This window comes from Saccopteryx leptura, chromosome 3 (genome assembly GCF_036850995.1).
Source record: "Saccopteryx leptura isolate mSacLep1 chromosome 3, mSacLep1_pri_phased_curated, whole genome shotgun sequence".
Lineage (NCBI taxonomy): Eukaryota > Metazoa > Chordata > Mammalia > Chiroptera > Emballonuridae > Saccopteryx > Saccopteryx leptura.
In genome coordinates, this window is record NC_089505.1 from 300179709 (window position 1) to 300251797 (window position 72089).

Below are 72089 nucleotides of genomic sequence, written 5' to 3' on the forward strand. Positions count from 1 at the left end.
GCACTAATTCAAAAAAGATATCTACACTCCTGTGTTCACTTCAGCATTAGTGTCCATTGACAGATAAATGGATAAAGAAGATATGGTGTATATACACAATGGAATATTATTAAGCCATAAAAAAGAATGAAAACTTGCCATTTGTGACATGGATAAAACTAGAGGGTATTGTGCTAAGGGAAATAAGTCAAATAGTAACTGAGCATTTTTGCTCAATATAAGTGAGTGATCTAGTGGCTGTAGCAGAGGCTAGGAGGAAAATCCCACAGGGCTGCAAAGCAAAGAGGACTATGACCTAATCCTATCCTGTTAAAGTAACTGTCCATGGGACATGGTCAGTAAGCAGGGCACGGCAGTCCTCAAAAATCCAGGTAGAAAATAATGTCTTTCTGGATTACAATTATCCTTTAGGATAAAACTAGGTGTACCAATGGCAAGAAAAGAAAATGACAGAATGAATAATAATGTTACATTTCATTGAGCATTTACTGTGCACCAGGCTTAGGAGCTTTACCTGTTTAATCAGTTTTCATCTTAAATCTTAAGTGGAAACTGGACTCTCTGAAGACATAAACAGCCCGCCCATTTTCCCAGTGATTAAAAGCTACAGAGATGAGGTTCAACCAAGGTCAGTCTGATGCTCTTGCTCTTAAAACACTTTTTACATTATCCCCCCCCCACTTCTGCCACCACCACATGGGGTGCAGGGAGACTGAACTAAAGATCACTCCACGGTTTTAGTCCTTACATCTGAAGATGATGATATGTATTTGAAAATCTCTTTGTAATAATTGGAAATTTTTGAGTAAAAATGATTGTTTCGGATTTGTACATATTTGATACAGGTCTCCACTATATTGTCAGTAGACCTCTAGGAATAAATTGGGATTGAGTTCACTCTACTGTATAATGGAGATATTTGTATTAGTGCTTGCTGCAAGAATGAAGTCAGCATACCATCAGAACTCAATAAACGTTGCCATTATTATTATTCATGAGTATTTAGTTTAAAAAGCAACAGTATGCTTATTGCTGGTAATGTGTATGCCCTTGTTTTTAGCTGTTCCAATAAACTTCCTTTATTTGATTGGAAATGATTTTCTTCTACCCTTTAAGGAAAATAGTGTGTTAATAACAATAATATGTTATTCTTAATTGAGCCCTTATATGTCAAACTCTGTGTAAACATCTTACATACATTGTTTCATTGACTTAATTCAATAAACATATGCAAATCACTTAATGCTGGAAGCAGATTTTAAAAACACTTTTTGTCATGGACAAGTTTCAGAAAACAATGAAGTTAAAAAAAATTCTAGATAGTGTATGTATGCCAACGTGTTTTCACCAGTTTCTCAATGGAGTCTATCACCCATTTTCTCTCACCTAAATGATTAAAAATCGCTGCTCTATAAGTAATGATTTAAATCCTATTTGGAGAAGAGCAGGGTTCATTAAATGCACTAAAATGACATAAACCAATACACAACAAGTGCTTCACCTTCATGCAAATTTGTAGCTTGTCCAAAGGGTTTGGGGGACAAAAGCAACTAACTCCTTCTTCCATATTTAAGCCAGACCTAAGTCATTAACAAATTCCCAGTGGAAAGTTTACAGCACATGTTTAATTATAATAGGATTCTAAACTCAATGCAGGGGCTGAGAAGGTTCTGTTCTTTTTCCAAATCCCCCAACAAAATCTTTGGTGTTTCAAAACAAGGGAGTGTGCGCACTCCTTTGAAGCCAAATTCTCAGTATTAAGCTGGTGGCTCATGGTCTCTTGTTCTCATTTTGTCTATATTTGTGCTGATGCTGTAACAACTTTTATCTTCTTAACCAAGTATAGGGTCCAATTCAAGATTTAAAACTTGCCAATGATGCACAAAAGGAAGGAATTAATATTATTTGCTGCTAGTTGTAGCTGCTGGGCTGGATCTGGAAAGAAATGGATATAAGACTTTCAATACTCCTTTCAGATTTTTCCTGGAATGAGTCTTAACACATGTCAACATTTTCTGTTTCTTTTTCAACTAAAAAAGTTAATTGTGATTTCTATCCTGATCAGTATTGTTATAGCACATAAAGCAATGTGCCTGATTTTTTTTTAATTTTAATTGAATTTATTGTGGTAACCTTGGTTAATAAAACTATACAGGGGCCTGACCTATGGTGGCGCAGTGGATAAAGTGTTGACCTGGGAATGCTGAGGTCACCGGTTTGAAACCTTGGATTTGCCTGGTCAAGGCACATATAGGAGTTGATGCTTTCTGCTCCCCCCTTCTCTCTCTCTCTAAAAAAAACCAAAACAATATAAAATTATGCAGGTTTCAGGTGTACATCATCTGTATGTTGCACTGTGTGTTCACCACCCTGTCTTCTTCCACCACCATCTACCCACTCTGCCCTCCTTTACCTCCCTCACCTCTTTTCCCTCCTGCAATCCCCACACTGTTGTCTGTGTCTCTAAGGTTTTGTTTTTTTTTTTTGCTTTGCTTAATCCCTTCACTTTTTTCACCCAGTTACCCAACCCCCATCCCCTCAGACAGCTGTCAGTGAATGTGCCTAGTTTTTTAAAAATAATGTTATACTATTTGTTTAATTGTCTGACCCATTCAATCTTGTAGTAAGAAAGACTGAGTCAGGCACCATCTGATGGTCATAGCGATGGTCCCATTTGGTCTTCTGGGCTTTTATTTCTGTATTTCAGGAACATGATAAAGATGACCTTGAAGGTTTCTTTGAGCTCTCAGATTCTATTTTTTTTAAGCATTGGTTGTTGAGTAGGACCACAGTTTTATAACTTGAAGGTAGTTTATAATTATTCGCTTCGCAAACATCAGAAGTTAACTTCCTGTCTAAGATGATAATGTTAGACAAACAGCAGTCTCTGTCTCAGGCCTCAGTGTCTAATCAGGTTCTCCTCTCTGACATGAGAGAGCATGGATTTTGTCCCTGGAATTCGTATGTGATACATACACCTAAGGATCATGTCATAAGACCTTAGAGGAGGTTCCTCTCAGAACTATGTCCTGGTTATGTGGAAAATACTTCCAGTTAGCCAGTACAGAAACGAGGATTGGGTTAGAATTTTGAAAAAGGGAAGAAGGGGGTAAAAAAAATATGGAAAGAGGATAATTATATAAGTAGCAATTAGATTTTTACATCATCTTTTTTAAATTTTTATTTTATGGAGACAGAGAGAGAGTCAGACAGAAGGTTAAGGACAGACAGATAGGAACGGAGAGAGATGAGAAGCATCAATCATTAGTTTTTTGTTGTGGCTCCTTAGTTGTTCATTGATTACTTTTTCATATGTGCCTTGACCGTGGGCCTTCAGCAGACCGAGTAACCCCTTGCCCGAACCAGCGACCTTGGGTCCAAGCTGGTGAGCTTTGCTCAAACCAGATGAGCCCACGCTCAAGCTGGTGACCTCGGGGTCTCAAACCTGGGTCCTCCGTATTCCAGTCCGATGCTCTATCCACTGCGCCACCGCCTTGTCAGGCTTACATAATTTTATAAAGCTATTTACAGGCTTCTATATAGTCTGTTCACTTTACATTTATTGAAAATCTATTTTTAGTTATATTTTCATGGTGTAACTTATTTTTCTGAATTGGGATCACCCATACTTTTTAACATGCCTACTCATAACTAATTTGTAAAAGTCACTTTCTTAGTGCAAGGATCTGGGACACTCATTTGAGAGTAGGGCAGGAGAGAAAGAAGCAGACACAATATGGAAAAATAGATGCTCAGGAAGAGAAGTGAGAATGTGAAATATAAGATTACAGAGGCCAACAGCTTCTTTGAAAAGTTTCCATATATTTGAAATAAAAAATAAATTATTAATATTAAAATCCTTTTTTTTCCTCGGCATCTTGGGTTAAACAATAAAATATATTTTGTCTTCTGAAGAGGACAGTCTGTGATGTTAAAGATATAAATGGGAAATTTTAATTTTAAAATGTCTTTAAAATTCAAAGTAATTTGTGTTAGGAGCTTAAAGTTTACACAGTTATCTCATATTCTTTCCTTTATATATTGTTTCACACTATTACCCTGTCTAATTATTAGCCATCTTCTCACTTTGATACATGTGGCAAAATGAGTAATTTGTAAAAGAAGCTTCTATGCAATGGAGACAAAAAGAAGTGACCTCACAACAAAGAAAAAAACGTGTTGGAACATTCCAGGAATAAGAAAGCATTCCTTGAGGGTGAGTGTGATGTTTGTGGAAACATGGTTCCAATTATTCATTTTTATATGAATGTAGAGGCTTTGTTTGTGTGTTTTCTTTTTTGATACCAAATTAAAAATAAATTGGAACTAAAACCTTGTCTTCTCAAGGGCCTCATGTGAAAGGTAGCTTCGTAGAATCCATTTTTCACACAGTCTCTAAAACTTTTCTATTCCTAAAGTTCTCTCTCTCTTTATTTATGTATTTATTTATTTTTTTCTGAAGCTGGAAACCGGGAGGCAGTCAGACTCCCGCATGTGCCCAACCTGTGCCCAACCGGGATCCACCCGGCATGCCCACCAGGGGGCGATGCTCTGCCCATCCGGGGCGTCGCTCTGTCGCGACCAGAGCCATTCTAGTGCCTGGGGCAGAGGCCAAGGAGCCATCCCCAGTGCCTGGGCCATCTTTTGCTCCAATGGAGCCTCGGCTGCTGGAGGGGAAGAGAGAGACAAAGAGGAGGGAGAGGGGGAGGGGTGGAGAAGCAGATGGGCGCCTCTCCTGTGTGCCCTGGCCGGGAATCGAACCCGGGACTCCTGCACGCCAGGCTGACGCTCTACCACTGAGCCAACCGGCCAGAGCCTCTATCCCTAAAGTTCTCATTGATGTCTTTTGCAAAAAGAGATACTCATTTTCAAAAACAGTGTTTAGGAATCATTTGCTCATCGTTGGAGGCGGTGTGACTATTAGAAAATACAGCAATATGTTACAGCCACTGGTCCAAAGTCAATCTCCCTTCTGCAAGTTGGGAATTTGAGTGTAAGAAGAAACGGTCAGGGCACAGATACTTGAGAAACAGACATGTGGAGTGTGCACTTCTAGATGCACTGTTTCCCCATTAACAACCCTACTGTGCATCTCAAAGTCAGCTGATTTTTTTTTTTTTAATTTTTCCTGAAGCTGGAAATGGGGAGAGACAGTCAGACAGACTCCCGCATGCGCCCGACCGGGATCCACCCGGCACACCCACCAGGGGCGACGCTCTGCCCACCAGGGGGCGATGCTCTGCCCCTCCGGGGCGTCGCTCTGCTGCGACCAGAGCCACTCTAGCGCCTGGGGCAGAGGCCAAGGAGCCATCCCCAGTGCCCGGGCCATCTTTGCTCCAATGGAGCCTTGGCTGCGGGAGGGGAAGAGAGAGACAGAGAAGAGAGGAAGGAGGGGGTGGGGGTGGAGAAGCAAATGGGCACTTCTCCTATGTACCCTGGCCGGGAATCGAACCCGGGTCCCCCGCACGCCAGGCCGACGCTCTACCGCTGAGCCAACAGGCCAGGGCCAGCTGATTTTATTTTCAGAAAGTAAAAGGTGCCCCAATTCTGCACCACACAGGCACCTTTAATGGGCGAGAGTTATTTTGCTCCTTAGCTTACAAGTGAAAATAAGTGGGAAAACTCACCCTCTAGCTCTCAGTCAAGTCTGGACACATTGGGGATAGGGTGCCAGTTTATCTGTAGTTCTACCATCTACAGTAAAGATCCTGTAATGGTTAATTTTCTGTCACTTTTGCTTGACCTGAAAAGTTTTAATAGGTTTTAAAATATTTCATGCTTGACCTATTGCTTTCAAATAGCTATCAAGGTATATGTTTAAAACTTATTTTAGAGGGGCATCACAATGCATTGCTAAACAATATTGAATGAAATGCAGACTTTCTAGTAATTTCTAGTAAGATAGCTGTTAGATTGTGCAAATAGATGCTTAAAAGTATGGAGGATACAATGCTTAGAAAAAATGCTTCAGTCATTTTACTTTTTATGCAAAATAACTCAAATTTTTGAAATCTGGTTACCTTTTGACATGTTTTAAAAATAAATACATGTGCATTTATAATATCAGTTAAAATATGTTCATGAACTTCATATAACAGTAAATTCTGAACTACTTTATGCTATTAAACAGCTATTAATAATTTATAAATCACTTATCAGTGATAATTATTTCCTGGGAATCAGTGATCTAGTCAATAGCAAATATCAGTATATTAAAATAAATTTGGAGAATTCATATTATGCTACATTGGGTTGGAAGGCAGAACCTACAGATTTTAAATGCCTAAATCTATTATATTAGTTGTTCAAACATTGTCCAAATGACATATAATCTCCAGGCTCTTGATGTCCAGATGCTCATCAGCTTTTTCTCTCTTATTTTCCAGAAGTTATGCAATGTTTGATATTTGGATCATTCATTTTATAGAAGATGGTCGTGAGCTATAGGTTAATAGAAATAGTGTACCCAACTGCACACAGTAAGTTTTGAATCTTCTTAGAGCCACATGTAAAAGTGCACCCTGCTAGGAACTCTACTATTCATGCTGAGGTTTAAACACTGGAATTGGTTCCCAGTGGATTTTCACTTTCACAAGTACTTAATGCAGCTTTAGGTGTCTCAGGGGCAAACTGAACTGGCCACTGAATATCCTTTTTAAGGGGAGTTAACAATGGCTTAGTTCTACCTCTCTTGAAATACAGGATTCATGTTTTTCTCTCTTAAAATTTAGTGTTCCTAGAGGCAGCCGGGGACATTAGAGAATGAGACTGTATTTATTCATCCCAAGCGGGGTACAATGTAGGTGAGGGCAATCCAATGTTCCCTGTGGTGCTTTGTCAAAGCTTTTTAACCTGATGCTGAAAGAATAACGACTTCACAGTGACGTTACAATGGAAACTCCAAAACTATTAAAAACTTGGGCCTTTACTTTGGTGCAGGCTTTTGATTATAAAAAAGTCCTATGGACTTTTGAGGATGAACACCTCTGTACTAGAGGTGAAACTGTGAACCGTGGACTTATTACAGGTGCAGCCAATTGCCTATTCTAGGATTGGAACCCAGACCTTAGATCTTTTCTTTTTTGAAAGGTATTGTGGTTTTATTTTGAGACTAGAAGAGTTATGGGGCAAGACAACTCAAGTTAAACTCAGAATGTACATAAATAAATGGTGCTGGGCACATAGCTGTCAGAGAAGTTAGGGAAGTTATAACATAGGATCTAAAATAATCATACCTACGTAAATACATAAATAGATCATACGGAAAAAGTTGTGGTAACATTGTGTTTTGATAATTTGGAAGTCAAAACATACAGAATATATTAGGATAAACTAGATTATGCTGTGGTAAAAACTCAAAAATATCTCAATCAATATGAATAAATATTATGCACTTCTTCCTCAAAGGATCCCTGAACAACCTGCAGGCATCTCTTTCCTTTATAGGGACCCCCAGTTTTCCAACATCTCAATACAGGATTGTCCCTTTTCCTTTCATGACAAGAGAAGAGATGGCTTGGAGTCTCACATGAATAAATAAATGTATTCATCTAGAAGTGATACTTCCATTCTTGTTTCACTGGCCAAAAAATATCAACAGGGTAGAAACGTTAGGTGACCATTCCCACTCCTCCTCACCATAAAGTGAAGGAGCACCCAAAATGGAGGTGAGTCACCTACACGTCTGCCACATGATGAAGTATAAAATTATAGGTGAAAAATCCATCAACTCTCCCACTAGCTCAAGCAGGTATGGCTGAACTAACAAACACAACTGATTTTGAAGAAAGAGGATCTTCTGAAATTATTCTCAGTGATTTCTCTATAAAAATCAATGACATTATTTTTGTAAAAAAAAAAAAAAAACTCACGCAAATATGCATACTTATGAAGTACCGTGTTTCATTAAATATTCAAATGGCATTTCAATATTTAAACAAAATCCATAGACTAATTTCATTATTGTCACAGGCAGAATATGATATTACTTGAAAAGTGCTCAATAAGATTGATTTGTGTTCTCTGTAAAATGTAGTCTCCACTGACCACTTGCCAGGTTGGGTTACAAGAGCCTTTCAAACCACAAACTGCTGTGGTCTTTACAATACAGTGCCTGGAAAGCTCACACTAAGCTTTGAAACACTGCAAGCTATCAACGGCCAGTTCACAGCCAATACCCACCCAGGTGGAGGCACTTTGCTGCAGATCGTTTGCAGTAACTATTAGTGTAAATCAAAGGTTTAGTGTGTTCTTATCCCCCCCCCCCCTTTGCCCTTCTAGGATATTCATAAACAAATTGTATATTCCTGCACCCACCGAGAAAGTATCATCACCTGATAAATCTTTAGTTACCATAGTTTAGCCATCCCCCCACCTTTAAAATAAACCCCATCAATAGCATTTATTATTAATGGAAGGTAGAATGATTCCTGGATGAAGTTTTAGTTCAGGCGGCAAATCGATAACTTCTGACCATGTCTGTTTCATTATTGACAACGTCTCCCCACATTTACTCTTATAATTAAGTTTTAGTTCAACTTCTAACTTTCCTCAAGTGTTTGAAATGGCTATACGGTGTTCTTAATTTCAGCTGCCGTTTCATCTTTCTCAGTAGGTGCCTATTTTATTGTTAAAGGTCATACTCATTTGTCTGCTCCAACAAAGGCAGCCCTTAAAGTTGGCTGTGGTTTTGACAGACAGTGGTCCCTATAAGTGATGGCCTTAAGGACAGAGCTGGCACTGAGAGACAGTCACCGCAGCACGGAGAATAACAGATAACAAATCATGCCACTATTTTTCCTCCTGGCGTGATTGACGACAGCACAGCGGGTGTAACTTTTCAATGTCCTCAGATTAAAAACCCCTCAAACAAATGAGTTCTGAAAATACTGTCCAGAGGCATTAAAGGGAGCTTTTGGACTCAAAAATACTTTTTAAAAATAGGGTTTCTTTAAAATATGCACAGTTTATGGCCACTTACCACAGTTATCTAATTTTCAGCGACATTTTCAGTTTTATACACACAAAACTCAAGCTATAGATTTGAGGGGCTGTTGCATCACTGACGTAAAGCTTTTCCTATCCTAGAGAGATTTGCAAGGCATAGCTGACAGCATTTGCAAGGGGAAATCTGGTGTTTGTCACGGCATCATACGCATTTCAGTGTGTCACAGATTATTCAAAAAAGTATTGTTTGTGTGATTATTAATTATATTCTAACTGAATGGTAGAACTAAAGATAATCAATGACCAAGCTCTGTTTTCATGTTAAATCACCTCTGTATTTCCCTAGTCTGTCATTAGCATACCTAAAGCATTGTGTAAAAAAAAAATTTTTTCCACTTAAAAAATAGGAATTCCACTTTTGCTGGCATATTATTTTGTCAATTAATTTTTTGATGAACTAAAAAGTAGAGATTCTACATTTTTGGTTTTTAAAAATGCAATTAGATGCCCCTGTTCTATGCCTACAATTAACTACATATAGAGTTAGGTAAATATAAATATAACTGTTATAATTTGAAGTGTATATATAAAATGTTGTGTGTATCATTATGTATATCATTAAAGTGTGTAATCCATGATAAAAGGATAATCTTTGTCTGGATGTTTGAGCCATTTGAATAGTTTATGCCTGAGCAGTTTGCTATAAATAGTGATTATGGACCTCTCTCCCAGGAAGATCGATTCAGCGGTTCTGAAATGAGGCTTGAAATCTGTATTAATATGGGTCCTAGGTGATCTAGATATGAGTTGACCGGGCTATAATTGGGGCACCAGGTTAGATGTTAGATTAGCATTGTCAGGTCACCTTGTTTTGTATAGAAGCACTGGCTTTGGGGCCATGTGGACAAAGGTTTGAAAATTGCTACTGAGTTTTACCAGCTATGATGTCTTTGGCAAGCTACTTAGCTTCTCTGAGCTTCAGTTTCACAGATGGTTACATAGAAATAAGAAATCACATCTTGAAGGAGTGCTGGGAGATTAATGAAGCTGCTAAGAAATGCAAAGGGGTCTTGACTTACTAATGATACAACGGAAATGTGTAAAACAACACAATCAGGAGCTTGAATTAAAACACACTTTTAAAGAAGATAAGTGGACTTTCCTCCTCTCCCTACCCTGCAGCCAGTCCCAGGGCTTTGGGCCATTCTTAGGCATCAGAAGAGCATCTATATACACAGATGAGGTCATCTATCCTCAGCACCAAAGTAGGTGCTGCGATGATTCCTGACACTTCAGCAAAGACCTAAATTAAGTCTAGTTGTTCAGCTATTAGCCATGTCTCTCAAGTTGTGTGCTTTCCTTGGGGTTTAGAGTGAACCTGAGCTTTGGCAACCACTCATTCAACACATATCCTGAATCCTTGCCATCCACCATGGCTCAGAAGTCCTGCTTTTGGGGATGAGATGAAACACCCCCCCACACACACACAGACTGAGGGCTGTTCTAGGGTGGAACAGGGCTGGCTTTCCTCATCTCACATTTCTAACGTCATCAAGTAGGACAGGATAATCTGGTTTCTGATAGGGCCTCTACTTCCTCATCTTTAAAATGGCACTAATAACAAGCCTACCCACTGGAATAAAAGATTACATAAATTAATATGTGAAATGTTTAAACCAATATCTGGTACATAGGAAGTGACTTGCCCATGACAGAAATATTTGTTGAATTATGTGACTTAAAACAGAGTGTTTGTAGAAAAAATGCGATTATGTGATAACCTCATTCTGCGGTTAGTTTATATTTAACATTGTTAATATATCTTCAGAGTAACATATATAAAGAAGCCTCCTTATTTTTTAAATGGCTGCTTGGAATTCTAATTTTATGCTAAAATGTATGTATACCCTCACTTATTGGTGGACATGGAAATGGTTTCTAATTTTTTAAAGCTATTTTTTGTAATATTTTATAAGTATATTTGTACATATATCTTTGCACACTTGTGCTTGTACTTTGGTAGGATAGATTTTTGAAAAACAGATTGCTGGGTGATAGAGTAAATTTATTACTTTGGTTCTTTTGTCAAATTTCTTTCCCAAATTTACACCAGTTTATAATGCCACTACTATTGTCAGAGAATGTCTATTTTCCATACACTTGCCAACATTGGACCATATCAATTTTATAAATATAGCTTTCATTGATATTTGATGTGCTTCTTTTTATTTTTCTATTTTAGCAGCTCTGAAATTTGAATGTTTTATAATAAATGGCATGTAATGGTTGAATTGGTAGCATTTTTACTTTCTCCATGATACATAAAATCACAGTTGTGTTTTGTAATTGACAATACCTTAATTTCAACGAACAATTGCATTTTCCAATCTAATAGGTGGTGGAAATCAGATCTTAATGCCAACTAAGATTTCTTTTATTAATTTCCTGTGAAGTGGGCAGTGTTTCAATTTTATGTTTTCCAAATTTAATTTTTATGTCATAAATTGTTCACAATCAACTCATTTCATCCTAGTAAATGTAAGGCAAGCATGCAAGGATGCAGGCCGTGCAGGGGCACTGGTGGGCAGCGCTTACAAAATGGGGTACATCAAAACCAGGCTGTGACCCAGTGTCTCACGAGGGCAAGTTTATTTTCAATGAGGGCTCTGTTCCCACACAAAAGGTCATATACATCTTCACAAGGCCTATCTTGTTGGGAAAAAGAACTTAAAATTTTTGTTTTTAAATTGACAATGAGTGCATTCTTCAGAGAAAAGTAGGCACTCCTGTCTTTCTCGAGAGACAAACTTTGTGTCCTAGAATTAGCGCTTTTCTCCCAGTGTAGGACTAAAGAAAACTACCCTTGCCTGGTTTTTCCAGTTCTAACAAAATACCTTACTTTTCGTAGAAAGAGCCCTTTATTCTTGACTCTATCATCCCAGTTGTTATCTTGATTTCCAATTGTGATCATGTATATTTTATTAAGGTGTCTCTTGCTTGATGCAAATCAACATTTCTTTCCCTGTTTATATCTTGCACACCTGTAGCTCAGTGGTTCTCATGGATGTGTGGCCTGCCACCATTCCAGGGGGCATTTAGCAATGTCTGGAGACACTTTTTATCATAATGACTGGGTGGAGAAGGGGCTGGGTAGCTCCTGATACCTAGTAGATAGAAGACTGGAATTCTGTAAAATATCCTACAATATGCAGAACAGCCAATCACAACAAAGAACTATTCATCTAAAATGTCAAAAGTGCCACAGTTGAGAAATCCTACTTTTAGAGTCTAAGTTATAAGATGGCTTTACCTGCAAATCACAGTGTTTAGAATTTCAGTATCATCTCCTAGGGTTTGTCAGCACCTACCTCTGCCTACCCACATGCACACACTCACACCAGATGCCTGAGTGAAGCAACAACACTTTTTATTAATAGTAGTTTCCTACCAGAATGAAGTGAGAGGGTGGGGACAATGATGGCATGCCTATAATTTGAAAAGAGTGGCCAGGTGTTTGTGATACCTCTTCCTCCTCCCATCGAGTGAGTTACCACTGTAATTTCCAAGGGCTAAAGACAGTGATTGTCAAATAACTTTGATTTACATCCCTTCTCACCTCTTCTCCTCCCTAGGGCTCACCACTTGCTTGACTAGGGTGGCTTTTGAAAGATATAAAATGTGTTACAGTAAGTTAGAATTTTCTATCTATAAAGTGGAGTATCTTTTATTGCATAGTAAACTTGGCCAAAGTAAAATGTAAATTTTCTGAGAAATTAAAAAAATATCTATGTGAATTAATTCTCTGATGTTACTTCAGGAACATGGAGAGATAACTTTTCCTTTGTGAACGTAGGTGGCTCTGAGAAAGTCAGCTTTCTTTGGTATGAAGCACCTTGACTTAAGCACTTTATTTGAGATCCCCAGTCTGTGATTATATGGGATAAAACATACTTTTTAATTTCTAGAATCTGAGTCTTGTTCACTGAGCATTAGCATAAGTTCTGATAGAGAGACAGCATTCATTGTGATAATTCTCTGCCTGCTCCTGACCCTGACCTCTGAGCCTGCTCCTGACCCCCGACATGAAGCTTCAGCTACCCCCCAACAGACTCAGATCCACCACGGCCTGGGGCAGGGCAGCCCTGGGTGGGCTCTCCATGGCACACGGCTGCTGCCTCGGGCTTGTGTTCTCTGCAGTCGGCCAGTACTTCCTGCTTGGGTCTCCAAAATGGCAAGAAAGAAAGGCTGACTGCGCACATGGGGAAGGAAGAAGAGGGTGCAAGGTGAGGGACTCCGGCAGGGTAAGTCCAATTCTCTGCCCTTGGGCAGCCTTTCTGACTGCTCTCACCACCACGTGGTGCTGTATTTGTTTTCCCTGCTGCTGCTCCTTTTGGTGATCATGCTCATCTATGGATGTGTCGCAGAACCAACACTTTCCAACCAGCTATTAGAAATAACCACTTAACACAGCCTCGAGTCATTTGAGACATGTCTTGCCTCTCAAGCGGGCCTCAAATAATAGGCAAAGATCGCTTTGTTAATCACTATGTTCATGTATATAGTTCCCTGGGTCTGATCACCAGCACAACAATAGAAAATGTCATTAAAGGAAAATATGATAACAACGATCTAAGAACTCTGGCAATATATTGCAATGAAGTCTGAACTACCTTGCAAAGTCCTCTCCACAAATGTGGAAGCAGTATCTCAGTGGAGCTTTTCAAACATGGCCTGCCCGCTAGGCTGTGGCTTCACCACATCACAAAACAGCTGACATGCTTCCCATTAAAGGATGCAGGATGCAGGAAAAATAGGTCCTACAATGTTGCAGCCTCTGCTTGCCTTCTCCCCCCACCCCTTTTCATAATCAATTACAATCTGTTGTGTTTCTTAAATTTTTCTTTAAATCTAAATCAATTAAATAATATTTTACATTCAAATTGTTAGCCAGAATTGGGATGTAAATATAAGGACTCTTGATAAAAGGCATTTGCTTTTATTTATTCTCCAAAATGCCATCTGTCAGAAAGAAAAAAAAAAGCAATAATAACCACAACATATGGATGAATTCTTTTTGTTTATCTAGATATTGTGGAATCAATATGTTCCAAAATATGTCACCAAACTCCATGATGTTTTTGATTCCCAGTCCTTACACTGGCGGCCTCTGAATAAACTCGCAGAAACTCAAAGGTAAGATTTTAACTTTGCAGGAGGTAGTCTATGTATTAAGGCTAAAAGATATGAATAATACTATAGACTTCCATTTTCTATGTCAAAACAATGTTAGAGTAAACATTATCTAGAAGTGTTTGATTGTAGGCTTAGAATTGTTTTAAAAATAGAGTTCTGGGAAAGATATACTTGAAACTACTATAAAATCAAAATATTTCTCTCAAATTACTAAAATAGAATTGAGATGCACCTTGTATAGTTTAGTATAGCATGAATGCTTTGCTGTATTCTGAAATTGGTCATCCAGGTATGGTATAAAAGTTGACACTCCGTTACGCAGTAGGCTGAACCAGAGGAAATTGACATTTTTCTAAGTGAAAAAAAAAATTGAGCCTGAGTTTTTTCATGTGTATCAGCCTAACTTAATTAATAATGATGTTTCACTTTATGGGTCACTTTAAGGAAATGATATCATGTTCTCTTACTCGAAAATTCTTTTTATGTGCTGGTGTCATGCATACTATACTAAGGTACCATATGTGACTTCTTATCTTACTTAATAAAATTGTTAGCACAGGTTCTATCTGGCTTCTAACTTAATGTGTTTGACATTTTGATGTTAAATTTAAATGTTCATGGACCAATGACAGCATAAACATAATGAGCCTGAATGGACAAACGTATAAATAAACTGGAGCTTTGAATGTAGCCAAAATGCGTGTAGACATAAATATTTTCTTCTTTTTGACCCAAAGAGTTGTTGCAGCTACACACACTAATAATAACAAAAATAATAATTAAATCTGGCGTGAGGAAGGGTGGAGCCTTATACGGTTGAATTTTAGCACCCAGCTGTTAGCATTTGTTTATGTTTCTTCTTTTTGGAATTAAAACATTGAAAAAAATCAGCTTTGAAGGTATGTATAAACAGGAGATATTGGTGAGTTAGCACAGTTCAACAAATATTTACTGAACATCTATTATTTTCCAAGCAATGTTGTACGTCCTGGGATCACACAATGAATGACACACTCATACATTCAGGATGCTTATATTCTCAGGGGAGAGAAACACTTGAACATGCATCAATACAACATGATATGCTTCATTATTGAGAGCACAGGCTCTGTTCTGTGTCTGAGTTTCAATGCTAGCTCTGCTGCTTACAAGCTGTGTGAGCTTGGCAGGTTCCTCTACAATTTGTGCCTCAGTTTTTTCATCTGTACAGTGGTCATGATAGTACTCATGTCCTAGCATCCTTTTGGGGGATTTTGTAAGTTGATGTAGGCAGAACACATAGTACCAGGCACAAAATATTCACTCTCTAAAGCATCAGCGGTTACTATTATTAGATAATATAATGATATAGCAATAGAGAATATTTAAATTTTTAATATCTAAAATCTTTACAAAGGAGATGGCATATTTTGGGGGCCTTCTCAATTTAGCTAGAAAGCCATACACATTGTAGCTAATCTACTCTGGGTTCATATCTTTGTTTTCCAGCTTTGCAAGCCTGTTTTCTTAGATGTAGAAACAGGGATGACATTACACATTTCCATGATTACCATGAGAAGTTAATGAGATAATGTTTACGGAGGAAGTCAATAAATACTTGCTATTAATATTTAGTAGATGAAGAAACCCATTCATTCAAATATATCCCTCCCCGAAATTAGCAGCCTATGAAAAGTATCTGGTTACTTAATTAAAATAATTATATTATGCTTTTAAGAATATAATTCTGAGATTAAATAACTCTTAATATTAAATTTCATTTTAAGTTTGGTTGTTACCAAGATCCCCTTTTTAAAATCTTTATAGAAATAGTTTTATCCTTATTTTCATAGTACCACATAAAAATTCTTCCAAACATAAAAGGTTATCTTATTTTTGCATTTTAGAATGGGAGCTGTCTACCCAAATTCATAATGTAATAGAGTTTATGCTAATTTTGCCACGAGTTTCATGGGTAATATTGGAGGCTTGTTAATAATTAAAAATTTTTACTTCTTCAAGTTACAAATAAGTATTACAGTAAATACTTTCCAATCTTTATCTGACATGACATCTTACCAATACAGGCATCACAAAATAAATAATTTATGAAAAATATTTATTTAAAGAGCCATAATTTACCTTGCATTTACCATATGCCATTCATCCAAGTAGCAGTATAAAATATTCATTAGAGAAACTCATTAAAACAAACTTCTATACAATGAGGTGACGGGACAACAAAAACATCAATCATAGCAGGGCTTTAAGTTTTTATTAGTGCATATGGGCACACTAATATTTCAAAGCAGAAAATTATGAATATTTTGTTCCAGCTCTGGCCTTGACCGTGCGGGTACAAAGACAAATTTGATAAGACTATAACAAAGACAGAACTGGGTTTTCTTCATTTGTTTTCATTTTAGTCAAGAAATCAGTGACAGTTCTCTGAGATTTATTTTATTAATGATGAATCAACCTGATGTTATAATTAATGGGAAATCTATAGCTAATCTTAGAGAAAAAAATAACTAGGCATATAATGATGTGTAAGCCTGGCATTGCTGGGGTCTGTGCTGCTGTCTGCTGATTGTGCACAGACAGAGCCGGCCCCGGGAACCCAGGGGACAAGGATGCTCGGGGAGTCACCGAAGAGGAGCTGAGCTCACTGGGGCGGAGAAAGTCGTGTTTATAAAATCCCACCAGAGCCGGACTGAAAAACTGATCCTGCTCATACGAAGTAGCTGCAGAATTAGTTCAGCTTACAACATATACTGCACATGCACGCACACACACATACACACCTTTGCGATTCTAGGGGAGCTTCTAAATTTGAACGGTATCAGAATTCAGGAAAAATAACCAGCCCCAATGAATCCATTTATGGGATTCACATAAGCGGCATTGTTGTTCTCTTGGTCTCCCTATATAAACTAATTCACAATTCATTAGGAAGTTCTGCTAAATCTCCGCTTCACGTTCCCTGCCCTTCTATTACACTGTTGATCGGTGATTAAATGTTCTAATAAAATTAACTGGCTTTGCTACAAACAGAGCATCTGGAGCTATGTTTAATTTCATGTCAAACATACACAGGAAACACCTGTTTAGGTGAAGTAATTTTTTTTAAATGACATTAATCCGTCTGTTTTGGAAAATGGTGTCATGGTTGTCACATTAAAAGGTAATATCAACAAACATAGAAATCCTAAATTGCATTGGAGCACAGGATTCCCCCCCCCATTAAATTAACGACAAAAATGGCTTATCCGAATATGACTGTGTCCGTTTTATTTTGTGCCGAATAATAAGAGGCCACCTTCTTTAACTCAGCAACTTTTAATACATGCCCTGTAAAACTTCCAGATGTTAAGTCAGTCTCTTTACATAAAAGATTAAAACCACTGGTGTGATACTTAATCTAAATATCTCTGCTAAAATCTAACACCAGCCTATTATTTCTTCACACAATAGGTAGACTTTATGTGCATGTTAAAGTATACAGAGAATGTATAAACGAGTCATACATGATGCCAAAAACACAAGCATATGTTTTTTGGAGATTTAATCCTCATGTGTGTACACAGTCATTAGTGCATATGATACAAAGACCTAAATACACAACGTAAGCCTGATAAAATGGTGAGACACTGGCGGTCGTCTCTCTTCCTCTTTCATTCAGTTTGCCTAAATATTCTCAGCTTATTGAGCTCCAAAACATCTAGCTCTAAATCTTCCTTCCAATTCCTCTGTCTTTGTAGGACACCAGTAGGTGACCAAGACAGTTTTTTCCCCCTAAACATACTTTTTAATACCAGTTTAGTGATTTACTTATTTTGTGAATCAAACTATTTTCTCATTAAAAAATGAGGTAGCTGAAAAGTAAACAAGCCGAAGGACTTGACGAAGAGCACATAGCCATATGTGCAGACTATCCTGTGCTGTTGTGTAAGCAATGCCTCTCGTGTGGATGTTCTGTGCAATCTTTCCCACTGCCACGAACCCTGAGGCCACATGTGATACTTCCTGGGAATGTGGAGGGGTTGTGAGATGGTGAGAGAGAGGCTAAAGGAACATCTGTGAAGCCCTTTATCTTGTGTATTTTTATGAATTAATGTGAACTTCTAATGCTAATCCCCAATACTGTTACACATGTAAAGGGGCGCTGCATTGTTTTACATTGTTTTCTTAAAAAGTTTTTAAAATAAAATCAATGCTCCAAGAAGAGATGCCTTAGATCTCTCACCTCTCCAGCATCATGGTTTCACCTGCTCACAATACTTAGTTTTATGTGTCCTCAGAGAATTTTCATAAAAGAAGATTACAAGAAACATTTTGTAAGACCATATACCAACCCAGAGTGTTCTGTAAAATCATCAACGAGGTTTTGTTTTTAAAATATGGTTAGCAGAATGAAAAGCTGCAGATGGGTTAATCTAAGATCTAAGAATAGGTTTGTCACTGATAGCACTCTTAGTATAATTTTAAAATTAAGTTTAAACTTTAGTGTTAACGCTTGGTCAATAAATTATTGGTGCACAAATTTTCATAGTTGTAACAGGTTTTTATGCTGTTTACTTCTGTAATAGCAGAGAAACACAGCACAGAGGTGAAGGTTTGGACATACCCTTTTGGCTAGATTCTAAGTAGTTAGAAGGTGCTGAAAATAAGAGATTGAACATCTCTCTCTCTCTCTCTTTTTAAGGTGAGAGGAGGAGGGAAGATAGTGAGGCAGAGTCTTACATGCACCCTTCCCCCATCATCTATGGCCGATGCTGGAATACCGAGCTACTTTTAGTACCTGAGGCTAATGTTCAAGACCAAACAAGCTATTGTCAGTGCTGGGGGCTGATGCCGGGACCAACCCAGCTATCCTCAGCACCCATGGCTACACTTGAACCAATTCAGTCACTGGCTGCAGGAGGGAGAAAAGGGAGAGAAAGGGGAGAGGGAGGGAGGAAGAGCAGATGGTCATTTTTCCTGTGTGCCCTGACTGGATATCAATCCCAGCCCCTGGCCGGTTGGCTCAGCAGTAGAGTGTCGGCCTGGCGTGCAGGAGTCCCGGGTTCGATTCCCGGCTAGGGCACACAGGAGAAGCGCCCATGTGCTTCTCCACCCCTCCCCCTCTCCTTCCTCTCTGTCTCTCTCTTCCCCTCCCACAGCCAAGGCTCCATTGGAGCAAAGATGGCCCGGGCGCTGGGGATGGCTCTGTGGCCTCTGCCTCAAGCACTAGAATGGCTCAGGATGCAGCGGAGTGACGCCCCAGAGGGGCAGAATATCGCCCCCTGGTGGGCATGCCGGGTGGATCCCAGTCAGGCGCATGCGGGAGTCTGTTTGACTGCCTCCCCGTTTCCAGCTTCGGAAAAATGAAAAAAAAAAAACAAAAAAAAAAAACAATCCCAGGCAGATGCTCTATCCACTGGAGCAGAGTGGAGATATACAGACAGGTAGGAAAAGTAGGAAAAGAGTGCCAAGTGGAGGAAGTATGAGGAAAAACACTACAGAGGATGACAAATTAATAAACTATGTCTGATTGTCTGGTGAAAAGTACTCCTAGGACGAAATTGAATGGAATCTATGTGCAAAAGACTATCATGCAATGGTACCTAGAGCCCTGAGTTCAACATCCATATGTCAAAACTTGTCCCTGGGGATGGAAAGGAGATGGGCAAGAAGAGTCTTGAACCTTCTGCCTCACGTGTCCACTAACGCAGTTCTGTCTCTGTCTCTCTCTCTCTCTACATGCACATGCGCATGTATACATGCACACACACATACACACAAAGTAGTTCCCAGTTATTTGTGTTTTCTGAACTTTCAGTTACCATAAAGTGAATGGTAATTGAAAATACTAAATGAAAAATCCAAAAATAATTCATTAGCTTTAACTCTATAGAAGGTAATGCTTTTACTGATTAGTGCTTTGGTGGCGAAACACTTACTGACGTTGAAATTAATGCGTCTAAAGATAACTTGTATATCTATTCAGATATATGAAGCAGTACTGATTGCATAGACAGAGACTGGAACACTTTTTCTGTAAAAGGCCAGAATATAAATATTTTCAGCTTGTGGACCATGTGGTCTCTGTCAGAACTAGTCAACACTTTAATATTATTTCAAGTAATAATATTAGATTATTAGTTTAAATTCTTGGAAGAGATAAACTAATTAGGCAGTGAGAAAGCAGATATAGCTAAAACAAAAACTGAGCATGGAAGTGTCCCACGAAAACTGTATTATGAAAGATGTAATGGGCTAGATCTGGCCAGCAGGCTGTGGTTTCAAGCTCTTGACTTAGACTATGGAAATTTATCATAAAAACAGTAGTTACCATATAAATTAAAACATATACATCTCAAAATGTATAAATATTTCAATGTTGTCTCAATGATATTATTCTTACATTGTGTGATATTGTTCTTATATCATGAAAACATTACTTTCAAAATTTCATACCAAAACCAAGTTGGTCATCCTTGGTAGGTCCTCAATTTCCAAATCTAAGTAGGAGAACCAAAATTAATACCTCTTTGGTAGGATAAAGTGTTAAAGTAATAAAAGAAGATATAGATATAAAAAATCATAAGTAACAATGATACAGTGACCAAAAAAACCCAAACCCAACTTATGCAGAGTATAAAACTGTGCAAGAAAAAATAAAATAACTAGAACAGAAAATCAGCAAATGCTCATAAATTCCAGAATAATTTGCTGATTCTAAAAGCAAAAACTGAATAATTACAATAAATACTAAATTTTCTGAAGGAGGATGTAAGATTATTACTTTAAATTCTTGAAAGAAGTAAACTAATTAGATTGTTAAGCAAAACAAAACAAAATAAAACAAACAATAACAACAAAAAACAAAACCTTCATGTTGCAAACAGTTACAGAAGTACCAAGCATTGTGGCTAATCCTAAATCTCTAGGTCTTATTTTTTTCATCTTAAGAATGAAGACCAAAAAAAAAAAAAAAAAGGAATGAAGACGATGGTGCTCTTTGTGGTAGTGTGATGTCCCTTCTATCTCAAAGTTTCCATACTTTAATTATATTTTACAAATTCCAGGAGAGAGAAAAGCATGACAAATTTTTTCCAGAATAACAGAAGTGAATGTACTTGGGAACAAAAATAATTGAAAATTAATATCTGAATGCAGTGAATTACAAACTTGGGGAAATCCCCTTAGTATCCTGATACTGAGCATTGCATTCTTTCCATTGTGTGATTCTATTGAGTCTCTTACTCTGCAATACTGAGATTGGCAGCTAGTGCCAGACCACATCATTCTACCCCTTCCCTATCGGAATGCCAGCTCATACTCCAGGACTAGTTAAACATTACCTTTTCCAGGACCTTCTTCTTCATTGGGTTAATGTTGATCAGGTTGACTTCTCTGAATCTTTTACGTAAGTCCATTAATTAATTGTGGTCCAGAGAGGTTAGGTCAGTGTTTTTCAACTGTACGTCCATGGACCAGTCTGCCAGAAATTTTGTGCCTGTCCACAAAAGAGTTAATTACCCTGATGTTGTATGAAGATTATAGACCTAATGATTTTAGCCAAATTCACTTAGGCTCATGGTGATTTCTGCCTTAGTGGTCCCCGAAATTAATTCTCTTATTTTCACTAGTCCCCAAATGTAAAAGGATTGAAAAACACTGGGTTACATGTTCCAGGCCATACAACTAGTTAGTATTGGAGCTGGGATTCCAAGACAGCTTTGCCTCTACCCAGCACTTACACTGTTTCTAGTCCCCTGTGAGGGGCACTCTATGCCAATGTACGATGAAGATTACCCAATTCAGGGAGGGGAAAAGTGAAACTAATGGGATCACGAGTCATCCAATTAGGGCATGCTGATCAAATATCAAAAAGTTAAAAGAAGAAAAGAAAAATTGTATGTTTAAACCAACTATTTCCTTAGACCCTTTTGCTATTCTAATTGTGCACAATTTTCTTTTAAAATAGATAATAAATACAATTTTCTTTCCTGCTTTCTCTACCTAACATAAGATACACAATTTGCATGCTATCAAATTTTCTACATAAAATAATTTTCAATGGCTGTGTAATCACAGTATGTGACTAAAGGGATTTAGCATAATTAAGTAATTTCTGAACATGATGGTTATCATCAATTTCTCCTATGCAAGTGGTATTGCAATGAATATATACATATATCAAATTATTTTTTATTTTCTTAAGATATATTCTTAAAATTGAAATTAATAAGTTAGAAGCTATGAAATTTTTTATGGCTCTTGATAGAAATTAATAAAAATTATACTTGAACAAAAATATGAATAGCATAGTGCCTGGAATGTTGTGAGCATTCAAGAAATGATATTTATATTTTCAACTTGCTTTCCAAAAAGGTAGCACTGATTTGTCCTTTCATCCATGTTATATACTCATCTCACAATAAACTGGCTAATACTAACTGCTTAAATGTTAACAAAAAAAATTTTTTTTTTCAGTGATAGGAGTGGAGGCAAAGACAGACTCCCACATGTGCCCCTATTGAGATTCACCTGGCAAGCCTACTAGGGGGCGATGCTCTGCCCATCTAGGACATTGCACCATTGCTCAGCAACCAAGCTTTTCTTAGTGCCTAATGTGGAAGCCATAGAGCCATCCTCAGCACCTGGGTCCAACTCACCCCAATTGAGCCATGGCTGCAGGAGGGGGAGAGAGAGAAAGAAGCAAGAGGGCAAGGGTTGGAGAAACAGATGGGCACTTCTTCTGTGTGCCCTGACCAGAAATCAAACCCAGGACATTCATGCGCTAGGCTAATGCTCTACCACTGAACCAACAGTCCAGGGCAACAAAAGTTTTTAATTTTTATTTTAATTACAGCTGAAAATGCTTCCATTGTATTTTACATCAAATAAATTATATAGGTCAGCAGTGATACTAACCCATCCTCCATTTTTTATTGTTTCCTTTCCATTGACCATTATTCATTTCTGAATTGAGAAAAAAATGGTATATAAAATATACCATTCCAATCCTAGAATTTTCCTTTTAAAATGTTTATCTTCTCTGCTTGGAAATATGCTCTTAATTGAAATATTCTGACATTCATTTCTTAGCATTCCTGGATGTTATTAGTAAACTTATAGTAATTTTGAGATATCTTTATACATTTAATTTTCTGTACTAATTGAAAGACAAAAATATATAGTTGGAAACTTTTTGTTATTATTTTTGAATTGAATAACTAATATTCAAAAGTTCTTTCAACTGTCTGTTAATAACAGAAGATGAACTAGGACTGTGCTATTGAAAATGAAACGCAAAATCAACTCAGAAATCTTAATTTCAATTTGCTGTGGTAGGTTAAATCTGAGAAATCATCAACATTCAGCAGGTAATTATAAATAGCTTGATATTCTTTGATTACCAATTTGTTATTTAAATTTTCATATGGTTAAGGTGTTTAGCTTTTCTTATTACTCTTCTATTATTTTTTCCAATGCATCTTTTTTCTCTCTAGACTTCAGTCACCTCAATATAATTGATATCTATAAGATTTCTCTTGATCGAGGCAGCACTTGTTTGAAATAAAGGTGACATAAGTATAGTCTGCCTGCTTTTCTCAGGTGCAGATGCCAACTACCTCAGACTGAATAATTCCACAGCCAGAACATGGCCAATTCACCCCTTACAAATAACAGTTCTAAGGCTTTATTTGTATCATGTAGTTTGGCTTGTAAATTTATAACCCAACAAAGTTGATTTTATGCAAATCCATGGCATATTTTGATCATTCCTATGTAATCAAGTTCCCCTTTCTGACGTGGGAGGGAAAAAAATCTCCTGTCTAATACAAACACTATTATCTCTAAAACCACGATACATCATCATACATGCAAACTCAGAGCTGTGCTAGGCTAGACTGGCAGACTAGATGAACCACTTCAATTTTCTATCAATCAAATTATAGTTTATTGTTCAGCTGAACTACCTCAGGCAACACAAATCTAAAAAACTGTCATTTTGGAAACATTACATTTTTTTTCTTGTCACATTATAACCCAAGCTATAGTCATAAAAAAAGAATGTCATACGATTACTGACTCATAATATTCCTTAATTTAAGAGCAGATGATTCATCTGTAGATTGGTCCTGGTGTCTACATTTAAAAGATAACAGCAGTGTAGGGTTATAACATTACCCAACCACACAATTACCTTATTTCCAAAATAATGGTGAATTTAAAAAGTATTAATTAAAGAGGAGGGGTTAGCTTAATGACCAGATTAGAGGCAAACATTACACTTGTTGATCAAACTGATATTCCTATTGTCATGTTTGTGTACAAAATAAATTATGCAAAATTTAAATTAAGATTTGCTCTTTGATGATACAATAGTAACTTCATTTTTTAAATTTATTTATTTTTACTTTTGCAGCAGGGAAAAGTGATTTACCAGTCAGATGGAATGTTTAAGAAAAACAAAATTTTAATAATGCAGAACATTAAAAATCTGATTACATTCTGTCTCCCACACATGTATCAGTGCATTATCTGATATGTACTCTGTGAAGTTCCTCCTGGGTGGAGGAAGTACCACTGCTGTGGTGGCGTTTGAGAGCTTTTTTCCCTGTTCATCTTAGATATATGAAACAAGCTGGTGGCGTTTCTGTAGCTAGAAATATTTAGTCGGATGCATTCAACAGTGATGATTGCTTTCCCGTGTAGTGTAGGTATTACAATTTAGAGAGTGAGGAGGGAAAATGACAAAATATATTTTATTCTCAGGATACAATTCCCTCAAAATTGAATGAGATATTTGTGCAAGAATGAACCTTGTTAAAGGCATGGTGGGTCCCAGTTGCAGTAGACTCACATTTATACTTTAAATGTGTTCATGATTACTTGATGAAGGCATAAACCTGCTCAAGAAATAATGCTCATAAATAATACATGCTAAAACCCAAAGATAATCAGACAAGTTATAAGAATATACCTCCCTCCACAAATGTATGTCATTGCTACATTTCATGAAAGGCCACTTAATTGACTACCAGATAAAGGAATAAACCTGCTAAAAGAATAGATTTACTGTGCAGTGAGGCAATGCATTTAAGAGGTCTCCACTGAATAAAAAACTAGTTCCATTGGCTGAGCTAAGATATGTTCTTGAACGCGTTGGGACTTATTAACTGAACTTTTATGTGCCTTTTATGCATCATTTATTTTTGAAAAATCAGGAATTTTCATGATAGCAATTACTTATGCACCAAAGTCATGCAAAATTCCTGCGGTTGGTACCACAAAATCCACCCCAAGGAAAGACCTCCCCCCCTTTTTTTTAACACCTCCAGAGTTTAGGACCGAAATAAAAGAAGTGGAGTAACACCAAAGGAGGTGTATACTGCTCCTCCAAATGCTGTGGGTTTTCTGTAAAAAAAGGAGCTCGAGGCCTGACACTGACCCTACTGTAGGTTTTATTTCATGGGCATGGAAGCAAAAAAAATATTGAATCATATTTTGCAAATATGATGATGATGATAACACCTAACATTTGAGAGCTTACTTTTTGCCTAAGCCAGTTTGTAACATTTGGTTATTTGTACCGTTGTGTGTGTGTGTGTGTAAATATGTCCGTGTTTCGCATGATAATAAACTTCTTCGTTATGTTTTATGTAGCCGAGATTTGTATTTGCCTGCTCTGAAATTCATTCCTCATGAAAGAAGCACAGAACCTATTGGCAATAAAGCTCTGCCTTAGTTTCAGCTTTGCTATAAAACCCAGTGTTTCTCAACACTGTGTAATTAAATGCAAATGCTAGGTTATAATTATATTATGGGTGTGACTACAACAGACTGAGGGAAGGAAATTCTTAGTTAAATCTGCTTTTACCTTGTTGTTTCTAGGTTTCCTGTGGTTTCTCCTCTCAAATTTAAACTGTATTTGATCCAAAGAGTCTAACTGAATTCTTCCAGGCTTTGTTAGGATTTGCAGAATTGTGCCAGAAGGGTTTCCATCTCCCCTCTACAGACCCTAGAACAGTAAGGAGGGAAGAGCCTCGTCTGCTGATGCATTGGAAAGCTTGACTCCATTCTTCTGCTCAGGTTTGTCCTTTGATGGACACACAAAGGGATGAATGTACCAGCAGTGATGCTGAGATCAGGGACCCCTCAGAGCAGTGCCTAGCAGGGGCTTACTTTAAATAAGGTTAATGTCATCCACTCATTCTCTCTCCCCTCCTTTCTCTACACCTACCTTCCTCCTTGCTTTCTTCTGTTGTTTATTTTTTCTCTACAAAGACAATGTTATAAGGGCATCAGGAATACTAGTTATCATAAAAAATAGGGTGACTGATCATTTTAGAATAGCCCTGGTCCTCTGAATTTTCTTCTCCCAGAAGGGAATAGAATCTACTAGTGGACTCAGGCGAAATGCTCAGCACCAGGTACAGCAGCTGTGGGCCACTCCTCACCTGTCAGCATTTTCTCTCGAGACTCAGACCTGGGACAAGGGCTTTATGAAGAAGCCAAGTTCTCAAGAGCATCTGTAGAGTTGGTGCAATTCGCATAATTCAGTGTTCTTAGAATGGTAGCTTGCAGAGCCGGGCACAAGGTTTTGCTTTCTAAATGAACCAGTTTGAGGTTCAATGCCATGGAAGGGCCTGGTCTGTGTCACACAGGGTCTTTGAGTGACAGACTGAAGTCCAATTCTCTGGCCCTCTGCATAGGCTTATTCCATATTCTGGTAGTTCTTAAATATTGGCTATCAGCCTGGAGCTGGCCCTTGATGAAGTATGCATTCATCCTCAGCTAAGTGAAGAAAAGCTACGAGAAGGTGACTTTTTCATAGAGTTGACTTAATTTCATTTAAAGGGGTGTCTTAAACTCTACTATGGCCATTTCTGTTCCTGTATGAAATGGTGGTGAAAATAGTTTATACTTATTTTGCCTTTATTTGTTTTTAATGTCTTTTCCTGGCAAAATGAACATGTTGGCAACCCAATGATGGATCTTTTATATTTATTTAAAATTTCACTGCTCCATGAAATTTAAAAGTTTGGGAAGCACTATAGTAGACGGCCTCCCTCTTGCTCCTGAGCCCCAGATGGTCACTGACACAAATCCCTCCTCCTTCCAATTTCCGTCTTGGCAGAATACGTCCTATGATTTTTGGCCTCGGGCTGTGGAAACCTCCATGGGTGGAAGGTTAGCAAGCTGGTGGTTTAGACTCAGCTGAGACACCAATTGGGAGCCATGTTGGTCAAACCATTGGCCCTCCTGGATTTGTTTTCCTTATTATAGAAAAGGAAGGGTTGGCTAAATTCATTTGAGACTTTTTAAAGTTCTCTTTGTGTGGGTGGGGTTAGAAGCTTCAAGTTCCATTTGTGAGGCAAAGCTTACAGGGAATGTCATAAAAAGGCTCAGTGTGAGGAAATGGAGATGGGGAACAGGTAAGAGATAGAATAACTGGTTTCATTCCCCTGAAGAACAAATTCTGACAACCAACATATGGAACTCTGCATTGTTTGCTCTCTTTTCTGAAGTACCCATGTCTCTTTTTGGTCCTTTTATGACTCATAGTTTGGAATTCAGGCTGTCTAACATGTGTTTACCTAAAACTAAATCTGAATTTATGCTAATTTAACTCTTCATAAATGTCTGGTTGTTGAGAAGTAGTCTCATGTATGTTAAGAGCATGAACTCTAGAATTCTCCTGCTTAGGTTCAAATCCAAGATCCACTACTTACTAGCAGTGTGTCTTTGCTCAAGTTATTCTCCCTGCTCATCAGTTGCCACATCTGCATATGAGGGTCATGATACCTGCCTCATGTTTGAATATTAAATTAGTTGATATATGTAGAACATTTAGAACGGCACATGACACAGAAGCAATATTTACACAGTACCTACTGGTACTATTTATCAGTCTTTAACTAAAGTAGTTTTTAAATTACTGCCACCTAAAACTCTTGGGGGGTTGTTGATGGACTCAGAAGCTGGAGATCTGGTGCTATAACTGGGACCAAGTTACTAATGCCGGCGGTGTGGTTTTGAGATTCTCTGGTCACTGAAACCTCTTTCTGACTTCCAGTTAGTATTTATACAGTAGAAGAAAATAATTTTTATGAAATAGGTAAAAAGATACTCATAGTAACTGTGATAAACTGCTGTTTGACTCATACACATGTGTATGTGTATCTGTTTGCAAGTGCATATGTACACACATGCTAAACCAATCATGTACAAGATGGGATAAACGCACAATTGACCCAGCTTAGGTGGCAAAGGAGCTACCTAAAAAGTGTTAAAGTAACATACTGTGCTATTCTACAAAATAAAAAGTGTAAGAATTTTCCCTCAAATTTCTGTCTATAAAATGAAAACAAAATCCCTACTAAACATATTATTAACTTGGGTCAAATATTTTCATATAAATAGAGGCTGTAATTGTTCTAGAAATGCATATACTCATAATAATTATTTTTCACTTTTCTTTTTATGATTTCTGCTTCTGAGGATTTTCTGCAAAAAGTGTGAAATTTGTAACTTAGACAAACTGCATGCCTCATGTTGTACCACTGCTCATTAATCTAGTGTCCAGTTGCACTAGACCCTCTGACAGGACCCTGTAAGGCTGTTGCAATGGAGGGGTCTTCCCGTTCATTTATTTATTTTGTGAGAACAATACTGTGTCTGTAGTCCAGAGTACGGCTAACATTGCAAGCACATCTGGGTTTTCTGTCCTCTGAACTGGAAATTCTCTGGGTGGGGATTCATCTATATGTTTGAGATATAAAAATATAGCAGAAGTGGGAAAAAGTTTTTGTGTGTTCTTTTAACATCAAAACAGTCACAGCCCACTAAGCTGTGTGGGAAGTTTTGGGGAATTTTTTTTTCTTTCAGTTACTTTGCACATAATAAAACTGAATTGCAAGTAACAGTTTTCAGGTAATATTTACTTTTAGTACATTTTTTAAATATCCATCATATGGCTGGGATAATGTAACAATGTATAATTTTTCCTTAAAAATTAGGTGATTTTAGGAATGAGAGGCAAAGGTTTATCTGGCGTATCAATAGTTTACAAATAAGAATCTGGGGTCCACATGTTTCTTGGATGAACAATTTGAAACAAGACTTTACTTTTTAAGTGGTTGTGATGTAATGTGCTATATCTAGAGATGTGTACCTTTTATTATGAGCCTTGGCCTTATTTTATTTAATAAGGCTATAATGTTCTATTAAAGGGAAATGTGCAGAAAATCTGTCATTACCTTTATTCCTAGAACAAAGATGACAATATTTACTTTCCCTCAGAGAACTATTTCTCCCTGTCACCTATGGATTCCTTTTAAAGACAACAAAAATCTTCAATGTAGACATTAGGGATACCAAATTATCTCTATAGAGTTTATAAGACTGACTTTATAATTGGTAGAAAAAAAATTTTTTTAAGTCCTGACATTGATATAAAATAGACTCTTAATTCACAGAAAGCTATTTCACCCTGGGCAGACAAGTGATGGAGCAACAGACACTCTACTAGTGATGAGTTAGAATCAGAAAAGGCAAAGCAGAAAGAGTTGTTTTAATAGTTCATGGCTGGCAACTAAATGGGAAATGATAGTTTCAAACAACAGCTCAGATAAGGGCCTAATATCCAAAATATACAAAGAACTCATAAAACTCAACAACAAACAAACAAACAATCCAATAAAAAAATGGGAAGAAGACATGAACAGACACTTCTCCCAGGAAGAAGTACAAATGGCCAACAGATATATGAAAAGATGCTCATCTTCATTAGTTATTAGAGAAATGCAAATCAAAACTGCAATGAGATACAACCTCACACCTGTTAGATTAGCTCTTATCAACAAGACAGGTAATAGCAAATGTTGGAGAGGCTGTGGTGAAAAAGGAACCCTCATTCACTGTTGGTGGGAATGTAAAGTAGTACAAGCATTATGGAAGAAAGTATGGTGGTTCCTCAAAAAACTGAAAATAGAACTACCTTATGACCCAGCAATCCCTCTACTGGGTATATACCCCCAAAACTCAGAAACATTGATATGTAAAGATACATGCAGCCCCATGTTCGTTGTTCACAGTGGCCAAGACATGGAAACAACCAAAAAGCCCTTCAATAGAAGACTGGATAAAGAAGATGTGGCACATATACACTATGGAATACTACTCAGCCATAAAAAATGATGACATTGGATCATTTACAACAAAATGGTGGGATCTTGATAACATTATATGGAGTGAAATAAGTAAATCAGAAAAAACAAGAACTGCAGGATTCCATACGTAGGTAGGACATAAAAACGAGACTAAGGGACATTGACAAGAGTGTGGTGGTTACTGAGGGGGAGAGGGAGAGGGGGAGGGGGAGGGGACAAAGAAAACTAGATAGAAGGTGATGGAGGACAATCTGACTTTGGGTGATGGGTATGCAACATAATTGATAGACAAAATAACCTGGACATGTTTTCTTTGAACATATGTACCCTGATTTATTGATGTCACCCTAGTAAAACTAATAAAAATAAAAAATAAAAAAAGTCATCTTCACAAACAAAACAAAACAAACAAAAAAATAGTTCATGGCTGGAGGAGAAAGATGGTGACAGAGTAGGCAGATGTTCCAACTGCCACCTCTTAGGACCAAATTGGATTACAACTTAATTTAAGAATAATCATATGAAAAACCAACTTTGGACTAAACTAAGAGGAGTCTATAACCAAGGATCACCGAAAAAGCCACACCGAGACTGGTAGGAAGGGCAGAGATGCTGGAAGGGCTGCCCCACTCCTAGGAGTGAGCAATGGCCCAGAGGGACTCTCATGGCAGGGTGGGTTGCCCGGAGACGTGTGGGTCTTCAGCCCCAGGCCCAGAACCCCAGATTAAAGCCCCAGAGCCTAGAAGAGGAGTCCAGATAGCATGTAGCTGTGAAAAGAGCCAGGATTCTGTCCATGAGAAAGAGACACAGCTTTCGGACTCAGGCTCCATTTTAAAGAGCCTGCTCAGAAAACTTTGTTCACAGCCACTTACCTGGGGCTCTGGCAGGCAAGATCTGAGAGTACAGGAGTTGTAGGAGAAGAGTTAAAAGTTGGAGGCCCGGGGAGAGATACTGTGGGGGATGGCCACCAGGACCCTTGTGATGAATCATTCTCTAGTACTGCAACCTCCAGTACTACTTTTCTTGGGTGGAGCAGTCACCTCTGAGTGGCATCAACCTGGGGAAACGAGGCTGCTTTGTCATTGGGAGTCTCTCAAACCCCAGTCATGACAAAGTTTGTTCTGAGAGGCCAGGAAGCAGGGGGTGCGTCAGTGACTCAGTTTTCTGGTATTGAGATGGGAGCTCCCCCCCTACACTCTCCCAAGTCTATATCTGATGCTTTCAACTCACAGGAGACTCAGTCAAAACTGTCCAGAGCCAGCAGACCACACCTCTGAGTCTCAGAGGCCACACCCACCAGACTCCTGGGGCCACATCTTACTGAGGTCTGTGAAAAAAGTCTCAACAGACTGATACCTGGGGCCAAGGGGTGGAGCCACACCCACCCCCCTTCCTAATCACTGAATTGTTTCAGGCTCTAGGCTCTAGCAGAGGTTTTTTCAGCAGCTGAGACTAACAAGCAGCCAGCAGACAGGCTGCAGGAGGCGAGACTCAGGAAACTTGGCCATTTGAGTGGACTTTCCCCCAGGACCAAAGTGAGTAAAAGCCAGCCTAGGAGTGCAGCTTGGTATTTCCATGTACACCTGTGCCCAGCAGAGGCAGCCACAAACTCTGAATTGCTTGTGGCTCCAAAAAGGTTGCTGAGGTCCAGTAATGGGCAGTATCTGCCACTGTTCTGCACTATGCTCCTGTTGTGGAGGCCTGGGGTTGGCACATCCAGGGGCCAGCTGTGGAAAGCATTGATTCAGGACCTAACAACTCTTGCTAGAGTAGGATGCTAAGGAAAAGCTCCTCACACCTGGCCCAGCTAAGGCGAGTTCCTTTTTCTCTGATCAGCACCAGCACAGCAGCTCAGGTACATTGGATAGGGTGGAGCTTCACAGTCAGCCAGCCTGGGCACTGGATATTCTGTACTGCTAGGCTAGATTCCACAGGGGGAAGGGAGAGAGGTTTGGAGCACGGACATTTAACAGTAGTATATGTGAGTCTACTGTTGAATCTGATTGAGGGTCTTAGCCATCTTTGGGAGGGGCAAAGTCACAATCAGAAATAAGTGAGTAAAAATGAACTTTGACAATCACAAATTTTTAATGGTTTTTCCATATATTCTAAACTAATTTAAAATGTACATAAATTAAGATTTAATTATCTTGAATATTTTTTTATCATCATTGCCATATAAGCAATAGTAGAAGAGGGATATTTACCTACAGTGTTTCTGTCCAACCTGTGGCTCCAATCATACATGAGAGAGGAACTTTAGCATAAAAGTGTCAAAACAACTTTTGGTACTTTAATAAAGTGCATGAAAGAAAATATGACTGTTAAAAAATGACTGAGATTATCAGTGATGCATTCTTAACTAATTCAGTCTCTACTAAAAATAGAGTAAAAAATCCTGGCATCTTATGGACAAGAGAGAAAGAATGTTCAGAGTTGAAAGGACTGATGAAAATAGGTTTATGCAAATTACAACTTAGAATCATTCTGAATACTTGATAATTCTTGAGACTCTAAATGTTGACTGAGAATAACTAATAATAAAGACACATGCTATTGACACACAATGAAATAATATTACTTTGGATAGTGAATGGCAGAAAAAAATCATGTTTTTCACAGAGGATGAGACCTAGGCCAGGGATTCTTCCATCCCACTAAACATTCAATATGCTAATTGAATCTAATTGCAATAAGGGGAAAAAATCAAAACAAAAAAATATCCCATATTTACAGGTATTTATTTACTAATATTCTTTTATTTAGTTATTACTCAATTTGTTGTTTATAGAATGTTTCAAAGACATAAAAACTTCAAAAGATAAAAATGATTGCATAACTCACTATAAAATTTAGGCTGGATATAGTAGGAAATAAAGGTAACAGGGTACTAACGCATGGACTATAGAAAGGTGCATGGTGGAAGGTACTACAACAAGATAAAAGTAGGCACAGTGACATACTGATGTTAGCAAGTTGGAGGCATAACAAACTGAGTTCATAAATGGACAATTTGGATTGAGAGTATCAGAGGTAGTATATGGTCCAGAGGTAACCTAGCACTGAGTGAATGCATTGCAGTGGAGATAAGGGGTATGAAATCTAGATGCTAGTTGTAAAACACAAATACAATGATTTCAAGGGATGCAAAAATTAGAAGGGAATGGAAGATTTTACCTCTCTCCATAATTTTATTTATTTATTTATTTATTTTTTTATTTTTTTTTTGTATTTTTCTGAAGCTGGAAACGGGGAGAGACAGTCAGACAGACTCCCGCATGCGCCCGACCAGGATCCACCCGGCACGCCCACCAGGGGCAATGCTCTGCCCACCAGGGGGCGATGCTCTGCCCCTCCGGGGCATCGCTCTGCCGTGACCAGAGCCACTCTAGCGCCTGGGGCAGAGGCCAAGGAGCCATCCCCAGCGCCCAGGCCATCTTTGATCCAATGGAGCCTTGGCTGCGGGAGGGGGAGAGAGAGACAGAGAGGAAGGAGGGGGTGGGGGTGGAGAAGCAAATGGGCGCTTCTCCTATGTGCCCTGGCCGGGAATCAAACCCGGGTCCCCTGCACGCCAGGCCGACGCTCTACCGCTGAGCCAACCAGCCAGGGCCTCTCTCCATAATTTTAATGAGTGAGAAGGATGTAGTCTATGAGAATGTTCAGGATGTAGAATTTATTACCATGGGACCCCAAGGAAAATGGAAGGGTAACATATTTTTAAGGTTTTAAGGCTGAACTATCTTACCAATTTAGAGGATAGATTGAATGAGTAAGCAAGTCTTAGCTTAGGTAAGCTCTCTTGTCTGAAAGCATGCCTCAGCTCTCCTAAACCTAAGGAAGACATAAGGCATGTGTTCTCCTTGAGTATACCTAGTTATTTATTGCTATTGTTCTTCCAGATTGTGGGAGACAGGATGTAAGCTGACAAAGTACTTATAGCCTAGGGTTTACTTTAAGACTAAGCTCTTCCCCAAACCCTTTTAAGACTAAGCTCTTCCTCATGCCCTTGACTGTTGCATGGTGTGTGTGTGTGTGGGGGGGGGTTTGCACTCTTATGAGGATTCCCATTTTTGCCTCAGGTGTGTGTGATTTTGTATCAGAGACTTACTTATTTGCATATGGCTCTCCAGTATATAATAAAGCAGACCGAGGGCTTTGCTTTTGGTCTTGCAAGCTATGGACTGTGCAGAGACTGCCCAATCCCATCCTTTTTCTCTTTGAATCTTAGTTCTTCATTCTGCACCATTCTTACTCAGGACCTGGATAATTACTAGCCACACTGGTTCACAACAAGTGGCACCCAAACAGGGACCCAAAGAAGAGAAAACTAAACTAAAGGCATGTGATGGAACTTTTTGAGTGTGCACAGTGAGTAAAGTTTTTGGGGAAAGTATAGTCGGGAGTAATAAATTATGGGACAATTAAGGTCAAAAGTAAGGGACTTTTTTGTAAGAATAGTTATGCTGCTAGAATACTTTTTGTGATATATTCAAGATGTGTACCCCTGGTCCCCAGAGGAAGGAATGGTTACTTTTGCTACAGGGGAGCAAGTAAGCAAAGTTCCAAAAAGGCAGTGGTGTGAGGAAACTATGGCAGGAGGAATGAAGGTGGTGGTCTCTCTGGCAGTTGGTGCTGTATTTTGTGGTTTGGGGGCCAAGGAATGTGGGACTGTGGCTGCTCCTAGTTCTCTCCAGCTGCTTAGTCTGCTGCTCAGCTAAAATTTAGGTAGAGGAGAAGTCTTGTCATGGTCAACCTGAGCCGCCAGTTACAGCAACTATGGAATTTGAGAATGGTTAGGAGACTCAGCTATTAAACTTACAGCTTTTTCTATTATTGTCCGATTTTCTTTAAAGTTTTAGCAATAATTCTCGGAGCTATTATTTTGTTTCTTTTATATTCTTTGCCTGGAAATTTAGGCAGGGGACCCCTTGTGGATCTGGCTACAAAATTTTCTGTGCAGCTACCGAGAGCAAATTTTCCTGGGGAGATTTTGTTTAGTACCATCCTTCAATTCCTCTGTCAGAAAATTCTAGTCTACTTGTGCTCTGAAATCCCAGGTTTCTCTCTAGTTTGTCTGATTCTAGTTTCTATTTAGTTTTTGTCTGATGTTGTCTAAAATGTGATTTTTAAGACCTAAATTAAGTTCTTGCATGCTAAAAATTGGAAATGCCAGATCTTGTATTGAAAAAATAAAAGTTTCTTCCCTACATTTTTGCTTTAAGATTGGAACATATAAGGAGCACTCATTTAAATTTAAATAGAATGGGATGTAGACCCTAAAGACTTGCTAATTTAGTTGGTGCTTTGTGAAGTTGTGTTCTTTGTTTTCTGAACTGAGAGCAAAATAGCAACTCAGGTATTAGGATTAATCAGGTTTAGAGCCTGCTGATCAAACACTTAAAAGTCAATTAGAGGACAGAGGGAAAGGGGATGATAGGATGGGATAAACCTGAAGGGAAGGGGGAAAGGTGGAATGGGAAGGGGGACAAAGGGGATGTTGAGGGGAACACGGGGGATGCGGGATGCATTTGGGATGACACTAGAATCTATGTAAACAATAAATTAAAATCAATAAAAAAGAAAAAAATTATAAACTCAAAATAAAAAAGTCAATTAGAAAATATAAATAAGGAGGAGTCATACTCTGAAACTCCTGCAAAACTTCTTTATCATGTTCTTTTTACTTAAAAAAATTTGAATGCTGATGTACAGGGCCATTTAGTGGCTTAGAGACTCTTGAAACTAACAAGGAAAGCCTTCCCTGAAATGTGATGGAAGGATCTGCTCACAGGAATCTGGCAAAGGCCAGACCTTGTTCTCTTATGGGACCAAGGATATGTTGTGTTTTTCCTAGGTCTGCTGAGGATCCTCAGTGGGTTCCTGAACATTTGGTGAGACATCATGAGCCAGGAGGAGAGACTCCACAAGAGAAATTGTATAAGGCTTATTTTACTCTGCTTTTGTCCCTCTCTCTGTCAAACTTGTTTCCACCTATTAAGTCCTCTTAGCACACTCCAAACCTCCTCCTCCTGCACAATACACTCTCCATCCATCTGCTTCCAATCAGCCTCCAATATATGAAAAAAGCTTAAAAAGGCAGAGAAGGGCCCTCAAACCCCACAATGAGATCTCCTGAGCATGACTTTTTAGGTCTATAATGACTGAGAGGAACAGGAAAAGGCAGATAGAGCCCAAAGAGGTCAGGCAAAATGCTGGCTCTTGGTGGCCACCCTTAAAGGCTCCAATGCCCCTAAGGGGCCTCATACAACTCCATCCAGGCCCTGCTTCAAGTATGGAAAAGAAGGTCATTGGGCAAAAGCCTGTCTGGCTCCTTGGCCCTTGCCAGGGCCATGCCCTCTCTGTGGGAAAAAGGGACACTGAAAAGTAGACTGGCCCCTCGCTCCTCCAAGGAAGGGTTCAGTCTCTTTCACCCCTACCTCAGCCACCATTGACCTAACCTTGCCCAGCCTCCTGGGACTTGCCACTGAAGGTGCCTCAGGCTGTCAACCCCATCTCACTTCACCATGGAAGAGTAAGATGACCATCCAAGTAGCAGGTAAGCTGATCTCATTTCTTATAGATGTGGGGCCACTTACTCTGCCTTGGCCTGAATATTTGGGTCCTGCTCATCCCTTAAAGATCTCTGTTGTGGGTATTGATGGTCTTATTTCCTCCTTTCTTGCCACAGATCCACTGCCTTATCTAATACATAGTGTCTCCTTTACACACTCTTTTCTCCTCCTGCTTTGGTGCCCCAACCTTATTTTAGGCCAAGATCTACTCTCCAAATTCAGAGTCTTTCTCTCTTTTCACCTCCTGTCCTCAGAATTGGCCTTGTTGCTACTCTCAGCTAGTCAGATTTGCCCACTTCTGTTAAAAAAAATTACCTCTACCACCCAGCATAGTGAATTTCAAGGTTCTCCTTCCCACCCCCAAGGCTGCAAAACTCCAGGAAAAGTCCCTCTGGGTTCATCTCTCCAGGTTAAAGAAAAAAAAAAGCTCCATCTCCACATATGCCAACAGATGGCCCTTCCAGTCTACCTGAATCATCGCCAGAAATTCAGAGTTGACATTAAGCTTGAGACAAAAGCATAATGTGTTGGAAGCAGTGGTTATGGGATTTAGAGGCTAGCTTCAGAGTGTGGAATTGTGACAACAGTTCCAGTGCCATGTGAACTTTTCCTGGATGTGTGTGACTCCTGCTTCTTGTGAGTTTTCTATGGGACAGAAGTGGAGTTAGGTTGCATTTGCAGGGAATGTGGAACAGTGATGTGTCAGCATGGACTTGGTGAACATATTAAGGACATTCAAAACAGCAAAGACTCTATTATAGATCCTGCTATATTGGCTAAGAACTTGCTTAATGGTCTAAAAGGCTTTAATCCCTTTAATGTATTAAGACACTTGTTTTGGTATCTGTTAACTTTGGCTATACTAGTTTTGTGTTTATTCTGTATTTTTCCAATCTGTCTCTGAATTGGAATCTGGGAAATCAGATGAGTGCAAATCTCAGTACATGAGCTAAAATTAAAAAATAAATAGGGGGGCCTGACCTGTAGTGGCGCAGTGGATAAACTGTCAACCTGAAATGCTGAGGTTGCTGGTTCAAAACCCTGGACTTGCCTGGTCAAGGCACATATGGGAGTTGATGCTTCCTGCTCCTTCCCTTCTCCTTTCTCTCTCTCTCTTTCTCACTACTCTCTCTCTCTAAAAATGAATAAGTAAAATATAAAAAAAAATTAAAAACCTTTAAAAAATATATTAAAAAATATAAATAAATAGGGGGATATGTGGGAGACAGGCTGTAAGCTGACAATGTCCTTATAGTTTAGGACTAAGCACTTACCCACACCCTTCTAAGGCTAAGATCTTTCCCACACCATTGACTGTTGCATGGTGTGGCATGGTGCACTCTTATGAAGATTCCCGTTTATGCCTCAGCTGTGTGACTTTGTATCAGAGACTTCCTTATTTGCATATGGCTTTGCACTATATAATAAAGCATACCGGGGGCTTTGCTTTTGCTTTTGCAAGCTATGGGCTATGCAGAGACCTCCTGATCTCATCCTTTTTCTTTTTGAGTCTGTCTCTTCTTTCCACACCTTTCTTACTCAGGGCCTGGACAATTACTAGCCACTCTGGTTTGTGGCACAGATGAATGAATCATGCTGTATATCCAATAGGTCTGACTCAGAGTCCACTCTCTTGCCTTGCTATGTCATTTTGGTTCCTCCAGTGGCATAGTAATACTAAGAATTAGACGTAAAAGAGATTGGTGGAATTTCCTTTGAAAAATAAAGGGAGTGTGAGCAGGCAAAGTCAGAGAGAGCTCTCACACCTCAATGCATGTCCTATGCCTTAGAGAAGAGAGAGAGAAAGAAGGGTTGGGTAGAATGAGCTTCAGTCTTCAGTGAAGCTCAGAAAATCTTGGCCAACCTGACAGGATGTACAGAGCAAACGTTGCCCATCAGTCTTACCTTGGGAAGACATCACATCCATATGTTTTGTTCAGTAATTCTTGGGAGCAAGTCCTGTGTAGCACAGCCCAATTGTGAAAGTCTTAGGATAACAGACAGGTGGCAGCTATGTCAGTGGACTCTGCTGGTGCAGCATAGTCCCTCAAAGGCAGATCTAAATGTATACCTTTTAGTAACACACCTGCCTAATGCCATACACCTTAGCAAACAGCATGGGATTCTCAGACTCTGAGGAGCATGGGTGGAGATCAGACCTATGATCACCTTCAGCTATGAAATTTTGATTCTATGACTCACTCAACAAATACTGATTAAGCATCTACTCCTTCCCTAACACTGAGGGCAGAGCAATGAGCAACAAAACAGACGGTTTCAAGATAGTAATTCAATACCCATTGTTCTCATTCTTCCCCTTCCTGTCATTGTTGTATAGTGTCAACTATTTTTAAATTTCAAAAATTTACTTTTTCTGCTTTATCGTGTTTAGTTAGCATTATCTGCTTTCTCTCAGCTTTGTTTCATACCCTCTAACTCTTTCTGTATTTGTTGTTTTAGAAAACCATTACATTAATAAAGTAGAAGCATATCTTAGAAATATAGTGAGCTTAGTTCAAGATTCCTTTAATAAAGCTGATACTGAAACAAATTTTTTGGTATCTCATTGCATATAAATGTGTTTACACTATACTGACATCTATTAAGTGTGTGATAGCATTATGTCTGAAAGAGCAATGTATATATCTTAATTAAAAATAGTTTATTGCTAAAATATGTTAAATTATTATTTGAGCCTTCAGTGAGTCATAATCTTTGCAGGTTGATGATCCTGCTTCGATAACAACAGCTGCTGACTGCTCAGGGTGTGGTTGCTGGAGGTTGATGGCTGTGGCAATTTTTTATAAGACAACAGTGACTCTTCCTTTCATGAACAATTTCTCTGTAGTATGTAATGCTGTTGGATAGCATTTCATCCATAGTAGAACTATATCAAAATTGGGGTCAGTACTCTCAAAGCCTGCTGCTGCTTCATCAACTACGTTTATGTGATATTCTTAATCCTTTGTTGACATTTCAACACTCTTCACAGCATCCTCACCAGGAGCAGTTTGCATTACTTATCCACTTGAAGCATCTCCTCATGCATTCAAGTTTCATCATGAGTTTGCGCAATTCAGCTCCATGTTCAAGCTCCACTTCCAATTCTAGTTCTCTAGCTATTTCCACCACATTTGCCATTACTTCCTCCACTGAAGTTGTAAATCCCTCAGTCATCCATGAGGATTGAAGTCAACCTCTTCCAAATTCTTGTTAATGTTGATATTGTGGCCTCTTTCCATGGTATCTACAATGGTGAATCCTTTCCAGAAGGTTTTCACTTGACTTTGCCAGACCATCAGAGGAATCACTATCTATTGCGACAACAGTCTTATGAAATATATTTTTTAAATAATAAAACTTGAAAGTCAAAATAATCCCTTGGTCCATGAGCTGCAGAATAGATATTGTGTCAGCAAGCATGAAAACAACATTTATCTTGTTATACACCTCCTTCAGATGTACAACACCTGGCTGACCAGGTGTGTTGTCAGTGGGTAGTAATATTTTGAAAGGAATCTTCTTTTCTGAGCAGTAGGTCTGAAGAGAGGGTTAAAATATTCAGTAAACCATGTTGTAAACACATGTGCTGTCATCAGGCTTTATTGTTCCATTTATAGACCACAGGCAGAGGAGATTGAGCATATATCCTTAGGGTCCTAAGATTTTCATAATGGTTAATAAGCATTGGCTTCAACTTCAAGTCACCAGCTACATTAGCCCATAACAAGAGAGTCAACCTGCCTCTAATGTTTTAACAAAAATTGTAAATTCCTTAGAGAGTTGTTGCAATGAGTTAATATAGTTAAATTTGTTAGAACAATCCTTTGCGTGTAACTTTCAAGTATTAGTTTTCTTATTCTTACTATTGCTCTTTCTCCAACTATTATTTACATAGTGATGTCTAAGTTGGTGTTCTGTAGAAGAGTAAAACAAAATCAATAAAAGGAAATTGGTATCTCATATCAGGTATTTAACATTTTAGTGACAGTAGAAAAATAATCACTATCAACTAGTACCATGTACAGCTAGTGGTTGACTTACGACCACAATTGGTTCTGACAGACCGGTCGTAACATGATTTGGTCGTAAGTTCAGTAGGCTATATGTACAGTACTGTGAAATGATGTTATAAAAATCTTTGTCATATTTTATCATTTTCTTTCATTATTGTTATATATCATAATTTTTTTGTTCATTTTATGCCATTTGTATCATCTCTACACCATTTTGTTTCCTATTTTTACATTTTTCAGGTTTAAGTAAAACACTGCATTACAGGTACAATTGGTTTAATATTTGCAAAGACAATTTCCTCTTGGTAGACATCTTGGGAGGGGTTTGATGAAAAATATCTAAGACACAAAACACAAATTGCTATACTGAGTCTGGTCTAACAGTTGAAATGGTGCACGTGGAGATGGTAGTGCTGCCAGAAGCTGGTCCGCACTGTCGTACGCCCAGCTGGGCAACACTTGCACTGCCAGATGCAGAGCAGAAGTGCCTAGTGATTGTGGTTGTACAGTTGAATGGTCGTAAGTTGCATAGGTCATAAGTCGATCAATATATGTATGTGAAATATTTAAGGACATAAAATGTGTACAAAAGTAGCTTTATAAAAAAAAGTCATCACAATATATATTATTCTATCATAGAGAAGAGGAAACTTCATCAAGAAATAGCATTAATCTGGGATTTGAGAATCATCGTTTTAAATATCTTTGACCAAAAGGCAGGACAAACTGCACACCCTCACTGTTTTACAAAAGCCTCAAGGTAATAAAGAAACAGTCCCTGTAATATTCCCAGTAGATTATGATTAGCAATCAAAATGTCCTTGCAAAAATAAAAATTAAAAAAATACTAAATTAATCTGCAAGAGTCACTTAATAAACACCACTTTAAACAGAAACAATTGTCCAAGTATAATATAGGAACTATGTATAGGTCTAAAGAATAATTAATATGTCAATTTATAAAAAAAGTATACAGTGAGGACTCCAAAGGAATTTACCATGAAGTAGACAATCATTCAGCCCTGGTCTTATTTCTGGGGATATAAGGCCCTGCTCTGCACTCCACAGCCTAAAGAACAACTGAGGACTGTGAGGGTTCACACGAGCAATGTATGAATGATTACAGGATAAGGAAACAAATTAAAATCTTAAGCAAAAGATATGGAACTTATTTATTTTTTTAGCCTGAAAAGAATAGACTGAAGTCCATTTCAGGAACTATTTTCAACTAGAAAGTGGGATTATTTTATGAGATTCCTAGTTGACTGGGGCTTTCTTTATCTTCAGAGGGGCTGAATGCCATTTGACCCCATCCCTATTGGATGCTGTTGGCTGTATCATCTGCATTGGACACAAGGCCAGGCTGCTGGAGCATGTGTAGTTTGTCAAAGATGAAAGTTGTGCATTAAGTGGTTACTTCCTACTTTCATGGTGCTTCTATTTATCTATTTGGGACATTGTCATATACACAGATTACAATGAGAGAAAACATTGTAAAACAAGTACCATGCATATGAGATCTGAGAGTGAAAAGAACTTCTCAGCTTAAACCATTAGAGTAGAGCCCAGACTAACATTCTAGATACCTGGACAGCATGGACGTGGCAGGAAGGTAGAAGAGTCAGAGTTGGAGAAAATATTTGGAAATAAGACATCCTCACCGAAAGGCAGGACGCATTTGCTTATAATATAATGACATTCATAAGAAAGTGTTGGAGTGGAAATTTGAAAAGTTACATAGAAGCCACATTACATGTTGTACAAATTTTATACCTTAAACTTGGAAGATTCATTAATCATTGTTTTCTATACTTTCAAAAATTATTAAAAAATTAAATTAAAAGAAGACCAATCCATTTTACCTCAATAATAATATAAAATTGACTACTTAGAAACTCTTAATCTTTGGCATTGAATGTATATAATATTCTCAGAATTCGGAACACTTTTTTCCTTTTCAACAATAAAAACTGACAGATTTAGCAAATGGAAATATTCCATTATACCTGGAAATCCTACCAACAATATATTTAGGCTCTTTCTGTCTGTTATGAATTAATGTATTTATGTATAGAAATATAAAAGAGACTTTATTTGGTTTTACAAAATGCTAAGCAACTGTAGTGATAAAACTGATCTTTTGTCAATTTTTGTTTGTTTTTTGGAAAGGGTGGAGAGCAAATCAAGAATTCACCTTATAAGTATATGTCATCTCTATTTTACATTAAATTTTAACTCTTATTTATCTTAAAACTAGTGTAACTAGTGTACATATGTTAGAATAAACTATGTAATAAGTGAAAATTGCTTCCCCCTACATTAAACTGTTTTCATCAATTCATGATCCTTCTGTCATTTGTATATTTACATACATGTATATATCTTTACACACATGGAAGCATGTTATATACATTCTTCTGCACCTTACTTTTTTTCATTTGACATATCTTGGAAATCACTCCATATGCTTTTTTTTAAATTTGGGAAATATGATTATCTTAGTGTAATATATTTCTTATGTTAACATTTAATGAGTTTGTAGTTGTTATTTTTAACAAATTAATAAAATATTTAGAGATATAGTTTCTATTTTACTTTCTAATATGATAACTATCAATAACTAAAACATACATAAATAAAAGCTGTTGTCACCGTGGTAATTTTTAATAGTATAAAGTGTTTCTGAGACCAAAACTGTTAAGAACATCTGTTCTAAGCTGTCATTGTAAGGGATGTTTGAGCTACCATAGGATTACCAAATCAAACTGGAATGGGAAGTTTATACATATTCTGTTTAGGACATATTTCAAATTGTAATTTGAATACCAAAAGACCCTTCATATATACATAAGAATGGATAAAATGCCTAACTTCAAGTTTTTGTGTATCTTCCTAGGCAGATTTCCCCATTGCTTGCAAGTCTAAAAGTTTGTGTACCATATCTGTCTAATTCATCTTTATAGTTACATAGCTTCTACAAAAGTTTGTGACGCAAAAAGGGCCTCCATTAACCTGTGTTGGTTGGAAGAATTTCTAAATAAACATAGACATTCACATAGGGGTTATCCTGATTGAAATCTATGAAAATCTCACAGCCACTTTAATGATGTGGGCAGATGCAAATGAATAAATATATCACAAACATGTAGCTCATGATGGCTGCAAATTGTGCTGTTTTAAATGGAGGAAATAGTGTCTTTTTATATCTACTTGACTAGTGAAAGCTTCAGAAAAGAGGTAGGATTTTAAAGTAAAGAAAGACACTTGTAAACATCAATAGCAGGAAGAATAGAAGACTGAAGAACAGTGTGAAGTAATATTCACAGCAGTACATGGTTAGTGAAGAAGAGGTACATTCATTTAGCGAGGGAACCAAGGAATGAAGAGCACAGCTGTGATCAAAGTTGTAACATGGTGTCAGCTGAGAAAAGACTACCTGCACCAATGAGGGGAGGCTTAAGCATCCCAGAGGACCCTGTGCAAGTAGATGCACAATATTTCAAAATTTAGGGCATAGACTTCTGAAATTATAGCTGACTAATCTGGTTGTCTATCCCAGAGGTTAATCAAAATAAGAAACATAGGAAAGTTGTTTTCTGAGAGGCAGTCAATGTCAAGTTGCATCCTGAAATTAAGGGTTGCCTACTGATGGCAGACTAGTCAACAGGTGGGAGAGAAGCCAATTCAATAAGATAATCATCTTATTGAATGAGATTCAGGTGAGCTTTTCTGGGGATTCAGGGGGAGACATGACTGGCCTGCACCTGGAGCAGTGGAAAAAAATGTCTGCAGTCCAATTTGAAAAAAGTAGTAATTCTGAAGCAAAAATAGGAATTTGTAGCTGTTTCTTTATGGCTACCCAAATAAATGTTATGCTTAACACTTCCTTTTTAGAATAGTCCGAATAGGGATATTATATTTAAAAAAAGACTATTTGAATAATTGTTTAAAATGTTTTACACAACACCTGGTCACAGGTAACATTTGTATCAATTAATTGATAAGTAACTATAGTATAAAATGGGGCTCTGAAGGCAGAGAATTAAGTGCACATTAATTTAATTCACTTATGTCATTTTAATCATTATAAAACTGCTGCATTATTTCATGATTAAAACAAAATTCCCCAAATAATCTCAACATTGCTAAAATATTATTAAAGGCTCACTAGTCACTCTTGGAATGACCATTAGTGTGAATCATCTATAAAAGGAGCAGACCAAGCATTTAAATATAAAAATTGAACCAGGTTTTTTAAGTATAGAGACTGTCAAGTGATACAATAGGTGAGAATAATACTTCATTGATCCATCATATAAGGGTTGTTTTCTATCTTCTCCTCTATCCCTTAATTTCTTGACGTTCTCTGTACATCCATCATCCATTTGCACTATTAAAACATTTTTGCAGTGTATGTGTACACAGATACATATGGCATGTCTGTACACACACATTTTCTCTTCTTAAGTGAATGTGTAGTTATGAACTGTTCCTCCTTCTGTGAGCAACAATAATGCATACACATTAAAATTAGAGAGAAAAGTGATACATATCTTACCTGCATCTATAGATGCTATAAGTACACATACCTGTACCTATCATCGATATCTCTCTCTCCCTATGTCTGTCTATCTATCTATCTATCTATCTATCATCTATCATCATCATTATTATCTATCATCTATCTATCATCTATCATCATCACTATTATTATTATTATTATTATCTATCATCTATCTATCTAAAGCCCTTTCTCAAATATATATATATATATGTCTACATGAATATCTATGTTCTAGTGATTTGCCCTCCATTATTTTGCTGGAAGTTGCTGAAGAAAATAACAATAAGGTCCATGCTGCTGAATGTTTCCCTCTAAGGAAGAAGTGAAAGGCTTGAACTGACTTTAAAGATCAAGTCATGGCACACACAAACTCAGTGTGCCTCATAAACATGGCAAAACCTTTAGCTATTCTGCTGAAAGAGACCAATGAAACAAATTGACTTTAAATCAGTAAAGCCTAATTTCTCAGGATAACAAACACAGGACTCTACTGCCTTATACCAGGCAAAGGCTGCTCCAGAAAGGAGTTCAGCCTTGTCCTAGGGGCATTGTGTCTGTGGCTACCAAACTGCTAGTTAGAATAACAGTGGTTATTCAAGTTATAGGGGAAGTCCTACAATAATGTGCATTTTTATCAGATAGTGAAAAAAATTCTCTAGTATAAACAGCAACAGAACATAGTAAAATTGCTCAGATTCCAAGTCATTTTGCTATTTTCCTATTGTAGAGAAACTTGCTCCTTTCTCAAACTTAGGTAAGTACTGCAATTTAAGTATGCTTTAATTTTTGTGTTTGAGTTCTGAACGAGGATATACATTCCACTGTATTCCTATACAGTAAGAAGAGATGATAGCTAATGAAGGGGAGAATTTGTTGTCTAAGAAACACTGAGAAAGCAGACAAGAAACAATAGCTACTTTTCTGCGTGGGTGTTTAAACAATATCATAATACCACTTTGGATAGAAGTCTCACTCCTGCTATTGAGAAGGCAAATGAGTTAATGCTCTAATTTCTCCTCTTAATAAGATTTATCAGCATTCTGTTTCCCAAACTGCATGGTAAATACATACACAAGTGTAATCAACCAAACCATTAGCTTTTGTGAAAGACAGTTTCCCCTGTATGGGCAGTATTGAAGAAAGGTGTAAAGGTAAATTTTGCCTTTCTAAGTCCTATTTGAATATACAATCAAAAGTATTTTTGAATACAAATATACTTTTCCTTTTTCTATGAAAAGGTCACAATATATAACTCCTCTCCCACGATCCACATTGGTAAAAATACCATTTGAAGCCCGTTAAATTGAGTTTCAGATTCATGTGAAATATCAAGTATGTTTAAAAAGGTGCACTGATGTCTTTGCTCAGCCTCTCACCTTTGCTTGCATTTTGTTATAAAGTTGATGGATATATTTCATCATAAAGTGTTATCATTAGATCATCTCAGGAAAAAAATTTTTTTTGAAATGCTGTTTATCCTTGATTGATCAGATCAAAGCAATGTTATGATAGTTACCACGCTTTCATCCTTTTCACATTAAAGAGTAAACGTAAAAGTTAAATTTTACCTGAGAGTGGTAATACTTTTGTTTTTCAGTATAGTTGTGATTGGTATCACATTATCTAATAATTTATTTCCCTTAAAAAGGATGAGATTGTGATATGCAAACATGTAGTTCTCAAAAATTCATGATTTACATTTTACTTTTCAGAGTCTAAAAGTAACAATACTATTAAGAATGATCTAATGCCTTTATAATAGGTAATATTTTAATATAAATTATATTAATATACATGCTATTGGCAAGAATCTTTTAAATATGTGAAAGCTTATGAAATGTAATCCCTCAATCTAAACATTTACCAGTACATGTTACTTTTTAAAATGTCCAGTATCTTTCATGAAACATCTTTCATTTCTCCACCCACAATTAAATCCTACCTCAACCTAAGGCTACCTAAGTCAGTCGCTTACAGCAGTTACTGAAAGTTCACAGTTCCTTATGATATACCTTAAGGAAATGTCCATAGTAGACCCAGTCTATGTTTTATAATTTATACCATTTAAATTTTGGAAAAAATATTAAAAAAGGGAAACCATTGTTAATATGCCCTTTGTAAGGTCACTGCAAAGCTAATCTTCTAACACATTTTATAGCTCCCCACTAGTGAAACATTCTTGAGAGAAAACAAGATGGCAAGAAGTGAGAGTTTGTTAATAGGTCATGAATCTTTTAGGCTCTGTGTACAAGAGTCTGAAACAATGGGATGATGCATGCAAAATTAAGTCATGCACAAATGTTTCCAATTACTCACTTGTTTGGCACCACAAAGGCTGGATAAAACATGGAAATTAAAGTCTGCATTTTTCACCCTATTGTTTACTGTATTGTAGATATGACATTTTAGGTCATAATTCTGAACTTACACAGAAGGAACTATGATTATTGCTATTTTGCCATTTCAGAATCAAGCAAAGCCAAGGATTAAATCAGACAATCTGTAGTGACTAATTAAAAGAAGGTATTTTAAGTATTTCAAGAATGGGCATGAGTAGGTCGGCAACAATGACTGAGAATGACATAACTGAATTATTTCATGAGAAAAGAGCTACCTGGGTCCTCCTATAGCCTTTAGAAAATTTAGTAAGTGAGAGTGAATTTTTATGAAATTAATATATTTTGAATATACCAGAAAAATGAAACCTTAGCTCACGCATAATGATTAATTTTTCCCACACCATTCAATTGCCTAAAGGTGCCTTTCTTATGGTCTCTGGCTTCTAGAGTTAATGTTGCACCTTCAGCTAGTATACCTACTGCTGGCTTTTTCCTCTTCAGCTTGAAACTGACATCAGACACTGAAAGATGAAGGGGCCAATGCATTTCTTAAGAAGCAAGTAGTCATGAGACTTCACCTGCCACCACAGATAGAGAGGAAAAATGGAGGGGAGGGGGGACTTAGCAATTTCAAGAGCCACAATTTACCATGGAAGCCTCTACTTAATATTCCGCTTGATCTGCCAAGTTTATAGCCTGGCAAATCTGAATACAAATGTCGATGCAAATGAGGATTCATTATTCTTACAAGGTCTTTGTGTTGAAGCTTAATGTAACTTGGTTCCTATGGTTGCTCAGGGAACGTAGATTGCAAGACAGCAAAAAATGATGAGGAGAAGAAAAATAGAGAAAGGAAATAATAGAAATAGAAGGAAATATTTAAAATGCACTTTAGCCTGAAATGTGAGGGTACACAGGAACAAAGCATCATCATTACAACCTCTTCCTCCAGCCCGTTATATTTACTTCCCATCAGCAACGGAGGAGTTAACCACTCAAGAACATTCTACCCAAAGAGAAAACACAACACTTCTCTTTTTACTGATTATAACACATTGTTCCCATTATAAAACCAATTCTTCAAATTGTCAAACATTTTTTACCATTCTTTTATAATTACAGAGCTCATGGGCTGGTGGGACCTACACATTCCGATCTCTAAGAAGACTGTAAATGCATTAAAAACAAAACAAAACAAAACACCCAACAGTTTTCTTTCTTTCATTATAAATTAATTGCCAAATAATTCTGAATCAATATGTTAAGAAAGCTAAAATTAATACATTACACATTGAAAAATCACAACAGTTTAACATCATTCATTTATTGTTTACCAGAACCCATTGCACTCAAAGGTTGCACACATCCCCCCTCCCCCCAAGTTAGGGGAAATCCTGAGAGGCTGCAAAATTAGGATTATATCTCATATACCATAGTATATTGTTCCGATGAATCTTTTGCATGATTAGCTGTTGTTTACATATAAATACCTTCTCCGGACATAAAAATGTACTGAAGGTAACAGGAGCTGCAAAGCTTAGCAGATACGATGATCCCAAGATCATTGCAGTAAGGCTTGCTTCTTCATCCATAAATAAAGCACATTTGCATCCATTCAGTCAAATTAGCTCCATTAAAAAGGTGGTTATAATTAGCTCCTTTTTCTGGTTCACGGGCAAAATTCTTGCATGCCTGCTGTTTTGATTAAATCCACCATTGTCTTCCAATAGCTAGTGCTAATTCTTCCAAGGAAATCTTCAGTTGAGGTGTTATTTTATTCTGCGCTCCCGTTAGTTGTCTAATTTACGCCAAGTCCCTGCAGTGTTTCCTTAAGCCATCCTCTTTGTCTTCCCTTTGAAATTTACCAAATCTTACAAGAAATCAATACTTAATTGATTATTCACTTTTCTGCAGCTTCAAACAGCAAGCACACATAAGATCCTGGAGGAGTCCCCCGATTTCCAGTGCAGGAGGGTGTCTGGTGGCAGAGCTATGTAAGTGTCCAACAGCAGGCGTCCGTTCCATGGAGCCGTGCACTGGTGTGGCATGCCAGCGTCTGAGAAAGACAACGAAGATGCTCTAACGAAGCAGGAAAAGTTCCTGGATGAGGCAAATCCATCTCAAGGCTTTGGATAAAAGGCTGAAGCAGGAGCAGGTGGACACCAGAACATTATACACACACACGTATATTGATATATTTTGCATGAATCCTTTTTGCTTTCGCTTACCCTTTTCTTTCCATGGCACTGAAGTATCCCAAGTGCCACCGACCTCAGAGAAGTCCACGTCGGAATGGGGGTGGGAGTGGTGTTGTACCTCTGGCATAGGATAAGGACGGCAGGCACGTAATATTACGAAATGTAGGACAAATTCAAGCGAAAGAGAGGGAGAGGGAGAGAGAGGGGGAGAGGGAGAGCTAGAGACAGATGGCGGATCTGGCTAGGAGCCAAAGCCAGTGAAATGAATTACATTGCTGAATAACTGTACACCATTGATTCGCCACTTGTTGCTGCGTGGCAAAAAAAAAAAAGAAAGAAAGAAAAAAAGAAGCCCCAGTGTATGCTGGAATCTCCTTATTTGTACTGTGCTCAGCAGACCAGTCTCACACATCCCAGTGCTGACTGTGAAGTGCTTGGGGTGTCTTGGGTGGGTGTGCAGGTGAATGAGAAGGTTGTATGCATGAATGTGTGTATGAGAAAGCAAGTGTGAGTGTGTGTGCATATGCATGTGGAAGAAAAGAGAAACAACCCTTGCAATCCAGCCATTTTTGCTTAACGAAGACCGGCAGACTGGCATTCAAGAGGTGGCCACATGCCGCATATTAATGTGTACACACCAGACATCTTCCCCACTTTAAAAGTGAGTGACACAGGAGGGAAGCCCTGTGTAGACCAATCACGTGGGAGAAGCACCTTGTGAAGTAACAGATCGCCTCTAAACCTACAAATAGGGCACAAGGAAGTCCACAGAAGGACAAGTTGCTCCCTGACAAGAAGAAAAACTGGTCTCAGGAATACAATGTTTGGGTGTTTTCGAAAAGACAGCCAGTCTCAGCAGTCTTCAAGAAATGCTTCAGACTGGGATGAAGGGAGACATTATGGGATTCCCAGGGGGGTTTAGAAATCAAATACAATGTTTGAGTAGCACAATTTGAGGTACATTATAAAAAAAGCAATTTGAATTGCCAATGAGGCGACACATATCTGCATGCTAATTAGACCTGTGTCAGGCTTAGACTGCAGGCTTGTGTTGATGGGAAGGAATGTGCATGTAGCCTTGCTGAGAGGTTGTTTCTGCATAAATTATCAGCTTTGTCCTACTGATCATTTTCCCAAACAAACATGAAATGCGAGATCAAAAGGCGATTCTAAAATTAAAATTATTGATTGACAAAGCCTAGATTTCAGAATCTAATTAGTGGAGGCGCAAACAAAAGCTGATATTATTACTGACTATGCCTGAGCTAGCAGCCAGATTGTGCAGGGCTTGTAATTTATCTTTGTTTATGCAGCCAGGATATTAAAAATGTAATTAAAATGGTAAAATGATCTGATCAGAAATAGCCACCTAGTGGCAAGTATATTATTTTAAATGGATTATAAAGGCATTGGTCTGCAAATAAAAAGCTTTTTTTTTTTTTTTGACAAACCTAGGATCTCATTGAGATCTTGCTAAGCAATTTATCTTTTGCTAACAAGTTATCTTTTGTGTTTTGTTCCATAGATAAAATATACTATTTATAACCCTCAATTGTACACTAATAAACATTCTGTTATTACAGGTGGCATCCTGTATCCACAGGAACATCTATCATAAATTATGGCATATTTTGGTCACAAATGAAAATGAGTCAACATCTATTTTATACACTTATCATAAACATAAAATAATAATTATATATATTCAGTAGTCTTAGCAGGTAAAGTCATTCCCTCTTCTTCCATATGCATTCATTGGAGCTGGGTCTTGGTGGCTTTGGAACTTGGCATTTATGGTCATCCTGAGCCCTGAAAATAAGGTTGCAAAGCCAACCCTCTTGCCTGTGAAGTGTTTCCTCCAACTCACTACTTCAGAACAGATACGGTTGCTTAAAAGCATGTAATAAAGTGATTCAAGTGATTTATAGGCTAGATTGTCTCTCATTTAGCAACATTTTAGAAGTGCCAATGAATTATTTTAGGAGCAAGTTGTCTAATATAAAATTTATTAACTAAAATGCATCCACTGTCATCTAATTGTAGATTCTGCAGCCAGCTGCCAGAAACAGCTTTGTGATTCTCTTAATAAAGCATCTAAAAATGCATGATAAATACTTTCAAGAGAAATGAGAGCTTGGCTTGTGAGGTCTACATAGGAAACGTTGGAACCCATTTATTTTCTTTTTTCTTTTTTTTCCCCACAAAATCACTGTGGACCTGCTCAATTCCCTTTTAAAAATTTCACAATTTAGGGTTTTGTCAGCAGCTCTGGGGTCTTTTGTTAGGTGCACTTAAAATGCCAGATTAAATATTAATACGTGGTTCGAGTTGTGCTATTTTGCAAGCCCTGAAACCCTATTAGTAAATCATGATCTGGTGACTGATGCAAGAAATTTCAAGGCACCAAGAGTACAGATTGCTTTCTGCCCCTTAATCTGATGGATCGCTAATTTTCAGTAAATTGGACCTTTGGACTCATACCTATAAGCAGGTTCATATTTTCTGTCAATAGAGAACATGGTCCACCTACTGTAACATTTTCGGCACAAAATATGCACCCTCACAAGCAGATTTTTTTTTTTTTGGCATAATATGTAACAGTCTTTGCACAAGTGGTCTACTTCACAATATACTTTTAGTTGTGGGCCAGAGTACCCGGAAGAAGCAGTTGCAGATTTCCTAGGCTTCCAGAAATGTTTGAAATGAAAGGTGAAAAAAAGGGAGAAGCTGATATGAGAAGCAGGTTATATCAATCCTATTAGCATCCTTTTAAAATCAGAAACTATGAAATAACAACGTCATTCTAGAGAGTGTCAATAGCACTTCCTAAGCTATCTGGAGCTAGAAGATGCAGCAACCCACAGAAGATCAATGAAAAGTCTTTGAAAATAAAATATCAGGAGGTAAGATTGCCTGAAAGTCCCTTCTCAATTCTTTCTGAAAAACTGTCAGCATAACATGCTGCTGCCCTTTAAATGGGAGAGAATTCTCAACATATGGCTTGTTCTTGAAATGTGGCCAAAATCACTATTTGATCCCTTGATATTCCAGGTGGGAAAACACCTTTATTGGTAATATTTGTTTCACACAGATGGGCCTTGACTCCTAAATCCTTGTAATGTGAATTAACATATTTCATTAGAGAATTTATCAATTATAAAGCATTTTTCTCTCAGTGGATTCTATCCAAGCTTATGTTGGGTTCTGCTTTACCATCTGTCTTTTTTTTCTGTCTTTCATTTTCACAGACAATACTATAGCACAAATTTAGTAATGGATTTAAAGGGGTGAGCAGGAAGGCTCAACTCTTTCTCTCCCCTCCCCATTATTATAATTATTGTTGTTATTATTGGTTTAGGAATAATAAATAGAGTGCAAAAGTGCAAATCAATATTGAGATAGTATGTGTCCTCACATTTTAACTCACTATCTTCACTAAACTTTCATGTTTTACTCTAGGAATATAAAACTCATTATTGAGTTATTTTAGATTATTGAAATCAATATCAAATCTACAAAGTTAGTCACTTTATTATAATGGCTATATCCTACATAAGATTCATTTGCATACACACATATAATATTTAATTTTTCCAGTGACTCTAAAACTCAAAGTTATGACAATCATACATTCAAAGAATGATATAAGTGTGCTTATTTAATGTAGAAAGGGCCTTTGGAAACCAGGCATTATTTTCCAGGTAGACAGCCTGAAACATCTATGGGTTATCTTCTTCCACTTTGGGTTTGGCTTCAATTATTCTCTACCATCCTGTCCTACAAATATAGGGGAGCATGAAATCCTCTCACTGTTCTTCTCTAGAGCTATGAAATTCTTCTCTTCACCATACCATGAAAGATGACATCTTGTCTTTATATTCTTCTCTATGCCCTCAAAAATTTTATCTAATTTTCCAAGACAAAGGGAAAAAAATAAAAGAACTTTACAGCCACAATAAATTTCTGTACTAAAACAAATAAATAGAAAAGGCTTAGTATTGTCAATGCATGACTACATTAGACCCTCCTGTTTCACACCCTAGACCACACTGTGCTTCCCATCAATAATGGTGCCTAGACTTGCTTCTTAAATTATTTTTCATGACTATGGTTTTCTTTATTCTCAAACATGGGATTAGGAGCATTGTTGATCTCGTTTACTAAGCAGAGTTCCTGCTTGTAGTAATTATTCATTAACTCTTTGTGAACCAATGTTTGAACAAATGAATGAATAGTTCTAAAAATAGAATATATAAGTTCTAGAAGAAATGTTAGCTGTGCTTCCGAGGAACAGCAAGTAGTGTGAAAGCATACATTTCCCTGTCATTTTCATTTGCTGCTCTCATTGGCATACGTTTTCAACAGGACATGTCAGTGGAGGAAAAACATGACAGCTTAACTTGGAGATCAGCAGTTGATGAGATGTTTTACTTGCATTGCAATTAATTGAGAAAACATTCTGCCTAACTGCACATCTGTCAACCAGGAGATAAGTGGTTGTACCAGAAATTCTTTAAGGGTCCCATTTACCACTAAAATTCTGTTTTATTTATCTATACAACTTTCTTAAAGACTGTATGAGTGTATATACTAAGCTGCAATAACAAAGAGATACAAAATAGAGTGGTCCAAACATTCACAAGATTATTCTTCATGGAATGTAAGAAAGATATGAAAAGAGATAAGTAGGCATCTCTGAACAACTTCTTAGAGGCTGCCTGTTTCCTTCTATCTTGTTGCTCTAACATTTCAGTTTAAACCAGGTCTGTATCCCCATCAGTGGGAGGGTATGAGAAGAAGAAGGGAAGCACAAGCATTTTCATTTCATGGCTACAACTATTACAAGGCGTCCTTTAAAATGTAGTCTTTAGATGGGTGGACATGTGCAGCTACCAGGCAGGAGAATATGAAAACCAGAAAGAAGTTAACAATGTCTATCTTGAGGACTTCTCTCAAAGTACATTCTCATTTATGACCTGTGAATCCCACTGATTTCTCATTAGAGTTGTTCAAATTCTGGCTCTATTTGGTCTTTGAAGTCACCCTTTTTCTCTATGTTACGTTTTTCTTTGTCAAAATGAAAGGTTTGAACTAGTTTATTGGATAATTTTGCCTCTAAAATTCTGTGATTCTCCTTGTTTTTAAAGTAAGAAAAATAGAGAATTTAACTGTATAGATACAAAATAATTTTACATATGCATAAGAATATCCCTAATTTAAAAATGTATTATTATTGAGCAATTTCACAATGTCCTGTGAAAGGCAAATTTATTTTCAAAATGAATCAAAATGTTAAAGTTCATCAATAATTCTCAATCTTCTCTGTGACCTTCAAGAGTTCTGATTCTTCATGTCTTAACAAAGTTATGTTAGGACATACATTCAGTCATGGACTGATCATGACCAGCTGTACCAAATTCCTCTCTAAGTCAAGAGCCAAAAAGCCAGTGCCAACCTAGTTATGGTAGAGCAAGGGTCAAAGAGAGAATGAAAGGGACATAAGACTCATTAGATCAACATCTGAGTATCTTCCATGTATGAGATGTTGTATAAAATAGAGTGAATAACACTATGAATACCAAATTGTAGTCTTTGTTCTTAATAAGTATACAGTTTCATGGGTTTATGAAGGCTTGCTATTTTTGTTATAAGACTGAAATAAAATATCTCCTAGGATATTTTAGCAGAACAGACATAGTCAAATATAGTAGGATGGCCTGGCAGAGTAGAGGTAAGACTTCTTGGGGAAAATTAACTTATTCCTTGTGCTGAAAGCCAAGTTCACTTTTGTGGACAAATAGTATGCTTTGGTGTTTGACTGTTAAAGTAATTTCTGGTCATGGTGTATACAAATAGACAGGCATTTACTATTACATTTATATAAATAAAGTGAAGTGACAGGAATCCCAGATGTTAGGGAGTGCAGGCTGGTAGTACATTTTTTTTCTTAGAAACTGCACAAACTCAAACTCACAACCTTAGAGTAAGAATTGAAATTCTACTCTTTGGAAAAGAGATTGACACAATTTATGTAAATTGCAGTCTTGGTGGGAACTGAAATAGTAAACAACTTTATAGCAGTAATTCAGGAATGAAGAGCAAAGTAAATGGGATTACTGTTCAGAAAATATGGATAGCATTGGGAAAGGCTATGGAGTACTAGAAAAAATAGTTTTGGATTTTGTTCATTAAATGATGTGAAACTATTGTAATGTTTGACTTTGTTCTTAGCTGGAGAATGACATCATCAGAGCTGTTTATTTTGGAAGAAACATTCATTAGAGGTGGTTTGGAAAAGGGTGATGCAACGTAGGAAAAGTCATTTAATTTACAAAAATTTTCCATTTATTTGAGAGAGAGAGAGAGAGAGAGAAGAAGAAGAAGAAGAAGAGGGAGGAGAAAGGAGAGCCAGAGATAGAAGAATCAACTCATTGTTCCTCTTTGTTGTGCACTCATTGGTTGCTTCTTGCACTGACCAGGGCTGGGACCCTTGACTTCAGTGTGCCAGGACTGTGCTCCATGCCTTAGCAACCCTGCCAGGGCTAATTTTTTACACTTTCTACTGAGCAATTATAATATGCTATACACAGTGTTTTGTATTAGGGGTTCAGAGATGTAACTAAGCATGTGATTAGATAGATGAAGGCTAAGAAAGAATGCACTGCTAAGCTGAACTGTATGTTGCAATGAAGGTAAATACAAGAGAAATTCAGAGGTAGAATCTGTGAGACTAAAAGTCTGAATGGAAAGTAATGGTGAAAATAAAACAGAGACACTGAACTTGAATAACTAAAGAGGTATTAATGTCAATAACAAAACTAGAGAATAGCCTGACCTGTGGTGGTGCAGTGGATAAAGCGTTGACCTGGAAATGCTGAGGCCGCCGGTTCAAAACCCTGGGCTTGCCTGGTCAAGGCACATATGGAAGTTGATGCTTCCAGCTCCTCCCCCTTTCTCTCTCTGTCTCTCCCTCTCCTCTCTAAAGATGAATTAAAAAAAAAAAACTAGAGAATATAAAAGTTATTAGGGGTTGTGAAGGTCAATATTCCCATCTAATTTAATCTATTGATGATTAATTCAAATAGAGAATTTTTAACAGGCATTTAGAATTAAGAATCTGGAATTTGGTAAACAGGCCTAGAGAGGAAAGAATAAGATAATTAACTGTCATTTGTAAAGGCAGAAGTTAAAATCATGGTACTGCATCAGATGACAGAAAAGAAGAACTTAAAAACAGAAGTGAACCAGGAGAGTACCTTCCTCCCTCCCTCCCTCCCTCCCTCCCTCCCTTCTTTCCTTCCTTCCTTCCTTCCTTCCTTCCTTCCTTCCTTCCTTCCTTCCTTCCTTCCTTCCTTCCTCCCTCCCTCCCTTCTTTCCTTCCTTCCTTCCTTCCTTCCTTCCTTCCTTCCTTCCTTCCTTCCTTCCTTCCTTCCTTCCTTCCTTCCTTCAACAAATAACAATTTGACATGTATGAAAAATAAAAAAACGTGAGAGTGGTTTACATAAAAAAATACAAAAAAGCTGACTAGTGGACTAGGGCTTGGGAAACACAATGTACTGTATTGTGATAGGAAAGTATTGGCTATTTTAAAGTAGGCATTGTGGTCAACAGAAGGTGTAAGAGTGAATTTGCAATATGATAAAATGAGGGAACAATGCAAAAAGTAAGGCCATAAGGTAGAATTTTTATTTTTTTTTCCATGAAATGTGAAGAACAAAAGGGACTTTCATATCACAGGTTAAAAGAAAAAGTTATCATGGCCAAGGGAACAGGAAAGAGGTTGAAATCAACACAGGTAGTAGTTTGGGTCCAGGGGGAAATCTGTTACATGTGAGAAACATACCCTGGTTTAAACATTGATTTTTATCAAACTTATCTTTATATTTTTGTAGGTTACCTTCCTTATCAAAGCAAAAAACACTGTAAGATCCATGACTTTCATAAGTATGCTCATGAGTCAAGTGGATGCTTTTATCTTGAGGGTGGGCTCTAGCATAAAATACAGGAGAAGATGTCTCAAATTTCTAGGGTTTCTAGTCCAATTTTTTTATTAGATCATTGTGAAAAGTAAAATATCTCTAGCCAACTTTTGGAATAATAAGATTTATGCTGCAGCAGTAAAGAAAATTATTATGAGTTTTATCAGCTTGCAACTAGTTTTATACCAGATCTAAAAAGTCATCTTGACTTATGTGAAGAGGGTTATTTATGTAATTATCTGCACATATGTACCCATCAACCACTACATATAATCATTTCATGACATTCAAATTTAGCACCAAAACATCAAGACCTACATACAAATATTATTACTATAATGGGTTTTCATTTCCAGAGGTCGTCAGGGAAAGAGATTAATTTTGCTGCTTTATTATACACACAGCACAGTGCAGAGAGTCATGTTATGATGCCTCTATCTTGAAAAATACATTTCAATGTAATAAGAAAGGCACTTTTAAAAACAATTTCACAATTCTAAATTCATTAACTGCATTTCACTGCATCATGTTTTGTTAACGGGTTTTGAGGCCTTTCATTTGGATAATATTGATTCTTGTCAATTTTAGAAGGAAACTCTTTCAAATGCTCTTTTAAAATTATTTTTTCTTTTTTTTTTAATGATTCTTAGACTGCCTATGTAGGCCAGTCCGCAAACACTCTGTATAATGGCATTTTTCTGAAGAACTATATGTAATTGAACAACATGTAGAGTTAGACATGACAAAAACCTGACATACTGCTTGAGTGGTAGTTTTTTTGGTCAACATTTATTTTTCAAAGTTCAGGTAAGAAGTAAAGTGTAGTGCTACTCTCTAATCAGTGTCCACCCATGGAGCTTAGTTTTTTTAGGGATTACTTAATGAGAATGTCAAAATGATTTTGCAAGTCTAGGAAATGTCTATTTGATGTATGGGAACCATAATACTGATTCCATGAGGCACTGAGCTTGGATGAAATCTGTCTTAAAGGATTGTCTATCTCCACATAGCAAAGGCAGCTTCTTCCCAAGCTGTTGGTCTTAGTAAATTTGCATGACATGACAATAAAGTTACCTGTAGGTTGAGCATATAATTAAAAATGATTGTTTTTTGCAGCTATAAATTTGCATTACCTCAAGAAACGTATGTACATATACTTTTCCTATTTGAATCAGAAAGGGTTGTTTTTATGTCAAGTTGGAAGTTTAAAAATCTTATTTTAAACTCATTGTATTATTAAATTTAATCCAGAAATAATTCTTTTTAAAAGAAAATACTGAAATCACTAAACCACAGAATTGAAAGTCTCTTTGGAGATCACCCAAGCCATTCGACCCAGGTGAAGAGCCTGAGGCTCAAGGATTGAGTTTATTGGAGGCAGAATTGGAACTGCTGAATATTGGATTTCTAATCCAGGAGCGTTTTCACACAGCACAGTGATGTAATTATGAGCACCATTCAGATTGTCAATGATTATGAGAATATTCATGACTAATGTATTTGAGGATATGGTAGAAGAACACATTCTTTGGACAAACGTAAATCTTGAATTTTCAACATTTACCAGAATGCACTTGTCAATTTGAAACCTTTAATGCAAATTCAGAATAATTCTTTTAAGAATTTAGAAGGTGAACACAATCCAATTTCTAAAGCTGTAAATACTTTTTATTATTGAATAGTTTGGAACTTTGCACATTTATATCAGTGATTCTTAATTTTTTTGTTATTCATACCTTTGGTAATTTAGTGAAGCCATAGACTTCTCAGAATAAAGTTTTTAAACTTATAAAATAAAACATTGAAAAGTAACAAAGGAAGACAATTATTACAAAATAGATTTTGCTATTTAAAAAAACAATTTGGATAAAATATGTAATTGTTTATTAACTTTAAATAATATCTAGTAATGAGTTTAATAGCAGCCATAAAGTCAAAGTAGTGTGATTATAAAAGATAATTCAAGATATATGCAACAACTATACTGTGATGTAAAAATATCTGTTGTCTTGTTTGGGGCTGCTGTGTGTCTCCTCAGAGGCTCCTAACTGTCTACCTGAGAGCCCAGGCTTGGTCTCATTACCCTGATGGCACTCTCCCCTAGGGCGTTTTGCACTCAATGCACACTTCTATGGAATTTCAATCTCTACATTTCCTAATGGACATTGACTTGACTTGCCTTCTCACTCCAAACTCACTCTGCTTTCTGCCCCTCTTCTATTTCTGGGTCCTCTACATTCAATCTCTGATTTGGATTATTTAACTGTCACTATAGCCTGAGGCATTAATACACTAACACATAAAATTCCTGCTCTTGAGTTGAATTCATTCCCTTATATTCTCTCTCTCTCTCTCCTACATCCTACCTCCTCCCCCACACACTAATCTATGTTCTAAGTCAAAGGTCAGTAAGTAAAAAATGTATGTCATCTCTACATATTTATATACTTTCTAGTGCTATTATTTGACTTTTTAATTTAATTAAAATAATTCCAGATTTAAAGAAAAATCCTCCAATTCAGCACCATTTCACTGAATAATCTGACTATAATTCAAATAAATTTAAGAGAGAGCTGGTTGTCTTGTATGCATATATAAATGCTTGACATATTTTTTTATTTTCTGCATTTTATTTTAAAATCAGTGAGTATGATGTCCAATGCTTTAGAAAGAGGAAAATACAACCTGAAGAAATCTTATGTGATCAGTGGAAATATATTTATATCCAAACATAACACTTAAACTTTTTTTCTTATAACTTATTCATTTTAGAGAGAAGAGGGAGCGAAAGAGAGAGAGAGAGAGACAGAGACAGAGAGAGAGAGAGAGAGGAGAGACAGAGAGAGAGAAGGGGGGGAGGAGCTGGAAGCACCAACTCCCATATGTGCCTTGACCAGGCAAGCCCAGGGTTTCAAACTGGCGATCTCAGCATTTCCAGGTCGGTGCTTTATCCACTGCGCCACCACAGGTCAGGCCCACTTAAACTTTTTATGGCCTCTTGAACAGAGTAAAATATTAGTATGAATTAATCAGAAAATAAATTTATTAACAGAAAAATTACCAGTTTCCAATTGGACTTTCCATCATAGCACTCATATGTATATTTCCTTTTGAATTTTATTTTTTAAAAAATAACTTTCCTTCTAATTAGATATAAATAAAAAGTCAAAATATCTATATGTGAGTATTGTCAAGTATGTTTTGGCTTATTTTAGATTGGAGGGGTCATAACTATTTACAATATGAAAAATACTACAGACTTTTTACCTAAGAAAAAGTATTTGTATGTAGCCATATAAAATTTCTCCAAATTTCTGGAGGTTTATGAGATTTCTAAACCAACATATATAGGTATACTATCTAGGATAGTTTAGATCAGGGGCAGTCAACCTTTTTATACCTACCGCCCACTTTTGTATCTCTGTTAGTAATAAAATTTTCTAACCACCCACTGATTCCACAGTAATGGTGATTTATAAAGTAGGGAAGTAACTTTACTTTATAAAATTTATAAAACAGAGTTACAGCAAGTTAAAGCATATAATAATAATTACTTACCAAGTACTTTATGTCAGATTTTTGCTGTTTGGCAGAATAAACCTTTATAAAACAAATTACTATAGTTAAATCTATTTTTTTATTTATACTTTGGTTGCTCCGCTACTGCCCACCATGAAAGCTGGAATGCCCACTAGTGGGTGGTAGGGACCAGGTTGACTACCACTGGTATAGATTATGCTTTAGTTACAAATGAACCTCAAATCTCAGGGGCTTACAACAATTAAGATTGAACTCTCACTCACAGTACACATAATTGCTTTTAGATGGTGTCAGGTTACAATTCTCCACAGGTCATTTGCATTTTTGCATGTCTTATAACAAATGCTGCTTTTGTTCTGAGCTATAGTTTTAAGAAGATGTATCTAACAACCTTGAAAGACTAGATGAGCATCTCTCCAGAGAAATTGTTAAGTTTGTTTACCGTCCCATACAGTAAAGGTAATGTCTTCTTCTAAGGCAAATATCAAGCTACTAAAAAGGTAAAAAATTGTAAGATCCTGAAGAAAGAAATCAAAGAAGATACAAATAATTAGAAGAATATACTGTGCTCATGGGTAGAAAGAATGAACACCATTAAAATGTCCATATTACCTAAATCAATCTATAGTTTCAATGCATTTCTTATTAAAACTCCTATGGTGTATCACACAGAACTAGAACAAATAATCCAAATATTTATATGGAACCACCAAAGACCCCAAATAGCCTCAGTAATATTGAGAAAAAAAAACAAAGTTGAAGATATTATGCTACCTGATATCAAGGCCATAATAATCACAACAGCATGGTACTAATATAAAAATATAGATCAACAGAATAGAGAAAAATATAGAACAGAATAGAGAACCCAGTAGTCAACCCATGCCTTTAAGGTCAATTAATATTTGATAAAAAAAAAAAAGCAAGACCTTACAATGGGGTAAAGACATTTCTTCAGTAACTGGTGCAAGGAAAATTAGACAGATACATGCCAAAAAAAAAAAGAAAGAAAGAAAGAAAAGAAAGAAAAGAAAGAGCCCTGGCCGGTTGGCTCAATGGTAGAGCATCGGCCTGGCGTGCAGGATTCCCAGGTTCGATTCCCGACCAGGGCACACAGGAGAGGCACCCATCTGCTTCTCCACCCTTCCCCCTCTCCTTCCTCTTTGTCTCTTTCTTCCCCTCCTGCAGCCAAGGCTCCACTGGAACAAAGTTGGCCCAGGCACTGAGGATGGCTCTATGGCCTCTGCCTCAGGTGCTAGAATGGCTCTGGTTGCAACAGAGCAATGCCCCAGATGGGCAGAACATCACCCCCTGGTGGGCATGCTGGGTGGATCCTGGTCGGGCACATGCGGGAGTCTGTCTGACTGCCTCCCTGTTTCCAACTTCAGAAAAATACAAAAAAAAAAAAAAAAAAAAAGAAAGAAAGAAAGAAAGAAAGAAAGAAAGAAAGAAAGAAAGAAAACTGGAATGAACATTTTCTTATGCCACATAAAGGAATAAATTCAAAGTGAATTAAAGACTTAAAAATGGAAGACTTGGAACCATAAAACTCCTAGAAGAAAATAGGCAGTAAAATTTCTGACATTTCTCTTAGCAATATTCTTTTCCTGATATACCTCCTCTGAAAGAGAAACAAAAGAAAACATAAACAAATGGGAGTATATCAAACTAAAATGGTTTTGCACAGCAAAGGGAACCATCAAGAAAATGAAAAGACAACCTACTAAATTGAAGAGCATATTCACCAATGACACATTTGATTCATAAGGCTGAGGGGTTGGGAATATAGGACAGTCTGAAAGGCCTTAAGATGGGAGAGAGGATTTAGGAAATGAATGAAATTAGTGTGGTTAGTGCAGAGTGAGCCTAGAGATAATAGTAAAAATAAAGATAGAGATGGATCATGATGGCTATTTGAAAGGTGTCGTGACACTAAAATTTCTTCAAAGTGTGAGTACATATTTTGGCAAACACTGAAAAATTAGGATTTTACTATAAATACAATGGGGAATTGCTGAAGGACTTTATGCTCAGAAGTGTCATATTCCAACTTATGTGGTAAAAAGATAACTCTTGTGAAGAAGAGCAAGTCATGATGTTCACTACACTTGGATGGAAGCTGACTAGATGGGAAAAACTGAGTGAACATAAGGCATATTTAGAAGGCAGATTTGAAGATACTTTTGTTACTTGGATACGTACATTATGAGAAAATGTGGCTGCTAGATTTCCAATTTTAATAACTGGAAAGATTATAATTCTCTCTATTTTTTAAGATGGGGAGATATCTAAGTGGGTTGATATGGGGCAGTGTGGTGAATCAAGTGTGTCATTTTGAAAGGCTAGGTTTGAGATATCTATGAGCTATATACTTGGAGATGTAAAATATTACATTAAATAGTAATCTAGATCTCAGAAAAAAGACAGGTAGAAATATAAATGTATGAACTGTCACCATATAATGGTATTTAAAACTATAAAATTAGATGAGATAATCATGAAGAGAGTAATAGAACAAAAACAGTAAAAGACCCAGATCCATGTGCTTTGGAATGGTATTATTTATGAGCTGATAGAGGACTAGAGGTCAGGAAAAGATACAGACAAATAAGAAAGCATAAAAACAGGAAAATGTGGTATCATTGAAGCAAAGAGTAATATCAAGAAAAAGGAAATAGTCAATATGTAACTTTTCATAGGAGATTTAGTAAGTTTAAGATAGAATGTTTCCAGAGGGCGGCAATATGACAATGGAGTAGGTAGATGTACCAACTTCCACATCCCAGAACCAAAGTGAATTACAACTTAATTTTAAGAACCATCATCTGGAAAAACCAACTTTGGACTAAATTAAAAGGACTCTTTAATCAAGGCACACCGAAGAAGCTGCACTGAGACTGGTAAGAAAAGTGGAAATGTGGAGAGGGCTTTCCAGGTCCCAGGGGTAAATGGCAGCCCAGAGAGACTCACATGGTGGGAAGTGAGTTTAGCAGAAAGGAGAAGGTCCTGGGCCTCAGGAACAAAGCCCCAGCTTATAGCTCCAGAGCCTAGAAGAAGGATATGGACAGTGTTTAGCTGCAAAATAAGTCAGGATACTGTTTTGTGAGAAAGAGACAGATTTCTCAGACCCAGAATTCTTCTTAAAAGGACTGTGCAGAAAACCTCTTTCATAACCACTCACCCAGGGCTCCAGGGAATGGGGAGAGAGGAGAAGACTAGAGTAGCAGGAAGAGAGTGTAATCTAGGAGGCACAGGCAGAAACACTTTGAGGACAGACACCCTAATCCCTAGGCTGAGTCAGTCCCCAAATCTGAAGTGAATATTTCCCCTGGAACCAGCAACACCAGCAAAGGGAAGCAGGACACCAGCCAAACAAGCTCTTCCGTAGCACTCAGAGCAGATCCCTTAGAAGGAGGGAGCTTTAAGGAATACAGTATTGAGTGCTGGGTCTGAGCTGCAGTGCCACCACCCACACTGCTGAGGGCTTGCTGGAGGGTGGGCAGTAGCAGGGGTGAAAGCCAGGCTGGCCATGATTCAGGTCCGGCATGAGCTCAGTCTCACCAGGCAGAGGTGGAAGGAGCACAATAAAGCAGCCCGGTTGGCTGTGGGCCTGCCTGCAATCCCACCCACAGGGGAAAGGCAAAAGCCTGGAAACTGCAGAGGCTCGTGGCTGAGCATAGGCACGCAGCCCTACCTGCCCGCAGAGCTGGGGCTTGCAGCCTGACTTGGGAACACAACTCCATCCACCTGCAGGGTTGGGGCAAAAGCCCAGGAATAGACAGAGACCTGTGGCTGATCAAAGGTACTCAACCCTGCCCGTGGTGCGGAGGCTTATGGCCCTGGGCATGGTGCACAGCCCCACCAGACAAGACAGGGTGAAGGCTGAGGCTTGTAGACCGGAGCAAGTGAACACAGCCCCTCCCATAAGGAGAGGTGGAAACCACAGCGACAGCCACAGCAAACCAGGGCCAGCAACACCCATACCCAAATGCCCGAGGCAGGAGCAGAGGGGGTGATGGGCCTGCAGACAGACCACACCTAGGGAACACAGAAGCCACACCCATTGCACTCTAGTGGCTACACTCTTCTTATACACAGACAAAATGGGAAAGCAGAGAATTGCAACCCAATTGAGTCAAGAGAAATCCCCAGAAAAGGACTTGAATGAGTCAGATATAACCAAATAACCAGATGCAGAGTTTAAGATAATGATTGTTAGGATGCTCAAAGATCTTAGAACAACAATAAATGGTCATAACAAACAACTAAATAAAGAGATAGCAAGTATAAAAACATTGAAATAATAAAAAATAATCAGTCAGAAATGACAAATACAATATCAGAAATGAAGATCACAATGGAAGAAATTAAAGGTAGAATGGATGAAGCTGAGGATTGAATCAGCGAGTTAGAGGACAAGATAAACAAAGGCATGGAAGCAGAACAGCAAAAAGAAAAGAGACTCAAAAAGTCTGAGGAAACTCTGAGGGAGCTCTGTGACAACATGAAGAGAAATAACATTCACATTATAGGGGTTCCTGAAGAAGAAGAGAAAGAACAAGGAACAGAGACTTTGTTCAAACATATCATAACTAAAAACTTCCCTCAATTAAGGCAGGAAAACATCTCACAAGTTCAAAAAGCACAGAGAACTCCATTAAAGAGAAACTCAAAGAAATCTACACCAAGACACATCATAATTAAAGTACCAAAGCTATTATTAACAAGACAGGTAATAACAAATGTTGGAGAGGCTGTGGAGAAAAAGGAACCTTCATACACTGTTGGTGGGAATGTAAAGTAGTACAAGCATTATGGAAGAAAGTATGGTGGTTCCTCAAAAAACTGAAAATAGAACTACCTTATGACCCAGCAATCCCTCTACTGGGTATATACCCCCAAAACTCAGAAACATTGATACGTAAAGACACATGCAGCCCCATGTTTATTGCAGCATTGTTCACAGTGGCCAGGACATGGAAACAACCAAAAAGCCTGTCAATAGATGACTGGATAAAGAAGATGTGGCACATATACACTATGGAATACTACTCAGCCATAAGAAATGATGACATCAGATCATTTACAGCAAAATGGTGGGATCTTGATAACATTATACGAAGTGAAATAAGTAAATCAGAAAAAAACAGGAACTGCATTATTTTATATGTAGGTGGGACATAAAAGTGAGACTAAGAGACATTGATAAAAGTGAGACTAAGAGACATTGATAAGAGTGTGGTGGTACGGGGGGAGGGGGGAGATGGAGAGGGAAAGGGGAAGGGGAGGAGCACAAAGAAAACTAGATAGAAGGTGACAGAGGACAATCTGACTTTGGGTGATGGGTATGCAACATAATTGAACGACAAGATAACCTGGACATGTTATCTTTGAACATATGTATCCTGATTTATTGATGTCACCCCATTAAAAAAATAAAATTATTAAAAAAAAAGAATAAAGTGGGAGGTATCACACTTCCTGGTATCAAGTTATACTACAAGGCCATTGTACTCAAAAACAGTTTAGTACTGGCATAAGAACAGGCATATAGATCAGCGGAACAGAACAGAGAACCCAGAAATAAACTCACATCTTTATGGACAACTGATATTTGAAAAAGGAGGTAAGAGCATTCAATGGAGTAAAGACAGCCTTTTCAACAAATGGTGTTGGGAAAATTGGACAGCTACCTGCAAAAAAATGAAACTAGACCACAAAATTACACCATTCAAAAAAATAAACTCAAAATGGATAAAAGATTTAAATGTAAGCCGTGAAAGCATAAGGATCTTAGAAGAAAACATAGGCAGTAAGCTCTCCGACATCTCTCGCAGCAATATATTAGCTGACTTATCTCTATGGGCAAGGGAAATAAAAGACAGGATAAACAAATGGGACTATATCAAACTAAAAAGCTTTTGCACAGCTAAAGACAATAAAAAAACAGAATAAAAAGACAAACTAAACAATGGGAGAACATATTTGACAATACATCTGATAAGGGGTTAATAAACATAATTTATAAAGAACTTGTAAAACTTAACACCAGGAAGATAAAAAATCCAATCAAAAAATGAGCAAAAGAAATGAATAGACACTTCTCCAAAGAGTTCATACAGATAGCCAATAGGTGTATGAAAAAATGCTCAACATCGTTAATCATTATAGAAATGCAAATTAAAACTATAATGAGGTATCACCTCACACCAGTCAGAATGGCACTCATCAACAAAACAACACAGAATAAGTGCTGGTGAGGATGTGGAGAAAATGGAACCCTCTTGCACTCCTGGTGGGAATGCAGACTGGTGCAGCCACTGTGGAAAACAGTATGGAGATTCCTCAAAAAATTAAAAATGGAACTGCCTTTTGACCCAGCTATCCCACTTTTAGGAATATACCCCAAGAACACTATAGCACTGTTTCCAAAGGAGAAATGTACCCCCATGTTTATGGCAGCATTGTTCACAATAGCAAAGAACTGGAAACAGCCCAAATGTCCATCAGTGGATGAGTGGATTAAAAAGCAATTGTACATATATACAATGGAAAACTATGGGGCCATGAAAAAAAAAGGAAATCTTACCTTTTTTGACAACATAGACAGACATGAAAACTATTACGTTAAGTGAAATAAGCCAAGCAGAAAAATAAAAATATCATATGACCTCACTCATTTGAGGAATCAAATGAACAATGTGAAATCAGGAACAGAATTGAGACAGAGGAGAGATCAAAGGGACCAAAGGAAAAGAGAACAGAGGGAAAGGGGATGACAGAATGGGATAAACCTGAAGGGAAGGGGGGAGGGTCTTATAAGGAGGGGGTAAGGGAGATGTTGTAGGAAATACGGGGGAGTGGGGATGCATTCAGGCAACACTAAAATCTATGTAAACACAATAAACTAAATCAATAAAATTAAAAAAAGAATATTCCCTTTAAATATGACAACATAGAGGAGATTATTATTTTGAAAAAAATAAAAAGTTTAGTGATGTGGTAGGTAAGAAAACAAGATTGAATTAAGTCCAAAAGTCAATAGAAGATGAGGCAATGGTGTCAGTGGATCAAGGCAGCACATTTAAGAACACTTTTTAAAAGTTTTACCTAGGGAGAGGGCTGAAAAATAAAATGATATTTAAAAGGTTACAGTGGATCAAGGAACAGTTTTCTTGCTGTTTTATTAATGAACATGATTCATTGTGAAATGGTGTATGCTTAAGGAATGAACAGTGGAAATGAACCAGAAGCAAGTGAAAGGTTGATAATCTGTAGAAATGCTTTTAGTAAAAGAAACCCTAGAATGGATGGGAAAGGATGGCTGAGAGCATAGGAGACAGGACTGGCACTGGAGGCAGGACTGGCATTTGATGCAATGAAGATGTACATCACCTCCGCTGTTATAGGAAAAGGGAAAGAAAAAATGGAGAGGCACTTAGCACTTAGATTTCTAGATTTGGTGGTGAGAAGATGAAGAAATTCAGATTTGATAAATGTGATTTCTAAATGTAGGATAAGGTAAGCATTGGTTGACAGTGAGTGTGAAAAATGGGTGGGCAGTTTAAGAAAACAGGAAAGAGGGCCTTAGGAATATTGGGGTTTGGGGAAATTTAGAAATAAGAAAAACAGTATGGAATGCCTATTGGGGATATGTGATCTTTAATGAGTGATGAGCTAGACAGCTGGTTTTTCTCCACCAAGTAGTCCTTTGATGCTAGAACACATTGGCAGGTAGAACTCATTCCAGCTTTAAATATTCTACATTGAAAATAATGAGAGTGGAGGGCAGGCAAACTGGGAATATTTGAAACAAAGTAAAGACAATAATGGAGTGTGAAATCTGTGTTCCCTAAGAAGGGTAATGATACCTGGAAAGAGTTGAAAAATAATGAGAAGTCGATAAGATCAATGGGTAAGACGTATCATTAAAATCAAAGACTTCATTGTGGGTGGTTGCCAAAGGTGATTTTGGGGTGTGTGCAAATGAGTGGAGGTGGTCAAAAGGTACAAAATTCCAGTTATAAAATAAGTAATGTACAGCATGGACTATAGTTAATACTGTATAATATATTTGAAAGTTAAGAGAGTAGATCTTAAAAGTTCCCATCACAAAAGAAAAATTTTTTAACTATGAAGAGTAATGAAAGTTAACTAGATTTACTGTGGTAATAATTTCAAAATATATACATATATGGAATTATTATGCTGTACACCTGAAACTAATATATTGTTACATGTCAATCATATCTTAATAATAATTATAACAATAATGCCTGAATCAGTGGGCATAAGGTTACGATGACTTCATCAGACACTGGTCAACCTCACTTTAGCTGTTTTATTCTGGGAAATAGTAATTCCTTAGCAAATGCTATTTAAAGACTTACATAGGATGTGTAACTATCACAACCACAGGTTATTAACATAATAATGATGGGCCCTGGCCGGTTGGCTCAGCGGTAGAGCGTCGGCCTGGCGTGCGGGGGACCCGGGTTCGATTCCCGGCCAGGGCACATAGGAGAGGCGCCCATTTGCTTCTCCACCCCCCTCCTTCCTCTCTGTCTCTCTCTTCCCCTCCCGCAGCCAAGGCTCCATTGGAGCAAAGATGGCCCGGGACGGAGGGGCAGAGCGTCGCCCCCTGGTGGGCAGAGTGTCGCCCCTGGTGGGCGTGCCGGGTGAATCCCGGGCGGGCCCATGCGGGAGTCTGTCTGACTGTCTCTCCCCGTTTCCAGCTTCAAGAAAGATAAATAATAATAATAACAATAATAATAATGATGAAAGGCCTGGTCCAGGTTCTGAAATACATATACTCCTATTCAGTGAAGATGTCATGTTTTAAGCACAGTATCTATCATGAGAATGGTAGACTCTGTTTTCACTTTTTGTTCCCTGTATTAATCACTGCCCTGTTGAGAGAATTTGAACCCTGTATCAGATGATTCCCCAAAAAAAGCACTGTGTGCGTGATTAATAAATACTTTGATGATGAGGATGACATGATGGTGTCCTGTTTTCTAAGTAAGTAGTATTAGAGTAAATATTGGTTTTCTCTGAATGGAAGGAAAGAAAGAGAGTCTTCATTAATATTTATGTGTAAGGATTAAAGTCATGAATGTAATTTGATATTTCCCCCTGTATAACAGATTAGAGTGTCATAATATGACATAACTTTATAAAGAACACTGATATTTAAAACACTGCATTATATATTAATGACCTTCTAATTTAGAAATCATTGTAGTAAATTTTTTAAGAGATCTGTGGAATAATTATTTAAATGTAACAGAATACAAACTCAGGTTGGTATTTATATTTAACTACACCTTGATATTTTTTTGTTTCCTGTTTAAGGACCTATTGAGTTTTACATTCCTTTTTTTAGGACTATTGACAATATGGCACTATATTCACAAGTATTACATTGTTTCTTTGTTTAGTTTTTAAACACTAAGCATATTTGAAAGAATTAAACTTTTAAATAATGTCTAGTTTTTATTACTGTCATTTCAGAAATTCAAGGCCCTGGATAAACATCTTAATGGATTAAAAAAATAGCAATACATTTCTAGTGGTAAGAGTCTAGAAAAAGTAAAATAATAATAATGCCTAAATGTACAATAACTCTCACTTTTTTGTGGGGGTCAAGTGTCTATGAGATGTAGTTTAGGATTAGAGGCGATGCTTAAGAACAAAATAATTGTGTAATAACCAGGCTTTGGAGTTAATTTAATATTGTTTACATTGAATAACTCTGAATTTGGAAATAAAGGCTCATCAGATATTAAAATTCTCAACAATACAGAGTCAGAAGCAAGAAGATGATCAACGAGAGAAAATGAGAACTTTGGAAGGGAGGAACACAATATGCATTTATGACTTAAAAATGTTAAATTTAAAATGCATCGTATGTAAAAACCATGTCTAGATACTGCACATCAGCCTTTAATGCCATATTGATTGAAAGAAGGTGTTTATAATGAATAATGAGGCACCACCTAGGTCTCCCTTTAAGGATGAAGAAGCTAATTTCTCCATCTTCCCAGATATATGGTTGCTACTCTCGGCCTAAAGGAGCTACATCAAGAAGAAAAAAACACTTCTCAATATATATGCACACAATCAGGGAACATCAAAATATATGATATAAACAAATTAATAACAGAACTAAAGGGAGAAACTGACAAAAACAATCATAGAGTGGAATCTAAATGCTCCATTAACAGTTCTATTTTTTTATAAATAAATTTTTATTAATGTTAATGGGGTGACATCAATAAATCAGGGTATATATATTCAAAGAAAATATGTCCAGGTTATTGTGTCATTCAATTATGTTGCATACCCATCACCCAAAGTCAGATTGTCCTCTGTCACCTTCTATCTCATTTTCTTTGTGCCCCCCACCCCATAACCACCACACTCTTGTCCATGTCTCTTAGTCTTGTGTTTTCGTCCCATCAATGTATGGAATCATGTAGTTCTTGTTTTTTTCTGATTTACTTATTTCACTCCGTATAATGTTATCAAGATCCCACCATTTTGTTGTAAATGATCCAATGTCATCATTTTTTATGGCTGAGTAGTATTCCA